Source organism: Rhyacophila brunnea, unplaced genomic scaffold (genome assembly GCF_057557595.1).
Source record: "Rhyacophila brunnea isolate RB1 unplaced genomic scaffold, BYU_Rbru_1.0 scaffold_13, whole genome shotgun sequence".
Lineage (NCBI taxonomy): Eukaryota > Metazoa > Arthropoda > Insecta > Trichoptera > Rhyacophilidae > Rhyacophila > Rhyacophila brunnea.
Window position 1 is genome coordinate 16,579,453 of NW_028232785.1, and position 72,089 is coordinate 16,651,541.

The 72,089-nt window shown below is 35.6% G+C and overlaps 3 protein-coding genes across 3 annotated transcripts; 2 read left to right on the top strand and 1 right to left on the bottom strand.

The window, feature by feature from the left end:
• The first annotated feature begins 1,991 nt into the window (after positions 1 to 1,991).
• On the top strand, positions 1,992 to 8,719 carry LOC147076668 (uncharacterized). Its single transcript, XM_085940911.1, has 3 exons — positions 1,992 to 2,159; positions 4,686 to 4,848; positions 8,640 to 8,719. Exons 1-3 carry the CDS (start codon positions 2,010 to 2,012, stop codon positions 8,717 to 8,719), a joined length of 393 nt encoding a protein of 130 aa, XP_085797037.1. The 5' UTR covers positions 1,992 to 2,009.
• A 7,826-nt stretch (positions 8,720 to 16,545) lies between these two features.
• Positions 16,546 to 38,711, top strand: LOC147076669 (uncharacterized). The gene is made up of 6 exons (XM_085940912.1): positions 16,546 to 16,746; positions 19,251 to 19,397; positions 28,225 to 28,341; positions 30,379 to 30,531; positions 31,583 to 31,699; positions 37,845 to 38,711. The coding sequence occupies exons 1-6, from the start codon at positions 16,612 to 16,614 to the stop codon at positions 38,709 to 38,711; spliced, it is 1,536 nt and encodes a 511-aa protein (XP_085797038.1). The 5' UTR covers positions 16,546 to 16,611.
• A 1,773-nt stretch (positions 38,712 to 40,484) lies between these two features.
• On the bottom strand, positions 40,485 to 49,420 carry LOC147076670 (uncharacterized). The gene is made up of 3 exons (XM_085941314.1): positions 49,191 to 49,420; positions 45,519 to 45,671; positions 40,485 to 41,728 (listed from the first exon to the last, which is right to left on the bottom strand). Exons 1-3 carry the CDS (start codon positions 49,344 to 49,346, stop codon positions 41,018 to 41,020), a joined length of 1,020 nt encoding a protein of 339 aa, XP_085797440.1. The 5' UTR covers positions 49,347 to 49,420; the 3' UTR covers positions 40,485 to 41,017.
• Between the last annotated feature and the right edge of the window lie 22,669 nt (positions 49,421 to 72,089).

Here is a 72,089-nt window from a genome sequence, read left to right on the forward strand (position 1 = left end):
AAACGTCGGATGTCCCACATCCGACAGAGATCTTATTAAAATGTAGGTTAAAATAGTCATATCTTCCACAACCGACATTATTACTTGGAAACACCTAGTTGTGAACTATTTTTAGTAAATGTAAAAATATGACAATAATAAAATATCCACTTATTTAATTTTATAAGAATGCCAGTTAAAAATAATATTTTAGTAATATTTTACTTAACCTACCTTTCCTATCAGAATGACCGTTGAGATTTGAATTTTCAGTGTTCATTTCTTTCTTTTTCTCCGGGAATTTGTCACTATACTTTGAGCCTAAAGCATTCTTTAATATCCTTTGTGACCTATTGCTTGCCATGATGAATAAAAATACGGATTATAGAAACTTTTCTAAACTTTTATAAAAATATCCGTCTGTCCGGTGAACATAGCAGCAACTGTCAGATCCGATGCATCTTGCTCACCCGCGCCTAGCCAACAATGTCAGTTGGTAAGAACCGACATTTTTATTCGGACACTGTCGGTAGATCCGTCATTTTTAACTTGAGTATCTCGGAATTTTTCAAACAAACAAAAAAAACTGTGATTGTGGTATAAATGTTTAAAGTGTTTAAATAACTTTTACGTAATAATCCGAAAATGACAAAAATTCAGATCCGACTTTTTTAATTGGGACCGACGATCTGCAGGTGATAACAAACAAACTCAAAGACTTCAAAGTCAAATTCGAATTATCGAAGGAGTTTTACCCACCAATAAAACTCTTATTATTCATGTTGACTTTGAAGTCCATGTAACTTTTACCTGGTTCCTTGAGCCATATCAATAGTGTTGTCAATTTTCATAAGAGATTTCATAAAATATCAGTAGATTCGGAATATTGCCTACCTACTGTAAATGGAAATACTGGTATGACCAGTAAATAAAATGACCAACGACAAGAAAAAGAGAGAAATTAGTATAATAACTCCTCACGCGAAAAAGGAAGAGTAAACCCTATCTCAACGACTTTAAAAGCAAGATGAATATTAAAAGTTTTATTGGTAGGTAAAACTGCTTTCTTTATTAGTAAATCACCAAGAAATAATAGTATATAAGATCGTTTCTATTACCTACTTCCCAAATAATAATAAATAATGTGGAATACGTGCGACGTACTGCGTTTTATTTTAATTAATATCCTTGAATTTGCCACCGAACGAAACCTTCCCAAATTGGGCTTTTATTTTCTAATAACATGTTATGGCTTCGGTGTTTTGTAGGGAGATGTGGTCATTTTCAACCTGGAAGGCCGCTAGCCTGTTCTCCAGCTCTTGTTGGAATTCGACAAGCGCTCGAAATGGAAAAGTTTACAAACCGGAGCGCTTGACAGTTTTCTGAAGAATAATACATAGATATCATAGTTAGAAGACATAGTTATCAAATTTTATGTGTATTTCATAAAAATAAGTGTGTTAGATTTTCTGTTATATGGCCTATCTAGCTCAGACGGTCAAATTATTATTTTACCGATTTTACGAAAAGGAACGGTGCTCCGGTGCGCTCCGGTCCATTTCGAGCCCTGAATTCGACTCTATTTCTCAAGCTTCTGCGGACTCTGGTCTTATGCAGCTGTTTGGTTCTCTCACGTTTGATGTTAAATCGTACTTTACACCTAATCATGATGTGTAGAGATTGTGTTTTTTCCGCAAACTCCACTAACATGTCGTCTCCTCGGCCATCCCTGATGCGATGTCCGAAGTGTACGAACGCTACATCATCCTGGTGTTGGGATCCGATTCGTGCATTGCAAATGATATTGTTATATTCTCACAAGAACCAAAGGATCTCCAAGGTAGAATGCAAGTGGAATGTATCAATGGGAATATTTTTTTTCTATGGTCAAAGCACGCCGCAGCTCTTGTTTAATCAATATCAATCAGTATATTCGTCTATGGGCAATTGCAACGGCATTTATTATTGTCTATGGTAAAAGCACGCCACAGCTCTTGTATAATAAACAATGCATTAACAAATAAACAAAAATGGACGTGAAACGAGAGCCAGATGAATTTGAATCTGATGCAGGAAGCGAAAAGTTGTCTGATGCGGCAATAATTCATTCAAACTGTCAGGACGCCGACACGCTAGCGATAAAGCAAGAGGACGCCGAAAATGACAATCGCACTTTTGAGGTTAGATTTTAAAATAATGTTGGTTTGACGAAACGACAGATTCACAAAACATTTCGTCTCATCGAGCCATATTATGTCGATGGTCATTAATATATACGTCAAGTGATTTAGTGGGACGATAGCCTCAATCTAGGGGCACCATTGTCGGTCGAGCTTGCTCGCAAAGCCTTTTTGTAAGGCATTTAATACCTATTTTACATATCTTACAACCAAATAATAGTTATTTCATTCAATCTTTCAAACACTGAAATATGTTCAATGGTTTCGCATAATTTCTAGTAATCACAATACGGAATTATAATAATTATTGCTTAGATCAGACCGACCAAGCCATCTGTGCGTCTAAAGATGACAATTGAATTAAAACTGACTCAGAATATTTGAAGAGTGCTAATGTACATGTTTATTGTTCATGTTTAAACCGTGATAATATGCCTGCTTAATTTAATGTCTTCGATTTTAGCATAGACACCCACAGTCCTTGTTGAGCCGTAGATGTTCCGGCAAGTGATTTTTACGTTACCTACATCATTCATTCATGATTATTCGGCTGTATCTCTCGCTTATCCACTTATATTATAGCCTTGTTCATCCCACGGAAGGGCAATTTTTGAACGAAGCAGTATCGAAGTCATTGTATGAGAATATTTATTTCCAATTAAATTTTGACATCCCGCAGGAGTCAGTAGTTAGGACGTCACTTCGTCTACCGGATAGTAATTTGTCAATGAGAACCTCAAATTACGGTACGTCGCGGGTTTTTGCGTTTAGAAAAGTTGCTCACTTCCGTAATGAAAAATCTTTATTTACATCTTTGAAACAGTAATTTCTATCAGATTAGCAACATCAAAGAAGGTTGACAGGTGGAATTAATTACCAACTTATGTATATGGCTTAGGTACTTTATTAAATTCCCAACACTTTAGGTACCTAACTGCTTTCATTGTTTCTGACTAATGAGATTTATTGCACTTACTGAATAAAGGTAGGTATACATTGTAACGTTTTTAAAACAATTCAAATTTACAACATTATTTTTTATACTTGCTCCTTTACCTAGTAATAATGTTTTACGTTATTTTATTGTATTATTTATGTGTTGTCAATATGTCTTTACCATTGGTGGAGTGCGCATAATGTCTGAAGATGGAGAATGGCAATTACCTATTATTATCTAAAATTCTTTGTCTATGGTAGGGTCAAAACTTAGTGATATCGTCTCTCTGCCTGTCTTTGAGGTTTTTTTTTTCAATATGGCTTTATAGATATCAAGCATATCGAGGTTTATTTAAAAAAAAATTTCAACCATTTCCGAAGCTAATAGGATCATATGGACCTCAACAAAGTCGAGGTTAGGTTTGTTTTTTTTTTTTTACGAAAAATGGATGTCAGCCACTTGCTCAACCTATTAGGTTCACACAAATTAAAAAACAATATATTGTGTACTTGCCAGAAGCAGGATTCGAACCTGAGACACGGCGTGATAGTCCCACGCTTAAGCCGCACAGCCACCGTGGGTGTGTCTCAAAATGTCTCAGTGAAAATAATTCGCCTAGCCGCATCAGCTATTGCTAATATCAATTAGGCAATTTCTTTGTAGTGGTGGTGATTCTGATATATATTTTATATATTCGTCATATTTATTAAGAACTCAGAACTGCGAGTTATAACCGCGAATGCGAAACGTCGCATTGAGCTGAACCTTGAACATAATTGTATATCCTTACTTGTGTGACTGCAGTCACTAGATCTTGAAGGCATGAATCATTGTATTACTCCAATACCTTTTGATTTAAGGTTAGCCATGTTTAGCCAATTTAAGGTTAGCCGTGTAGCCATGTGCCACTGTTTCTAGGTACAATAATTATTCTCAACGGGTTTTTTTAATTATGACGGTGAATTGTCATTTAAAATTCTCATGAAATGAATGAATCAAATGAACTACGAACTACCAAATGGAATATTTGAAAACGTCATTCGAATGTCAGAATGATAGATCGATTCTTATTATTTTCCTATCATACATTTAGTTAGTTATCTAGTCTTATTAGTTTAGTTTATAATATGGTGTTGGATAATGTAATGGATATAATTATAAGCGTTGATACAAGATAATTATTGTTACAAATATTTGTATGATTTTTATTACAAAAGGTAGGCAGTCAGTACATTTATTTTTTTCCCTGCCTATGCCTATGCGGCATAATATAATAGCGATATTAGGACTAGCGAAAGATGTGATTCGATCAATTCGATTTGAAAATATTGGCGGCCCTTAAATGGGCCTTTACGGGTTTTTTTCTTTCTTTTTTCTTCATTTTCATGGACTTACTTGGAGATGGTGTATTTGGTGACTGCCTTGAGTCTTGATTGGGTAGTATTCAACAGTGGCTACCCTGTCAATTTTTCAGAAAAGTTTATAGGTCTTTACAATGATTCTGAAAGGCTCTTTTACTAATGATAATAACGAATTTTCATTTAAAACTCTCATAATTTCTTAATAAGTACTTTTAATTTTTTTTTTAGTTTAGCGGTGGAAGCACCGTCCCTGCCAACATTGCGAGTGTTAAATCATCGAAGGAGATGACTGATGTACAAACTACTTACGCAGACCTGCAGATAGACGAGCAAGATATTAAAAAAGAACTCGGGGAATATATAAAAAGGTTTGCAGATGTCAACATATACTGTCACATTGCTAAACGTGATATTTGTCCGTCGAATGTGGCAAACCCGGAATTATTAGTGGCTGTCATAAAATTGGAGAAACAGTGGTTTTATAAAGAAAATTTTGTATGCAATATCTGTTTTGATTTTTTTGCATCGTTCGACCTAATGTTGCTTCACAAAGCGATTCATATAAACACTATGGCGAAAACGACGAATTTCACTCCAAGTCTGTTTAAATGTGATGACGATAATTTCTCCAGCATTCGCTCTGGTCATATAAAATCTCAAAAAATGACTCGCTCTGATGAAATCCCATTTAATTGTGAAGAATTTTATTACTCATCCAAACGCTCTGATAATATGAAAATACACAGAATGACTAATTCTGGTGAAAAGCCATTTAAGTGCGATACATGTAATTACTCGTGCAAAAAGTTTAATAGCATGAAAATCCACAAAATGACTCATTCTGGTGAAAAACCATTCACTTGTATTAATTGTAATTACTCATGCATAACGTCTGGTCAAATGAAAAGGCACAAAATGACTCATTCTAGTGAAAAGCCATTTAAGTGTGATACATGTAATTACTCGTGCAAACAATCTGGTAGCATGAAAATTCATAAAATGACTCATTCTGGTGAAAAACCATTTTATTGTAATATATGTAATTTTTCATGCATAACGTCTGGTCACATGAAAAAGCATAATTTGACTCATTCTGGCGAAAAGCCATTGCAATGTGATAAATGTGATTACTTTTGCATGCATTCTTATAGCTTGAAAAAGCACAAAATGTCTCATTCAGGTGAAAAGCTATTTAATTGTGAGAACTGCAATTACTCGTGCAAATATTTTAGTATCATGAATATACACAAAATGAGTCATTCCGGTTTAAAGCCATTTAAGTGTGGTGAATGTAGTTACGCATGCACAACGTCTAGTAGCATGAAAGTACACGAAATGACTCATTCTGGTTTAAAGCCATTTAAGTGTGGTGAATGTAATTACGCATGCACAAAGTCGAGTACTTTGAAAATACACAAAATGACTCATTCTGGTGAAAAACCATTCAATTGTAGTATATGTAATTACTCATCCATAACGTCTGGTCACATGAAAAGGCACAAAAAGACTCATTCTGATGAAAAACCATTCAAATGTGATCAATGTAATTACTTAAGCATGCATTATTTTAGCCTGAAAAAGCACAAGATGTCTCATTCAGGTGAAAAGCCATTTAAGTGTGAAAACTGCAATTACTCATGCAAACATTCTAGTATCATGAATATACACAAAATGACTCATTCCTGTATTAGGCCATTTAAGTGTGGTGAATGTAATTACGCAAGCACAACGTCTAGTAGCATGAAAATACACAAAATGACTCATTCTGGTGACAAACCATTTAAGTGTGGTGATTGTAATTACGCATGCATTACTTCTAGTAATATGAATATGCACAAAAAGACTCATTCTGGTGAAAAGCTGTTTAAGTGTAACAATTGCAATTATTCATGCAAACAGTCTCGTAGCATGAAAAGACACAAAATAATTCATTCTGGTGAGAAGCCATTTAAGTGTGGTGACTGAAATTACTCATGCAAACAGTTGGCTCAGATGAAAATACACAAAATAACTCATTCTGGTGAAACGCCATTCAAGTGCGATGAATGCAATTTCTCATGCACAACGTCTAGTAACATTATATTGCACAAAATGTTTCATTCTAGTGATAAACCATTCAAGAAAAGCTATTATACTTATGAATGCAATTACTCATACGTAACGTCTATACAATATAAATTGCACATCATGTTTAATTTTTTGAAAGACCATTTAAACATAATAAATTTAATTGTAATTACTAATGTGTACGGTGTGATCTGTAAAATTGAATCGAATAATAATTGGCTTATTCTGGTTATAAGTCAATTTAATCAGGCCAATATTATTACTCGAGTCAATAACATTAATATGGACGAAGCATCTGGAAAAAAAATGACACTCACTTTTTTTGTCAGATCTGCCGAATGGCATAATCTGTTCTGACGCCTTTAAAAAGAAAGTGAAATTGCTATACATTCCCGAAACTTTTTGTCGGGTCTGCCGAATGGTTCGGTTCGAACAGGTTCGCTCAAACGAACATTGATACTAGAAACACTGTTCTAACGCCGTTACAATAAAGGTGATATTGTTATAAATTCCCGATGCGTGATATCGCATAATGGATATTGCGTGACGTCTACCTATGCACGTGTGAATGTCACTATTGGCGAATTTACTTGCTAGCTACTGTACTGAGTGCGTCGTCCATTAATAATGTCATTGACTCGAGTATACATGATATTATGATATATTTTGATGAACAACACTATTTATATAATGTTGAATCCAATTAATTACTCATGCTTGCAGGTTGGTGACATGATTTTACATATATTAACGAGAAATTACCTAAAAAATCATCATATGTGCGCATTCCTAACTGATGTGATAAAAAAACCCATTTTGCTATACCCAATACACTTTAATGAGCGTTATAGCAAGGAATCTAAATTACGAAAACTGACTAACTGTCCTAGTGAAATGCAATTAATATTAAATAATATGTAACAAAACAATCTCTTTTCTAATTAACTATATCTTTTATTCACCGAATTCGTTGAATCAAAGAAATAGTTAATTAAAAATTATTAGCAAGTTCGAGTAAGTTACACATGACCCCCGCATCCTGAAGCGGGCCCCCAGGATAGAATCTTTGGCGTCTCCCCTTCCTATCGCTGAGGATAAAGGCAGTGTGACTCTCTATAGTAGCGTTTTCCAATTGGTGTACGCGGTAAAATTAATGTGTATAGTTAGTGTTTTTTTTTGTATATTTTATTATTCATTTGAATTATGGAGTTGTCGAGTACAGTAGTTGTCGATACACAATTCAAAATTATATCGTACAACCATATAATTTTAAATAAAAATATTATTGAAGGAAAATAGCGCCGCAGGCGACTTTTTTACTATTAAAGCAAATTATTTGTGATGTGTGTTTATCTCACTTATCTGGTCAATTCGCTTCGCCGGGCCCCCAGGCTAGAGCCCTGTCAGCCCCCGCTTGTGGGGGGGGGCATGAAGTTACATCATAAAATATTGGAGAAATCCATGATGTCGGTTAGTAATTGAAGTAGTAGGTACATACTTTGATTTATTAAACAAAAACCAATTGCCAATAGTAGCTTGGTAGGAAGAGCGCTGATGATCAGGTATTAAAAAGCCAATAGTTAAAATTTGTTCTAAATTAGTGTGTTGTCACCTCGTAGCATAGTGGATTATGCGCAGACAGGGTGAAAACCCAATAGGTTCAGATTCGATTCCTGCTGGGTGTCTTACTTTTTCAAAAAGATTTTTTCTATTGGTTATAATAATATATTTTCTCAGAAGAGTTTTTCAAATTTATGTATGTTCAATTTCTTTTCTACATTCAACACTAACCGACGCCTTGATTTAACGAAATCTATATTAATTGATCTGTTTTTTTTCACATTATTTTATTTTCTTATTTTACGAAAAACAAAAATAGTCTGTTATATTTATTATATGCCATAATACATAAACATGTTATTATTTCGTTATGTATGGCAGTTTTAAAAGAATGAAATGATTATTGTTTTAAATGTAGTGAACTCATTCTTGTATTGCATTGCCAGTAACATTCATCACCATAATATGAAGTAATTACCCATTGCATATTTGGCGGCTATAAGCGATAAAATATCGTAGCTATGTGACTGGCAAAAATATCGTAAACCGAATTAGACCAGTCTGTCCCTGTCGACTACGCAGAAGACAGACCCCCTCCCGTGCCCATCGCTGTGAAATCCATCATGGCCAATTGAAACGTGCAAAAAGCTAAAATACAAGGGGGGACTCAGCGTAGGTCAAAATAGAGCTTGTATGCTATTTTGAATGAATTATCCTGGACATTCCTTAAACGTTGTAGATAATCTATTTACATAATTTTGAAGCCTTATCATTTATATTTATTTTTAAAATTTCGATGACTGCTTAAAGTATTTTTATTACATAAAATAGTATTATTTTAAACCTCTCGCTCTAATGTTTTAGACGTCTATGTGAAGTGGTGTAATGATTTTTTACATTTATTAATTTTTAAACGCATTTATAAAACCATTAGTATAATTTATGTCGACATTATTATAGTGAAATATTTACGATAAAAAATTATATTGATAATCTCTGTGATCCCTAATTTGATAAGAATTAGGCATTTTATTATAAAAAAATGGGCAAGATTAACACATTTAATGATAATTCTAAAGATACTAATTATAAGCTACCTATGTCTTTGACAATTCAAGTGTGATAAACATCTTACGAATAATGATTGCTTTGTAATAATTATTGACCTAAGAATAAGGTAGTGTTTTTTTGAAATATGCCATTTCTTTTGGCATATCCCAGTGGTTAAGCTACAACATACGGCCGTAGCCATAAATTGACAAACTAAAACTGAAGTAGGGAGTAAGATCATGTTAACGCAAATGTTTGAACATGTACCTAACCGAAAAAAATCTTTCTTTTTAAACGGTTTGAAAATGCAATAAAAACTCCATTTTAACCTACGCTGAGTATGCCTCCCCTTAAGTTGACATAAATAAAGTTTAAAACATGTACAATATTGAAAAAACATCCTGACTCGAGTTAGTGGCAAAAACGCCACATGATGCTGTAGCTCGTAAAACAAATTCTCATTTTTAAATCGATTAATTCAGTGAAAGTGAATTAACAAGTCCCAGGTTCGAAAGCTGGTAAAAGCAAAATTCTATTAATTTTATATCCATGTGACCGGTGACTAAATATATATCTTGTGTTGATGAAATAAAACAATGTAGATATCTGCTTATTACTGTGTTATTTATTTGTTAGTCATTTTGTTCGTCATTAAATGGGTTTCGCTGTAGTTTAAAACCGTGTAGGTTTTAATCCAAGTGCATTGCTGAATGCATTTAAACTGACACTAAGCGGATATTTAGTATGCTTGTCGAGCTAATTAGCAAATTTATAACTACTTGGGTGGTACAGTTGTCAACGATAGCAGTCTTTCCAGTGAAGAATTGGCTTGGGCATGACAGGTTTCAGGCATTTAGCCAACTCAGCACTAACCAGGTGCGTGCGTCGTCTGCTCCTGTATGGCTTTGAAACATGACCAGCGTCCACTCAGTGTTAGAACATTCTCTGTTACTATTTGCATGTTCTATCGGATGCTTGTTTCTGTACTGCGATTTGCCACTCAACCTCGATTTCAATTTAACGTAGTTATGCAGAATGTGGCCAGTCCACAATAATGTCGAGTTGAGATAATGGCACTTAAGCAACAACATGATATAAAAAATGTAAAATTGTAAATACTTAGTATTGTATTTCAAGAATAATTTGTTTGCGGCTTGGCTATTTTCAGCAGAACGTAGAGAAAACCTTCTCGCATCTGATCTATATCATATCTTATTTTTTTATTTTTTGTGGAGTGGCTATTTTCTGCATAACTATGTCCTATTTTGACGTCGGTAAGTAGGTACCTTTTTTATGTCAATTATTGAACCGCCTATAAAATAAAAAAATACAGAAATTAAATGATTTTTTGAGGTTTAAATAAAATATTTAAATTTTTATTGAGTAAAGTTTGTATTTGAGTCATACGTGTTTCGAACTATGCACTATAACACTATGCATACCTACCTACTCAACAAATCGTTGCTGTAGGATTGGTTTGTCGAATAGACCAAATTAATGTTCAGGAGACGAAAAACAAATTTCATAATCCTATATTTAAATACATGGAGATATTTAAATTGTTATTTTTGCAGCATATGAATGATGTATTCATTACCATTACAAAGTTGTTTAAAGAAAAGGATGGTTCTAGTGACTAGTCCATTTAGATACAAAAAACTATTCTGCATTAAAAGGGCAATTTCAACAAAAACGGATATTCGACAAACCAATTAAAAGCGACGAAATGGCAAATGCACAACCTACCGACAAAAATTAATAATACACTACATTGTAGGTAGGTACCTAGCTACATAGTAGCTATATTTTTTTTTAGTTTTAAATCAGTCAATTAATGGTGTCTCCACCTCTCTTAAATGGTCAGAGAATAGAAAGTTGGAATTTGGATATCTTAATAATAGGTACCTATAAACCTAACACCAAAATTTCGATTAGAAACTTCGCCTGGACTATAAGTGCGTGTTATTGGCAAATCGATTCAAATAAAGTTCGTCCGGGAGTTTTTAAGAATGAATGCAGTGTCTTCCGGTTTAATTCTGTGGCTATTTGGCAGAAGCAGATATGATCGTTTCACCTACTTTTCAGGGGAGCAATTTGAATGTTGTGTGTCTTGTGATAAATCCTATGTATTAAATTATGAAAGAAAGTTAATGTAATATTATGAAGACATGAACTGAGTTTTAATTACTTATAAGCATTTGTATTTAAATAGTACAGTTTTTCTTAAAAATCACTTTAAAGAACATATCAGGTTTTGGCAAATTCAATTTTAAAAATAATGTACCATATCTCACACATATCTAGGTTAGTGTCGCACACTGAATTTTCTGCCCCTGTGGGGGGCGCTCCCATAAGGAGTAGTGCCTCTCAGCCGCTCGGTCTGACCCTGGTAGTCAATGTGCAACCGGTGGAATAATCACGACCCTCGACAAAGCCGAACAAAATTAAAATATGTAGAAGTCCCACAGTTGGCATTGTCGAGTGTTAGCACCCCGCAAGGTGAGCTGTGGAGGAGATACTCGTAAGTCGGTCGCAGACTATGTACATATAGGTAATAATGTAATAGGGTTAAAATTTTGATCAAATATAATATGCTTAGGTAAAGGATAATTAAATTAAATTAGATATAAAATATGATTTGGATGTAAGATAATATGTAATGTAAATTGTAATATAATAGGTAAATTTAATGTAATATGCAATGGGTTAGAGAAATAATAAAGTAGGACGTATGGACGGGCGTTAGTAATATGTAGTAGTTAAAATAATTAAGATAATTAAGGAATTAATGTAATTAAAGTAATATTAATATTAATCATATTATGTACATCGATATCGCTATATGTTTGGTTGATAGTCTGACATCCGTCAACCTTATATAAATGTGTAGCATATGGCAGTATAGGTGATCGGTGTGAATTTGTGAGAAATACAACCACCCCTAACGGATAAAAAGGCAAGATTATTAAATCCAAAGTCAGTCTGTTTTGTCACTTGTGGGTTCCGGGAGTCGCTTCTGCGACGGCTTGTTGCCCCGGGACCCTCACGATCTCGTCTGCATAACTAATTAGAAATAATTAAGTTAATGTTAAATAATTAGTTAATAATAATCAAGTTAATTTTAAAATAATTAAATAATAATATTCGAATTAATTTTTAATTAATCAGTAATAAATGTTGTATTTTTGTGACTTCGGATATTAGTTGACTCTTGTTTATTGAGACTTCGAACTGTGAACTTCGAATATTAATTGATTTGACTTTCCTTTTTTTTTTACTAATTGTGGTGTATGGATAATAACAATAAATCGAGTTTCTTTTAATTATTATAAACTTTGGGACTTTCGATACCAATGTGAATGATACATTTGGACTATAATCCTTGATGAAGGAATGCCATAAGGCCAAACATATTCTAATAACAATAAAATACGAGTTCTGAAGATTTCATCTGGTGTTTAATTGACTTTGTGCCCCGTGACTTCTTGGTTACTCCACGTCCATGAGGTTCCTGCCTGTTCTTCCACATTAATGAACCTCCACTTCCAAGTGCCTGAGCTAGTCAGGAAGTCGGAGGCCTTCATTAGGCATATTATTATTTTAAAGTTACAGGTAGGTAGCTTAAAAATAACATCCAGATTTTAATCGTCTTCGCTGGTTTCAGCATCACCATAATTGGGTACAGAAGGTTGCGTTTCAAGTAAATTATAGAAAGTATGATACACGGGATCTATCAAATACATCATGCTCAGTAAGTCCTTCTTTTTTTGAGGATTTATTGGGGCAGGTGCCATATGAGTCCTCGGTATTATAGGAATATGTGGACGCCCTCTGGAATTCCTTAATAACTGCATTGTTCTGAAGGGCTCCTCATCATTCAGAGAGTATTTGAATTTTATATCACCGACTTGTTTTTCATACCGTAGCCACTTTATACTGTGCCAATTGATCGGTTGCCCTTCAACACATTTTAACTTCTTAATGAAAGTGGTTTTCAGTAAGTCTGAATAAGAGAGAAAAGTTTCTGCTGACATTTCCACCACATTAAACGGATGTTTGCCTCGTACAGTTCGTACAAATTGGTACCAGTCTTGTGGGTGTTAATGTTAAGTTCAATAGATTTTTTAGCTTTTTCTATGCGGGCATGATCCGTGTCGCATTCCATTCTGGTGTGTCCCACTTCCAAGAATTTGTGGTCTATAGAATGCACGTGTTCAGATTCACTGACAAAAGAAGACAATGCTGAAGAAAAGTTTATGTTTTTGTTTTGCCCTCGACAGGAGTCTGAATAGGCTACTATATTAGTTACGGTTTCTTGAAGATTCTGCAAATGCTGTACGAAGCACAATGCTATTTGATCAGATCCCTGACCAGCAATCCCTTCATGCCACATGTAACAGCTTGCGGTATCTGTTTTACAATCTCTAATTGTAAAATTATAAGTCCACAGTTGCCTTTTATAGTACACTATGTTGGTATTCAGGGAAGGCGTTGGCAGGCATTGTTGCAAATCACAAACTAGCATTCGAGTGGACTGACTAGTTTTAGATAACAATTTGTCGTGTTCTTTCTTCTTATATGATTCATCAGCCTTAGCCAAGTGTTCGTTTTTTTTCATTAAGTTCAGCTTTCCTTTCTAAATCATTTGCACAGTTAATCTGAATGTTATATGTATCACATACTTTACAAGTGTCTATACTAGGACTTTAAAATTTGTAGCCTAGTTCACGAAAAATTGAAGCATATTTAGAATATGTAAAAGGTATTTTCTGTTGAGAAGTCCGTTCATTTTTATACATATCATACATCTTTGCAATATTAAGTTGCGGAGATAAATAAAGCTTGCTTGTATGTCTTAGTAGTAGTGACTTTGGTATTTCGGAAACCTTTAATATGATTAGTTACTTCAATTTCTTCAATGTTATTTTTATTGTGTGGTTCGTGACGCCCTCTTTGGTCACCGTCTATGATTCCTGTTTCCGAGCTGCGTTTTTTCACAATTGCGACATCAATTTTATTTCGGGATACGCCAAAAACATTCTGAAACATCTTCTTGCAAACTTTTACTAAATTTACTTTATAAATAGCTGTAATCATGCGTTCTTTTACTTGACCACCTTTGCCTTTTCCTTTCCTCTCTATTAATTTGTCATTAATGGTAATGTTATCTGCGAGGAATTGGTCAGCCGTGTCTTTACTATTCATTCCCAGAATTTTTGCGAACATATCCTTCTGATTGTTTTCACTAAGCATGCTAAAACATTTATAACGGTAACAGGACTATAATGGAATAAACAGCTTTTCAGGTTTAGCCCACCACCACGAGTTTTATACTCTTTGCCGCAGTCTTTCAAGTTCTTCGTGTACGTTCTTTTATTCTTGATTTTTTCTTGAGATGAATTCGTGCTTCGAGATGTAGATGTACACGGATTATGAGAGCTGTTAGCAGAATTTCTTCTAATCTGTTGAGCAAGGGGTTCGTCATCCGACGAGGCAAAGTTTTGTTGAGATTCGGTAATTTGAATATCATGATCTGCTTGCGACACAGACATTGGAATCGCGGGTTCTGTGGCTTGCTCATCTAGTACTGCATTTTCACTGCGCCATGTTGAGGATAGAATATCAGAGTTGTCAATTTCAATTATTATAAGACATTATAATAAAAAAACTGTTCCTACAAAAAACAGTAACTACCAAAACAGCAGCCATATCTTGTTTTGGCAAATAGAATGCATTGATTATATTCAATACTTATTATTTTGCCAGAAGCAGATATGGTACCATATCTTGTTTTGGCAAATATGACTTGCTTAATTTTAAACATATCTGAAATTTGTTTCGTTGATTATGAAGTCAGTAGAAAAGATAAGCCATATCTGATTTTGGCAAATAAAAATATAGACATAGAAGAACAAATCTGCATTTAAACCTCAAAACACCAAAAATCGACATATCTGCTTCTGTCAAATAGCCACAGAATTTTAATATCAGGTAGGTATTCATTTTACGTTCTCGACGAATGACGTAACCTAACCTAACCTAACTTATTTTAACGTATTTGTCAAAATATTACTAACGATGGATAGGTATGTACCTTGGGTTCCATGACAAAACAGAACAGTGACAAAACAGAACAACGATAAATATAACTATGACCTTTCAGGAAAAATATAAATTTTATATTGAAATTGTCCTATCTCTATTATGTTGATAGATTTTTAATAGCACAAATTTTCAATACGCCATAATAAATCAAATTATATACATAATTTCTGCATTCCTCATCGCTAGAAAGCCTCAAATAAACGGGACTTTGCTGGCAAGCTTACGATATCTCATAGTAATCAATATTATTTAAAATGATTGGGTGACTTGTTACAACGAAATAATGACCTAACCTAACCTAAATAGATTCAACAAAAAATATTGTTTCATTTTTCCCCTGGCTGTTCTGTTTTGTCATGTTCTGTTTTGTTTTGTTCTGTTTTGTCCGGTCACCGATTAAATATATAACAATCTTATAACAATCAATATATACTTACCTAACCTACCAGTTTTTAGAAAATGTCTAATCTTGAAACTATTTGGCTATTTACACCGACAACACTGATCCATAACGTTTCATATTTTTGTTATAAAAATAACTTGCAATGAGGGAACACAAATAAAAAAGTAAGGTGTTACAAAATGCTAGGCATTTCTGTTAGAAGGCACGATTCTCTTTTCGTCTGTAGGTATCATAATAATATTGAGTACCTTGGTATCAAAGTGGGACAAACGCCAACTCCCACTAAATTCATGTTTTAATTGATTATGGTAGTGCAAGTGATGCTCTTTTCAAAAAATCCACCAAAAGTATCAAAAACGGTAGTTTTCATAGAGATTTTTGAGTTTAAAGTTGGTATGTTATATGAAAAACAGGCACTTTTCACACATGTTTGTGAGTCTCCTGTAAAATTTTGTAAATGGCTCATGTCCCACTTTGATACCAAGGTACTCATGCATTAAAGTTGGTTTGTAGTATTTGCGGATATGAGGAAAGTCTATGTCTGGAACCAAACCACCCCCGCAGAAAAGCATTAATCGCCTAAGAGATGGCAATCAATATTATGCCATGATTTTACAACACCTCTTTCGAAATAAATTATTTGCATTGCTGCTTTCAATTATTAGTAATTCACTATGAAATAACAGTATATTTTAAGATCGTTTTTATTGCTTCCCAAATATTAATGAATAATGTAGAATAAGTGCGACATAGTACTTCGTTTTATTTTAATTAATATTCTTGAATTCGAAATTGAACGAAACAGTCACAGATTCGGCTCAATCATGTTATTTTCCTATGGTCACGTATAATGAAAATACAAAGTATATTCGTCTATGGGCAATAGCAATGGCATTAATTTTCGTCTATGGTAAAAGCACACCGCAGCTCTTGTTTAATAAATGTTAATGTATTTACAAATAATCAAAAATGGACGTGAAAAGAGAACCAGATGAATTTGAATCTGATGCAGAAAACGAGCCGTTGTCTGATACGGCAATAATTCATTCAAACTGTCAAGCGATAAAGCAAGAGGACGCCGAAAATGACAGTCGCACTTTTGAGGTTAGATTTTGAAATTAAACTTATTTTGACGAAATGACAGATTCAACACAATTCATCTCGTCGAGCCATATTGGTAGTCATTAATATACAGACGTCAAATGTTTAATTGGGACAATAGCTTCAATCTAGGAGAACCATCATTGTCGGTCGAGATTACTCACAGAGCCTATTGTAAGGCATTTAATTTTTCACCTATCTATCTTGCGACCAAATATTAGTTATTTCGTTTGACAGACGGCACTGCTCGGGTGGGTTATCAGACACAGACGAGTTAGATTTTCAGCCATTTCTATAATATATTATAAGATGGAATCCTACATCAAATTAAAACTTTGATTCATAGTGACATCCTAACGGAAATCTCCTGATCCCAAAAGGGATCGGAATTGTTACCTAGCTAAACCATAGAGATATGAGTAGGTTGACTACAAGACATACAATAAAATTTCAAAAGCAAGCCTACTTCAATCTAACATTTTTAATACCTATATCGTCATTAGACGATGGCCCGTCAGAAGTGGTTTGACGTTTCATTCCAAACCATTTCTGACAGTCTAAGAATGGTTTGATTTACATTGGAACAGTGAACTAAACGTCAAATGTCAATCCATTTCCGGTTTACTTTCTACGCATACAATTTGTACGTATATTGTCTATGGTTTGGTTTGGCTTGTTTCATTTGGTTTCGAATGGAACGAACCTTATATAAGGTAGGTATATTATGTGTTCACTATTCCAACAACGTAAAAATATGAAAGTCACATCGGAAATGGATGTTTTTCACAAATGATCGACAATAAAAGGGTCAAATGGTAGATTTACACTATGGAAAGAAATATATTATACTAATTTACATAACCCTAAAAATGAGTAGGTACTCGCCTATGTGTTACATGCAATGACATTATTAATGGACGACCCACTCAGTACAGTAGCTAGCAAGTACATTCAAACGTAACATTCGCACGTGCATAGGTAGACGTCACGCAATATCCATTATGCGATGTCACGCATCGGGAATTTATAGCAATATCACCTTTATTGTAATGGCGTTAGAACAGTGTTTCTAGTATCAATATTCGTTTGAGCGAACCCGTTCGAACCGAACCATTCGGCAGACCCGACAAGAAGCTTCGAGAATTTATAGCAATATCACCTTTATTGTAATGGCGTTAGAACAGATTATGCCATTCGGCAGACCCGACAAAAAAGTGAGTGTCATTTTTTTTCCAGATGCTTCGTCCATATTAATGTCATTGGTTACATGTAATACATTTCGCTCTTGATGGTTAAATTAGTTATAATAATATTTTAACATGTGTTTTAACTTACTTAATATGGTCCACGATGGCTGAGCAGTTTCCGTGTCGGATTATAATAATTAGTTGATTATCCCGGGTCTGGAAAAACCACAATAATATTATATTATTATGTTGGTTTTTTTTGTGTTTGAACCAGAATATGGATCTAATAAGATGAGCAATAGTGGTTAACATCCATTAATTTGTCTTACAACCTCCAACATGTGGACACCCGTATGATCTTAGAATCGGATATGGATTTAAAAAAATGAAGAAAACTTAATATCTGGTATTTGTAGGTACATAAGTAATATTAGTATCTTCAGATATACCTAATACCATAATAGGTACCTATGTCTATGAACAAACTCATTCAAAAATAATAAGGTTAATACCACAGAGGGAGGTGCCTTGCTTGGTGGCTACGTGCTAGGTGATATATCCTTGCGAACGAACGCAAACTATAATTCTATCGCAATGGCTACACTGCAGGCTTCGCGCCTTGCTACGTGATTATGAGTCACCTCGTGAGTCTCCCGGCGAACGAACGTGTTGGTTATTTTTATTGTGTCACCTAGTGATTTTCCATTGTCTATACTCTATGTATTTTGCAAGATGGCGGATGTTTCTTCAGTATGACAAACGTCAAACACCGTATATGCCGAGGTTATGAATAATGACGCATGGAATGACATTATGCATCCAACAAGTTCAAATTTACGAATTTCAAAATTTTAAACTTAAATTTTCTGTGAGAAGTAGCTTTCTGGTTAGTTTTTAGAGTGACATATCGTTGTTGACTTGAGCGCTCCCAAATGTCAAATGAATTTGTACATCAGCACGTAGCCTGGCAGTAGTGTTTTTAGACAAGCATAGCAACTAACTCAGGACTAGCAAAGCACCTGCCTATGTGGCCGAAGCCCAAATGATTTTGATTAAAGATTTTCAGAAACGTATTTTTGCCGGAAGATGTGGGTAAATAAAAGGTACTTACCTCTCTAATCACTGGTTATTTTTTTTGTGAGAAACAAAAAATCTATACAATAATCATAATGCTATAATAACTTGGACCGCGTGCTTGGCAACACTGGTCGTCAAACGGACGGAAACCATAGACTAAAATAGTTTTTCAGAAACGTTTGTCAAGCAAACACTTTATTTCTATGTCGACCCAGCCCATTTCACATTGTTCCGTTTAATTAGGTACTAAAGATGGATGTCAAACGTGAACCAGACGTTCGCCATTCGGATGCAGAAGGGCAGCCTTCGTTTGACGTCCCAATATCGCATCTAAAGAATGCGGACCCCTGCACTTATGTAAAACTAGAGACACATGGTTTCAGTTTTGAGGTAAACTTTTTGTTCTTTGAGCTTATTTTGTATAGGGTAAAAGTGTTAAATATTAAAAAAAACATACAGATTGTGAAAATAACTTGTCGAATTGCTAACTACTACTAAAACATGCTTATTAGTAAATTTTAATGCTGCTTATCATTCCAATACTAAGGCCCGTTTCAGATGGGACATCTGTGTCGCGCTCGTATATAACAAGGCCTTTGTATTCGAATAAAGTATCCATTGTATTATGTTTATGAACGCCCCACATTCTCTAGCCGCCGATACACCTGTTTTTATTACCGCAGCCAGTTTTATGTTCTAATTTATAACGCGAAATTATGCGTTGACTCATTAGCTCTGCGGCGTTCATAAACATAATGCAAAGGCCTTCTATATTATATCGAGCGCGATATAATATAGAAGGCTGAAACGAGCCTAAAGCCTTGAATTCGCTAGGGGACAAATCGTGCAACATGACGCACAACATCTACGTCGATGTTTCGGGAACGAAGCCGCGAAACATGTTTCTTGTTCAAAATGCGGACACACTACGACGCAATGTCGCAGAACATTTGCTTGTACATACTAGTCGCCGAAACGCGATAGCCGCCAAAGTGACTCTTATTGCAATATCATTAGAGCACATTTTTGTCTTTCAGGCCTTGTCATGCGATGTCTAGACAAATTTTATTATCCGTTTTACCGACTGGCGTCTTTTACCAGCCGTTGGAGCCAGTGGCACTTCACCTTTTTAAATGTATATATTTAATGAAATTGAGGACCTGCACAGAGTTGTTTGGATTATAACCAGAAGATATTATTGTATGATCTTTTTGCAGAATACCCACTCCATAATAAGATAATCTGCTCGCAAAAAAGTTATATACTTAATTGTTTGTAAACTTATATCACTTAACAAATGCACGTTACAAACATTTGAAACTCTACGCACGTCCTGAACTGCAAACATTGTCATTAATTTAAATGTAGTCTGGGCAGTCCATATCATATAAATTTGCGAGATTTAATCAAAACAACATTCGCCGAGACCACACGGCGTTACTTTTAGTGAAACAAAATATTTTTAAGTCCACACTTTCTTGTTTGTGCGTTTTCATACGTTTTCCATCCGTGAGAAATACAAAAAAAGTGCACGTTTGTTTAAAATACTTAGTATGAATCGTTTTTATACAATTACAATTGATATGCAACTTTAAAACACTGTTTAAATAATGTTTATTTATTTACGAGGAGACTTATCTTGATTTGGGACTTGGCATAACACTTGATGGCGATTCCACAACGTTTTTATTGTAGGTGAATTTTTATTCATATAATAATTGACATTATGTAGGCATATTGAAAGATCTCGGCTACACACGCCTACGTAAACAAGTGTAAATTTAAAATTGTAATTAAAACTGTTCATTTTATTATACACGCGAAGTTAAATATCGAAAATATTATGCAATTAAACATAAATAATACGTAGCCCGACAGTCACAAGATCAACAGTGATTTATATAATTCCCCACATAGAAGCCGGATTTTCTTTCATTTCAAATGTAAAAATCCCGTATTTCACAAAAACAGTGAATTTTCAACATAAAAGATTAATATGAGAAGAAATGGTGAACTACTAAAAAAATAGTAATCGAAAACTTTGAAATGTTTAGTACCTAAATGTCAATGATAATATTATAATAAACATCCATGTAATAAAAAATCGGGTAAAAGTTTATTACATATTATTTTTATTCAGAATTTCCATGATGTATAAAATAATAAAAGGTTTCGAAGCACTGATCACGTAAATACCTATGTCATTTGAAGAAAACATCTACATGCCATAATAAATTATTACGTTTATGACACGACGTCGCTGAAACAATTTTTGGCATTATTATTTATCGATAAAAATAATTATGTAGACTGCAGAGAATAATATTTAAGTAGGTACTTATTTAATTTATGTTCTGCATAATTAAAAAAATACAGTGGAGCAGTATAATAATATGACTTCTTATTTTAATAGTATAAACAAAGTGAATAACTTAATTATAGTATGTACCTACTCGCACGAAATTATGGTAGGTACAATATATGTATTCTGAAATTCTGTACTTTTTTGGTGTAGCTATTTTTAAATGTAGAAAAAGAACTTTTTTCCGATATTCAAAATTACAGTATTTTGGACGTGCTTTAAGTTATTAGCAGTCAATTAATAAGTAGGTAATAAGCTTTTTACCTACTTTATTGTATTAATTTTATTATACAAGATAATATGTATAATTAACTATTTACCATTTTTGAATGGGCATAGTGCCTGAAGATGCCGAAAGGCGAAACCCGGGTCGAAAAAAACGACTCAAATGGAATAGTACAAAACTTAAATGCATTAGATTATTTATATATTTAAAAAAAGCTTAAAGCAGGTAGGATATTCAAAATTAGGTACAGTATTTTGGACGTGTTTTAAGTTATTAGCAGTTAATTAATAAGTAGGTAATAAGCTTTTTACCTACTTTATTGTATTAATTTTATTATATAAGATATAATTAACTGCATTTGTTGACAGTGTGTAGGTATTTACCATTGGTGAGTGGGCATAGTGCCTAAAGATGCCGAAAGGTGAAAAAAACGACTCAAATGGAAGAGTACAAAACTTAAATGCATTAGATTATTTATATATTTAAAAAAAAAACTTAAAGCAGGTATAGGTACTGTGACGCCCCCGTATGGTCCCCATTTGGGTGTGTCTTTATGTACCTGGAGACGCCCGAATCGGTATCAAAGCCAACAAATAATAACGGCTGATTGCGAAAATAATTAATTAATGTATAATACCACTAATAAATAATATCTGACCGGCAACATTGTCCAAAAAAAAAACACGTATGGCAACGTCGCATTGTGCACAGCTCGCGAGTCCAACGGTTTTTTTTTTTGGCGCTGAGATCGCGACAAGCAGCAAAATCGCGAACGCGTACATTTTGCGCTCCGTAGAATTAAATGATAAAAAATGTAACCATATAGTATATATTAACACCAAATAAACCTCGTCGTTTCCGAAACCATTCCAGTGTGTCAATTATCCACCTTCATCCCAAATACAGACGATAAAAAAAGAAAACTAAAAATAAAAGTGACAGTTGAGAAAAATCCACACATATCAAAATGGAGGGGAGTGATAAGTGGCCCCAGTCAACGTGGGACTACGCTTCTTGATTTTAATCGTCTGGAATCAAGAAGCAGGTGAAATTTCTTTCACCCGGACACACACCTGAGATCCAAACACCGGAATAGGAAACGGCGAGGAAGAAACATCCAGAGGCTTGTCTCTGGTGGCGCTCAACAAAAGTATAATAATAAACAGTAGAAAGAGGATGCTGCCAAAGCCAAGCCAGTGAAGAAAAGAGCAGAAACACCCGGATTGCGAAGTCATGGCTCCCGATGTACTCCCGACCAACTGCATCCGCCAGCGAACTTGGCCCACGGACGAGTGTATCGGCCAAGACCCTGGCTCCAACGAGGGAAAACGGCGTCAAATGCCCTGCATCATCAGCCGCTTGAGCCCTCTTCGTCAACAGCAGCGTGTCTGTGAGCCTTGCAATCAGCCCTGGCCCAGATGCACCAGGATGAAGAGAGCTGCAAAGCGGCCTTCTTCAGCTGAGCAAAGCAGCCTCCATCAGCGGATAGCAGCCAAGCAGCATCCTCAGCCATTAGCATCATAGATTAGTTAGTTTTAAGTGTTTTGTGTTTGGAAGCGATGTATATTAAGTTATTTCAGTGCTCGAAGTGGAAAATTTTACAACCCGGAGCAGTTGTATGAGGCAAAATAACATTCCGGTCCATTTCGGGCCCTGATATATTTTTAAAAATTATTTTTATAAACTCTAAAGCCATTTTAAGTATAAAATTAAGTTTTCGCATATTATATTAGTATAATATCAGTGCAGTGCGTGTAATTCGATAGCCGCGGCAGGGCAAGCGAGCAAAAAAGGGGGTCAAGTAATGCGCCGGTATGCACTTTCGTGAGGGATCGACTGATTTTCGGACGGTCGCTGTTGGGAAAGCTGGGTGCGACGTCCTCTCTCAGCATCCGCCCGTACGGTAGGCCTGGGAGCCGCGAACCACTACGCCCACAAAGCGGCGTAGTGCTGCATCCGAAACTCTCTGGTTGCCGACGGTCCGAGGGTGTTGAGAGGGCTGGGCGCGACGCCCTCCTCTCTCAGCAGCTTTACGGTGGGCCCGGGAACCGCGAACCACTATGCTACAGTGCTGCATCCGAGTCTCTCCGGCCGCCGACGTACCGGTGGGGCTTCGATCCTTCAACGTCTAGAGACGCAACCACCCCTTATCAAGCCACCGCACTGTCCAGTTACACACGCTATCGTAATCAGCCCTTAGTTGGCCCGACCCCATTCGGGCCTTTCCAGAGAGGTGCGCTTGTGACGCCCCCGTATGGTCCCCATTTGGGTGTGTCTTTATGTACCTGGAGACGCCCGAATCGGTATCAAAGCCAACAAATAATAACGGCTGATTGCGAAAATAATTAATTAATGTATAATACCACTAATAAATAATATCTGACCGGCAACATTGTCCAAAAAAAAAAACACGTATGGCAACGTCGCATTGTGCACAGCTCGCGAGTCCAACGGTTTTTTTTTTTGGCGCTGAGATCGCGACAAGCAGCAAAATCGCGAACGCGTACATTTTGCGCTCCGTAGAATTAAATGATAAAAAATGTAACCATATAGTATATATTAACACCAAATAAACCTCGTCGTTTCCGAAACCATTCCAGTGTGTCAATTATCCACCTTCATCCCAAATACAGACGATAAAAAAAGAAAACTAAAAATAAAAGTGACAGTTGAGAAAAATCCACACATATCAAAATGGAGGGGAGTGATAGTACATAGAAAAAGGAACTTTCCCGATATTCCAAATTACAGTATTTTGGACGTGCTTTAAGTTATTAGCAGTCAATTAATAAGTAGGTAATAAGCTTTTTACCCACTTTATTGTATTAATTTTATGGTTATTATATAGTGGTCTTATACGTTTTCTTGCAAAGTTATATAATTGTTTATAAACTTATATCACTTAACAAAAAACATTTGAAACTCTACGCACTTCCTGAACTGCAAACATTGTCATCAATTTAAATGTAGTCTGGGCAGTCCATATCATACAAATTTGCGAGATTGAATCAAAACAACATTCGCCGAGACCACACGGCGTTACTTTTAGTGAAACAAAATATTTGTAAACAGGTCCACACGTGCGTTTTCATACGTTTTCCATCCGTCAGAAATACAAAAAACGTGCACATTTGTTTAAAATACTTATAAATGTTTATTTGTTTACCAGGAGACTTATCTTGATTTGGGACTAAGCATAACACTTGATGGCGATTCCACAACGTTTTTAGTGTAAGTGAATTGACATGATGTATGCATGTTGAAAGATCTTGACTACACACGCCTACGTAAACGAGTGTAAATTTATAAACTGTTCATTTTATTATAGGTACACGCGAAGTAAAATATCGAAAATATTATGCAATTGAACATAAATACGACGTAGCCCGACAAATAAGATCAATATAATTTCCTACCCAGACGCCGGAATTTTTTTCATTTTACAATATGTAAAAATCCCGTATTTCACAAAAACAGTGAATGTTCAACATAAAAATTAACCTTTAAAAAATGCTGAACTACTAAAAAAACAATAATCGAAAACTTTTAAATGTTTAGTAACGAACAACCGCATTTTTTTTGAAATGTTAATTATAATATTATATACATCCACGTATTAAAAAATATGATAAAAGTTTATTGTATATATTTTTTTTTAGAATTTCCATTATATTAAAAGGTTTCAAAGCACTGACCACGTATATGTAGGCGCCGTAATAACAAATATGACGTAAGCTATTGTCGAACCGAGCCACGAATCTGGAATGTATTATTTATTGGCGACAAAATAATTTTGTCGAAAATATAATAATATTTAATTACGATATTCAAAACTATAGTATTTTGAATGTGCTATGCTATACCTACCAATATACATTTTTTTATATCGTATAGCACGCGGACCACATATTGCCACATTATATAGATTATATTAAGAAACTCGGTTATCTACGAGGAATGGTTATCAGCCATTCGCCGAATTCATTGGAACCTTGCTGTGTTACATGTTTTACCTTGTTCATACATATTATTTAAGTTATTAGCAGTCAATTATTTTTCGTTTTATTTCTCTTGGAATAAGTAATGTTTTCGGAGATGTGAACGAATGACATCTATTTTAAATTTACCACCAATTTCACCCGATATTTGAAAACGGGTCTCAAAATAACATTTTCTTTTGTTGTTTTTCAAGAAAACATTTAAAAGTTTTAATACCTTGGTCCTTGATATTATCGACACTTGCAAGTATCGATATAGATACCAAGCAATAAGCATCTATATTCTATACCTGATGATATGTTTTCTTTCTTATGTTAGATGACGTCCCTATTATGTATGTATGTACCTATTTAAAAAAGTGAGGTAGTATTTAACAGACACTGTACGAAGTATTGAAGTTAATATTACGAGAAATGGTTGTTAGCCATTCGCCTAATCTACTAGATCCTTGCACTTGATCAAACATTGAAAAAACACAATGCTATGCCAGCCGCGGGATCGAACCCGTGTCTTACCAGAGACAGGTGCTATACTAACTAGGCCATGGTGGGTGCTATATATAAATATATGGGTAGGTATATATATAAGAATGGAAATTACCATTTCCACCCCTACGCATATGTTTATAACAGATATATAACAGTTTTTAAGAGGAATGGTTAGCCATTCACCCATCTCATTCCGTTCAACGGTGAAACTGACTTATGTAGGTAACGTCGTCATTACCATAGAAAATAGTAAGCTTATGAAAATTGGTGTTTTAATTTCTTTATTTTACGGAGATAAAAATAACATCGCAAGTTATTGCAATCCAACTAATTATAGATACCTACCTAAAGATGGTGTTATCACTCTGAAATGAATAAAGAAGTTAGACTTGCACTAGAGTATCACGGAGTTATGTTGATCACTATATTTTTTTTTTCAATAATATTATTTATCAAGTAAATATTTTTATGTTCTAAAATTAAAAATAGTAAATTTTATTTATTTTTCTGTAATAGATAGAACAAAAAATATCAAATTAAATAATGGATATATTAATTTTCGAATATACAGGTCGATAATATTTTCTTTATTAACAAATATGAATCAAAATAATTCATAAAAAATCGAAATAAAAATAAACGTTTTTTGCATTGATTTTTTTTCTCGGCAACAAAAATAATATAAATAACATAATTATTTTTCATCATTAGAGTTTCGATATATTTTAATATTGTTATTAAATTAATTTTATTATTTCACCGTTTGTGTGAAAATTCATAAAAATTCCCTATCACGCAGTTTGGACCATACCATCGCACTTGCCAATTCCTACGCACGAATGACGATGGGTTGCCCCCTTGCGCTCGCTCGTGGAGCGTACATACGCAACATGTCGCGGATCACGTAGAAAAGCCTCGCTATGTTGCGTACAACGTACGGAACAGTTCGCAACGTTGGGGCAGCTCGTAGACTCAAGGCTGCGCGCCATGTTGCGAGACATTTTGTCCCCTAGTGAGTACAGGGCACAAGCGAAGCGACATCGTGAAACATGTCTCGCGTCACGTAGAAAAGCCGCATATGTTGCGTGCAACGATGGGCGACAGAGCGCAACATTGCGCCAGCACGTAGACTCAATGTTTGGCGTCATGTTGCGATACATTTTGTCCCCTAGTGAATTCAAGCCTTAAGGCTTCATATTTTCGCGATTTCTAAGTGTACGTCCTGAGTGGCAGCGGTCGGCGCAGCGTTGAGCGTTTTTTACAACTCAAACGTATAACCGTGTGTGAAAATGTTCGTAGACAATGTCTTTTTATGGTTATACATTTATACGGTTATAAGTTTGAGTTGCGCAAAACGCTCAACGCTGCGCCGAACGCTGGCACTGAGGCCTCACACTAAAGGTTTAACAATGTTTTAAAATGACTAGTCTGCAAACCAGCTTGCCAGTAAAAACTTGATAATTTAACTATCGAGCGGAATTTAACAATTCTTAAATTGCACTAGGATTTTTTTTTTACAAATTAGCTACACTTTGAATTAATACCTACACTATTTTAGCTTCCCTATAATATAAAATAAAGAAAATGGTTCTTGTCAATTAACAGAAAGCCAGCGGCAAAATTTTTTTGAAAATAGTCGATATACTGGATTTTTTGTTAGGTTAGGTTAGGTTTTCATTCTTGAATTCATGAATTTTCTAAAATCGGTTATGAAAATTAGCGCGTTTCCTTCCAGGCTTCCTGTAAACCGACTTGTACCAAGAAAATTTATATTAACAGCGAAATTGTTACATTTACTATATTGGAAATTTGGCACCATCAGTTGACTCTTGTGCGAAGAACGATAACGCATTTATTTATAGATTTAAGAGAAATTTTGTGTGAGCATAAAAACATGCTGTATATCTAACTACCACCAAAATCTCATTTTTGATCAAAAGTGGAGTTAGCTGGTTTGCAGATTAATCAGTCGCACCAACGTTTCCAATAATTTTCAAGCCAAAGGTAATTCCTAATTATTAAACTCTTGTACGAATAGGGCTGGACAAAAATAGAGTTAAAAGTTTTTCAATATTTAAATGATTCGAATAGGACATAACATTATTATGAAATTTGAAGATTTATGTTGTTCTTTTTTTTTAGAATAATACGATAGCCAACACTGACATTAAAATTGAAACTCTTTGCTATCCAGACGACTCCGGTTATGAAGATCCCCAACCAGGTTTCTCTCAATTAGACTACATACCAGTAAAACAGGTACGTCTAATTGTATTAATTTTATTACGTAAATACGTATCGAACTTAGCAAACTCAGATGGATACCTTCCATCTTCTTCGTCCTTATCCGCTTCTTAGATATATAGTTACAGAATATGGACACCACGCCACGTCTTCGAGGATCTTTGAGTGAGTAGTGATGTATCTATAGTCTAAGGTAGGTACATTGTTGACGATATTATGTCTATTGTGATAAACAACCCATTACCTATGTCAGCAGATTTACAAATACTTTAATATGCATTCCATAGTGTCAAATTATAGTACAATAAGTAAATAGCTTACGGCAAAGCTTATTTCCGCGATATCTATATTTTATACAATAGTCTGCTACTCGTATGTCCATTAACGAAAATAACAGTAAGTAGCTGACTCGATTTATATAGTTGTTTCCTAAATTATAATAGGTAGATATTATTTTGATTGTATAAATAGCGAATAATAATTGATTGGACATGTCACTCGTATCTAAATACCTGGTCCGTTACTATCTCAGTCTATGTACTGTCAGTTTATTTATATTATTGTACCGATTGTACCCTTGTACTTATGTAACCATAAATAAACTATCACTCCTCCATCATCACGAATAACCACGATCGTCTTTCATCTACAACACCATCGACCCTCACATCAACGACTCCTACATGTCCTCTATAAATTCGGTTATCTTCAAAAAACACAGCGTCGCAGTTTTACGCTCCCAAATTTCATAGTTATATACTGCACATACCGCTGGCGAGGGGTGGAGGTAGACTGTTAAGATTCAACATAAATAGTGCACACTAAACTTTTTCAGTCATACTTATTCGTTTTTATCGAACTAAGGTTACAATTTGCAGATAGTGTTGGTTAGTTTTTAAAATTCAAATAAATCCTGTCCAATCCAAACCTGTCCAAATCCAATTAAAAAAATAAGATACTCGTATCTATGCTATGGCGATCTGACAAAAAATTGCACACTTTTTCAGTCATACGTATTTGTTTTCTTTGAATTATGAGTACATATTACAGATGGTGTTGGTTAGATTTTAAATTAAGCCCTGCTTCTCCAAACCACAATCGTTAAAAATATTCTTCTATTTATAAAACATCTTAAATTATGTATCGTTGAATGGCATACTTTTAGTTAAGCGCCGCTTAGCTGCAAAGTTAAAAAAATATCCTATTTAAAAGTGACATAAGATCTACCGTAACCTAAACTAAAAAGCGATGGGTACCTGTTGAAGGTAAGTAGCCATTGGCAAATAACTTACAAGAGTTCTTGAACAACTATATTTGCAGTGCTTTGTTGTCTATCAATTAAAATTTTGTTAATCTTCAATATTTTACTGAACAAAAAATATATTTTATGTTTTTATAATAAATATTACGTGAAATAAAAATTACACCGCTTTTCAGCACTGTAGCGCTCTGTTAGGCTAATATATATACAGCCTCGGCATGTCATGACATTGTGTGTAACTTATTCTTATGTGTAGTATTCGTGAAATGTACCAAATTACCACTCAAGTTATTGTTCGCTTTGTTGGTTGAATTTATTTTAGTTTATGATCGGACACGAAAGCCATATAATAATTGTTATAAATTACTAACCCCGCTTCCAGAAGTTTGACATGACGATCCAAAAGTTGATTTTTGGTGTGTGGTTCTTCGTTGAGAAACGCTGTGTTTATATATTCTAGTTTTTTCCCCGTATTTCTGTATATATCCCTTATTATTCCCGTCTGATTTAACTCGTTCAACATCTTTCAATCTCTTCTTGCTCACACTCATGGCTGAGGATCGTGACCACTTTTTAATTTTGCCATCCTTTGATCGACCAAGACTTTCCATCTTTCTCGATCTTCAGTTTCTCTCAGGGCAGAATGGACGGCAATGGAGTGGAAATGGAATGGCACGGAATGGAGTCAGCTCTTTCACTTGGTCGCTCCAGTGCGCAGACGCTCTTCCTCTGCTTCGCCTTCCCTGAAAGATCTTTCAATATTATTAATATTGTTATATTTTTTTTTCCAGGAAAGTGCGACATTCGTCACCAACATAAAGTCTGAACCCTTTTGGCAGCCGGATAAGTCCAAAGTTGAACCCGTTGAAGCTGAATTACACCCATTCATATATGAAAATCCTGTTCCCAAATATACGTATTCCCGTCAAAAACCAGGAAACCGGGTAATGAATGAGATATTTGTTTTATATGTATACGAGTTACACAATACAACTTCGTTAAAGAGGCTTTTCTCTTACCGAGAACATGACTAGACTGACGCAATAGGACTATAATAGCTAAACTCAAATTAAAATTGTCTTTGTTGACGTGTTTGATTAAATGTGTCGCTAGATTTCAAAATCAGTCAGTCCATAATAGATGAATAGGAGAAACAACTTTTTGTTTTCTCAAATACACAGTCACAAGGGTGAAAGTTTATATTATTTTGAGCATAGAATTTTTAAAATTAATAAATTCCACATTTCGATAATGCAGAAATGTTAGAAAGCAGTAGTTCTTTAGCAATTCATAAAAAAAGTCAAAAATACCTAAAGATGGACTAGGCTGATTTTGAAATGTAGGGACACAAATTCGTTGTTTTAAATTATAAACTCTTGCCGAATCACTCACTCAGTTAACTCTGTAAACCCCTCCTCCCGTATTGAGTCATAGAGCAAGCACATGGTCGCGCAAATTCCCTCGGTCCATCGCCACGTCTGCCCCTCCCGCCATGCGATACATACACCACGTACAATATTTTTGATGTTGAAGATGGATTACGTAGTTTATGTAAAACATATTTAACGATCATATTTAATACTCTGCTACTTATTTCACTTTATCACACCCCAAAATAAGGGCATAGGCCTAGCGCAAGGTTGCGCCACTTTTCTTGGTCGTTCGTTACGTCGTGCACCTCTCGCCATGTAACACCTGAAATGCGTGGATTGCTTTTGTAGCACCGCTTCAGGATGAGGAAGGGCCGGCCACGGGAACGGAACCCTTGAGGTTGTGCTACAAGGGTATGGAGAGTCGCTGTCTTTGGCGGCATATGGAACACACGTGGCAGCCACGTGAAACGTCTCACGATTATTTCAATCGCCGAGAGCTGTCGTGTCCTCACACAAACTCAAGTGTTGTGAATAGTTGTACACAATAGACTAGACATAAGTATAGATAAGAACATAAGTATAGATTGATATGACTCATTTATTTGAAGAATTTCTTTTTCAGGAGAATACTATAAATGTAACTGACATTAAAATTGAACCTTTTTGCGATCCGGATGACCCCGGTTACGAAGATCCCCAGCCGAGTTGCTCTCATTCGGACTACAAACCAGTGAAACAGGTACAGCCAATTGTTATTATTTCATCTGGCAGATTCTTGGCTTAGAAAAATCAGATTCCTTCATTTCTTGTAGTCCTCGTCCGCTTCATGGATAGATAGGCACAGAACCGAACGACGTATGTTGATTAGCGACCTCAGTTTTTTTCATATGTAATTAAATGATCTTCATCAATACAATTTGTGTGGTAATAACGGTTATTGATATATTAGGGGAAAGGTTTGTACCTTAAGCCCATATTCCATTGGCAGATTGCGTCTGGCCCGATCGTCTGCCACAACTGTCAAACTCTATTCTCTATGGTTTTCAAGGATCGTGAGCGATCGGGTCGAAAGTGGAAAATTTTCTATTATCCGTCGTGCGATCCTTTCATTATCAAGCGAAGATTGCCGAAAGCGTACGAAAATAGCCGAATATGCGCCTGAGTCATGCAAACGGTCGTTCATTTCATTCTACTGGTCAATTTCAACTGAACAACTACAAGATGACGAAAACTTAAAAAATATATATGGAGTATCACCGAGGACACAGTCCTCGTCGAATAAATACACGCCAAAGATATAGTGTGGAACGTAAAAAAATCCTCCATATTCAATGGCGATCACGCTGTTCTTCAGTTAGCCAACTTTTGACCCAGTGTTTTCGTTTACGGCGAGTTGAAATATAGCCATACTTGCTACAATAAATTAGTCTTTGGATTATTCGATTTCGATATTCGAATTACTCAATTGGTTTTGGAGATTCAAGCTCGCCCAGTTATTCATGATGTAAATTAACAATAAGTATACAAACTTTCTATAAATGTCAAACGGCCGCATAAATTTTAACAGATTGATGCTCGCTAGGTTTGACAGCTACAGCTCAGTTTTGTTGACGTAAAATTGCGCGGGAATGCGTTCAGTGTAGCCACCAATCTAAGAAATATCTAGTTTTCACTCAACCTATATTTTTAATAATAGCAACACTAGTATTATTTTAACCAATCAAATCAAGGACCAACGAGATTGAATCGTTGCGTGTAATTGCAAATAGCTAGCGACGACGATTGGCGTCGATCGTTGGATCGGGTTGGGTCTGTGCGTCTGCCAATGGAATATGGCCTTTATACTATATATACATCTAGACGCCACCCATTGCATAGCTAAATGAAGCTGCGTGCCGTGCGCTAGGTTTGTGGGCGAGCGAACGCATTCGTATACAAATGTTCGAGACCATAGACCATTTCGTTAGTGCTCGCACTAGACGCTCAGAATTAAAATATATTTTTCTATTTTTTTACGTTATATAGTATTTTTAAGCGGTCAAAATGCAACCATTAGGTAAAATATCCATAATTTAGGTTATTTTAAAAAAACACGGTCATTTGATATTAAAATATATAAAAATATACAAATAAATTATCACGAACATGTATCAACTTACCTATGAAACGTAATACCACCTTCTTGCTTATCAGTACGGCTACCACATTTTAATACAGCACACAGAACCATCTTTTCTACTTAAGGGGGGACATGCTCGTCGAAGGTCAAAATTGAGTTTTTATTGTATTTTCAAACCATGATCCTGGACACTCCTTAAACGTTGTAGATAATCTATTTATATAATTTTGAAGCCTTATTATCCTTTATAGTTATTTTAAACATTTGATGACTGCATCAAGTATTTTTGTTACATAAAATAGTATTCTTTTAAACCTCTCGCTCTAATGTTTTAGAATATAGTCATATTTCGGTACAGAACTGTGCAGTGGTGTTAAAATTTTTTACATTTATTAATTTTTAAACGCATTTATAAAACCATTAGTATAATTTATTACGAGATAATTTTTGTAAAATATTCACGATAAAAAATTATTTTGATAATCTCTGTGATCCCAAATTTGACAAGAATTAGGCATTTTATTATTCAAAAAATCGGCAAGATTAACACATTTGAAGATGATTCTAAAGATACTTATTATAGGCTATGTCTTTGACCATTCAAGTGTGATAAAAATCTTATGAATAATGATTGCTTTATAATAATTATTGACCTAAGAATAAGGTAGTGTTTTTTTGAAATACGCCATTTCTTTTGTCATTCCCTAGTGGTTAAGCTACAACATACGGCCGTAGCCATAAAATGACAAACTATAATTAAAGTAGTGAGTAAAATTATGTTAACGCGCGTGTTTGAACATGTACCTAACCGAATTTTTTTTAATTTTTTTTTAAACGGTACATGTTCAAACACGCGCGTTAATATCATTTTACTCCCTACTTCAATTATAGTTTGTTAATTTATGGCTACGGCCGTATGTTGTAGCTTAACCACTGGGGAATGACAAAAGAAATGGCGTATTTCAAAAAAACACTACCTTATTCTTAGGTCAATAATTATTATAAAGCAATCATTATTCATAAGATGTTTATCACACTTGAATGATCAAAAACATAGCTTATAATAAATATCTTTAGAATCATCTTGAAATGTGTTATTCTTGCCGATTTTTTGAATAATAAAATGCCTAATTCTTGTCAAATTTGGGATCACAGAGATTATCAATATAATTTTTTATCGTGAATATTTTACTAAAATTATCTCGTAATAAATTATGCTAATGGTTTTATAAATACGTTTAAAAATTAATACATGTAAAAAATCTTAACACCACTGCACAGTTATGTACCGAAATATGACTATATTCTAAAACACTAGAGCGAGAGGTTTAAAAGAAAACTATTTTATGTAACAAAAATACTTCATGCAGTCATCAAATGTTTAAAATAACTATAAAGGATAATAAGGCTTCAAAATTATATAAATAGATCATCTACAACGTTTAAGGAGTGTCCAGGATCATGGTTTGAATATACAATAAAAACTCAATTTTGACCTTCGACGAGCATGTCCCCCCTTAATTAACTAAAAATATTTTCCACTGATTTTATGTTTAACAAAAAAAAAATATAAATTTTAGCAACACGCGCTCGCAGTTTATCAACGCTTAATTTTATTAAGCAAAAAACTAAGATTTGGCGGCTACGCCGACAACAAAATTTTCTACACATCTGTAAACCTGTTATCTTACTCTATCGCGTGTCGCAGAGATTATAAGGGTGCCGAATACTTTCTCACTCGCACTTCTGCATCGTTTTTGTTCAGGCCTTGGGGTCGTACCTTGGCATATTTTTTAATTATTGTGCAGCCATCTTTTGTTCGAGTGAGAAAACCTTTTTAGCCCTGCATAGGCAGTAACTGTAGTTAGCTTTTAGCTAATAATCATTAATTATACGAGGGTGGGTCAATAATTCCTTAGAAAAAAGCATTAAAACAGTTTTTATTTTTGTATTTTTTTTTATTTCTCAACATAATCTCCTTGGAGCTCAATACACTTGGTTAGACGTTTCTCAATTTTTTTTAAACCGTCAGAAAAATAAGTTTTCGGAAGGTCCTCAAAATAAGCATTTGTCCGATCGATGACTTCTTCATTTGAAAAAAAACGTTGTCCACTTAGCCATTTTTTTTAAGTTTGGGAAAAGGAAAAAGTCACTGGGGGCTAAATCTGGCGAATACGGTGGGTGGTCGACCAATTCGAACTTCAATTCTTCAATTTTAGCCATTGATCGTAAACATGTGTGAACACGGGCATTGTCCTGATGAAAGAGGATTTTTTTCCTGTTTAAATGAGGCCGTTTTTCTTCAATTTCGTTTTTTAGCTGGTCCAATAAAGATGCATAATAATCCCCTGTTATTGTTTTTCCTTTTTCCAAATAGTCAACGAAAATAATTCCACGTGCATCCCAAAATACAGTAGCCATAACCTTACCAGCTGATTTTACGGTTTTCGCTTTCTTTGGACATGGTTCGCCTTTCGCAATCCACTGCTTTGACTGTTCTTTCGTCTCGGGAGTATAGTGGTGTATCCATGTTTCATCTACAGTCACAAAGCGACGAAAAAATTCATCCGGATTGCGTTGCATGAGCGACAACAGGGCTTTAGAGGCCACCACCCTATTGCGTTTATTGTCGACTGTGAGCAAACGCGGCACCCATCTTGCAGAAATTTTTTTCATGCCCAATTTGTCATGTAAAATAGAAATGACGCTACCTTTTGAGATCCCTGTAACCTCAATTATCTCACTCAACTTTAATCTTCGGTCACTTAACACCATATCGTGGATTTTATTGATCATTTATGGTGTAGTCACCTCTACAGGACGTCCTGAGCGTGGTTCATCCTTTGTTGATGTACGACCACGTTTAAATTCATTTAACCAGTTATAAATAGTTGCAAGTGAAGGAGCAGATGTGCCGTGAACTAAATCCAACTCATTTTTTATTTCCTTTGCTGTTAACCCTTTTATATTAAAATGTTTAATAACAGCTCTAAACTCAATTTTCTCCATTTTTGTAAACAAGCAATTTTTTTTTTTAAATGTACGAGAAACACACAACAACCCGACCAATCTGATTGAAACTTCGCAGCATACTGAATCGGTAGTGCCGCTGCATGTCTAGTCGCGCCACCTGTCGGCTTTTCTAAGGACTTATTGACCCACCCTCGTACCTACTTATCAGTGAATATAGCTATTATAATCTCTTTAAAACATTATTTTATAGAAAAAACCTACCTGTCTAAATTTATTATGGTGACATTTAAAAATATGTATTAATCACAATATTGTAGAATTAGTGATTTCTACAAATAAATTGAATATATTGATAATTTCAACTAAGGTTCTCAAGAAAGGTAGTTCATTAAGGCTATACCTCAGCTGAGGCATGGTCTAAAAAGATCGTGACTGGGCGATGCGCGGAATGCGGGTCGCGGGTGCAAATGACGGAAGCCGAAGGAAATATAATTTGTCATAAAAGTTCAACATGCGTCCTTTTTATGTTATGTTTATTATTATATTCGTAATAATAATTGTATATTCATTGACATGTTTTCTTTTTTAAGTACATACATTTTTTAGTCATCCATACACGATTTAAGAATATTTTAATCCGACGCCATGACAAAACGAATCGACGTGCAGCCGCTTCGACTATCGCTCTCCGAATGACAGCGCAGCCGTAGTTTCGTTCTACATACAGTTGAAAATTATTTGCCGTTTCACTTATATACGCTCTTAAGTTAAAATAAGCACGGCTACAGGAAGAGCTTCTTCAATTCAAAACATGTACAATCATCAATAATTTTATTATAGAATAATAATTGAACTTTTGTCACGGATGTTTTTTATTTCGAAATAATATCAGTACGTTAATTATCGAGACAATTTTATAAATGGGTACCTATATTTAATGAATTATGTTTTATTGTTATTTCACCTATGTTGGATTCATTCAATATTTTGCATTGTATCAGCACATAACTTATACACTCTATCGAATGGAAAATACAGTATAAACTAATGAAGAAATAACATTAAATTCATGGTCAAAAACGTAAACGAGTTTGGTTTCTTAATACCTACCAAAAATTTAGGTATTTTAGATTTTTAAAACCGGTATTTTGGTATTACAAACATTTGGGAATACCGGTATTTCAATCCCTACTTAAAACCCGCTATATTGACTAACTCATAAAGTTCTGTGGATATACGCAGCAAGAAAAGAACTGTGGTTCAAAAAGAGTGTATAGAGCTAGGAAAAGCAATCAAACCCCGCCTGATGATAATGATTATTATGTCAGATGCATGGCCCCCACATGGGGGGGGGGCTAACAGGGCTCTAGCCTGGGGGCCCGGACACAGGAGGGGCCCAGCGTGGCGACTCGACCAGATAAGTGAGATAAACACACATCACAAATTTGCTCTTATAGTAAAAAAAAGTCGCCTGCGTAGCTATTTTCCTTCAATAACGTTATTATTTAAAATTATGTGCTTGTACGATACAATTTTTATTGTGTATCGATACTCGACAACTCCACATTTCAAATGGATGTGTTAATTAAAAGATACAAAAAAATACTAAATATACACATTAATTTTACTGCGTACACCATTTGGAAAACGGCTACTGTAGAGCATCACAGTTCTTTTATCCTTAGCGATAGGTAGGGGGGCCCGCCAAAGATCCTAGCCTAGGGGCCCGCTTCAGGATGTGGGGGCCATGGTCATATGTCTTACCTTATTCTCATTGCTTGTTTATTTTTAGTTTATTCCTGCAACCGACGAAATGACGAAAGTTGTAAGTCTCAAATCATCATGGAAGCAGTCAGAAGTAAACTCGCCCTGCGATGACAATATACAGATTGACGAGGGAGATATTAAGAAAGAACTTAAGGGATTTAATGATGGGTTAAATATAGAACCAAAATGTCGCATAGAGACACGTGTTGGTATTCAATCAGACGTTACGCATCCTGATTATCCAGAAGCTATAAACGTCAGAAAGGCTAAACACATAAAAATGTTTGTATGCTGCATTTGTTCAGATAGTTTTGCATCCTTAAAATTACTGAAGCCCCATGAGATGATTCATAATAAAAAAGAAGCAAAAACAACCCATGCCAATGAAAGGCTATTTAAATGTGATAAATGTAATTACACATCAATAAAATCGTATAATATGCAATTGCACAAAATGGTTCATTCTGGTAAAAAACCATTTAAATGTTCGGAATGCAATTATTCAGGTATAACATCTGCCTACTTGGAATTACACAAAATGAAACATTCTGGTAAAAATTTATACAAATGTGATGTGTGTAATTATTCTACCTTACAATTCGATGGCATGAAATTACACAAAATGACTCATTCGGGCGAAAAGCAATTCAAATGTGATGAATGCACTTACTCTTGTATAGCATCTCGTGACATGAAATATCACAAAATGAAACATTCCGGTGAAAAGCCATTCAAGTGTGATGAGTGCGATTTCTCTACAGTGCGATCTGATAAAATGAAATTACACAAAATGAAACATTCCGGTGAGAAGCCATTTAAATGTGATGAGTGTAATTATTCTTCTATTACATCTTATCGGATGAAAGTACACAAAAAGAAACATTCTGGTTAAAATCCATTCAAATGTGATTAATTTAATTACTCCATATCTTGATCTCGTGACATAAATAACTCATTCTGTTGAAAGTCATTTAAATGTGTTAATGTAAATACTCATCTGTAACATCTGCTCAATTGAAATTTTACAAAATGAATCATTCTGGTGATAAGCTATTCAAATGCGAGTCTATTTCGCCATGTAAGATAATATATTATTATAGTCACTTAAAAACACATAAAATGAAACATTCTGGGCCACGACTAAATATCGAGCCACACCGAGCGACTCTGGTCGCGAGACCAGTCGCGCAACTGGTCTCTTCGGGCGACTTGCCGGCGACCAGAGGGGCAGCTAATAATAATAATGAATGTACACGCAAGTATGCAAAAATACGTTCTATCCGCGGCTTTGTTGCCGACGACTGGTCGCCCAGTGTGGCAGCGCTAAATACATAGTTATATGTTTTCATACATCGCTACCGATCGCCCGACCAGAGAGACCAGAGAGACCGGCAGACCAGACCGAGCGCACGAACGAGATTTTATTGGTCTATAAAACTAATGGATAGCGGCAGCTTGTATACTTGTTACCGCTCTGATGACTTGGATATGGTCCATAGTGCTGTATCCTCCTCTAAAGCTCGTTCTCCTGGCTGGTTCTCGTCTAGTACATATTGCAGACGGTTTGAGAGAATTTTATCTTAGTGGATTTGCATCCTTCTGCCTCTAAGGTGGGTATGGCACTTGCATCTTTATTCTGTGCATATCTTGGACTAGGACTTCCATCTCTCTGCCTCTAATAAATAAAGCCTTTAGCATGACGATTCTTAAAAAAAATCATTCTCCCCAAAAATGGAGTTGCATCCGTCTGCCTCTGAGGTACAGATATTATAGTGACCCTAGTGGCCTATTTTTTACTCTTAAACCATTGGAAACAATCGGCGCTAATTTGACGCCGCTTGTTCTTGGCCTTTCAAAATTTTATTTTTCTGCTAATATCTATTAGTATATAATATATTATTATCTTTCTTGTGAGGGTAATATTTGTTATAATGTAAATCTCATGTTGTGAACGTCTTGAATTTATATTTATTATGTCCACAATATATTGTTTTCTTAAATAAATAAAAAAAAATGTTTCATTTTTTACTTTTCTGATAACCCTACAAATGTATCTACAAATTTAAAAAGATGAGTTTAAATTGAAGTATTTCAATACCTACACAAGTTTTGAAAAATTATTTGAATTGATAATATAATATAAAAGTTGTAGCAGGTTTAGTAAACTCTCGTTAAATTTATTCTGGCTGTTGGTCCACTTTTTTCTCCTTCACTGTCAGTCTCCAAAGGGTTAACATAAAATGAGCCAAAAATGCAGTTATCAGTTTATACCTAAACAAAACCAATACTGTCAGAAAGTGTATTACTTATGTTTCTCCTTTAATCTGCCACCCTAACCAGTGTGTAGTCTGCCTATCCCGACAGGACTCCATTACTTATACCTTTAAATACCTTACAGATCCTTAATTAACTATCTTCTTTTATTCAACGAATAATTCACAAGATCTAAAAATGTAACTTTTCAATTATTGAACATACACAATTTTGAAAACATGATAGCCAATAGTAGCTCAATTTAGAAAACGCTTCAGAGAGTATTAGTTAAAATTTTTCGCAATTAAGTATTACTCCTTTAGCATATTGGGCTATGTGCGTGGGCGCGATACCCGAGAAATACAGGTTCGATTCCTGCGGGCTGTCTTACATTTTTCAAAAAGATTTTTTTCTATTGGTTATAATATATTTTCAAAATTAATGTCGTGCTTTATACATAGTTTAATAAATAATTATTTAAGTAATATCGTACAATATATCTATAGACCATGACATTTTCATAATAATTCACGAACCGGATCTGCAATCTAGTAGATTTCGAGCACTGACTTATTCTACACAATATTATCAAGGGTATACTGACAGAACGCTCTACGTCCTGGTAAAACGCACAAAGGCATAGGATATAATGGTGAGAAAATATAAACATTATTAAATCATATTGATATTTTTTTATTCTGATAGAAAGCATGATAAAGACCTAATGCGTTCTGCGTATACAAAATACAGGTCTTGTAACATGTCGTATATTGTGTTTGCCATAAAGGTTAGTCTTTATAATGTAGAAAAAATGTTTTTAAATCATAAAAAAATCTATGTGGGGAACGCTTTGAAAAAAAAAAAAAAAATCTTTTTGCGATTATCTCAGAACTTGTTTTATTGAGTTAATGCTTTCTGTCAGCATAACCTTAATATGTTATTCAATCAATCATGGTGCAATTTCTTGTGCCTTTTCATATTGCTTCTGTTAGCGAACGTGTAAGAGCATATATCACATTCGTAAGGTTTATCGCCACTGTGAATCCTCGAATGGATAATCAGGTCGTCTTTTCTTCTACATGTGTAAAAACATATATTACATTTATAGGGCTTTTCGTTGTTATGTATCATTTTATGATTCTTTAGGTGAATACTCTGTTTGCACTGGTACGAGCACAGATCACACTGATACGGTTTGACAGAGGCGTGGATCTTGTTGTGCGTCTTCAGCGAACTCTTCTGCGTGCACGCGTAGGAGCATATATCACACGTGAAGGGCTTTTCGCCAGTGTGATTCATTTGGTGCGCCTTCAGATGCGCTTTTCGACTGCTTGTGTATGAGCACAAATCGCATTTGAATGGTTTAACGTCGTTATGGATGACTTTGTGCCTGTCCAAAACGGCTTTTCCTTTACATGTATAGCTGCACATATCACACTTAAGATTCTTCGTTGTATTAACCGAAGATTTGACACATTTGCATTTGTTCTTATTACATTTTTTGCAGATATTATTTTTATTTCCAATATCCGAACGTTTGGTAGTTTTAACAGCAGTACATATTTTATCCGAGATTTCTTTCTTTATGTCAGTTTCTTGTATTGTTACATCAAAATGTGTTTTTTGTTCTTCAATTTCGCTTTTGGTAGTCATCAACTGCAACATAAAATAATTTATTTATTTATTTACGAATACAAAACATTGTGGACATAAAAAATCTGAATTCAAGACGTACACAACATGAGATTGACATTATGACAAATATTACAATATAGAATATAATAATAATAATAATAGAAAAAGAAATTAAATCAAAACATACTTAAGTACAATTTAACACAGAAAAATAAAGATTCAAAAACAAAATGCAAAGTACATCACTGAAAATGTCTATGTCTTGCACCCCTCGCTAATGGTGCATGATAGACTTGACAGGAGAAATCAGTGTTGCCATATTTTGAAAGTGGAATTATAGTACAGTGACTTCAAAATTATAGTATTTCGGCCAAAAATATAGTACACGTTGAATGACCAATAATTTTCTGCATTTTCAAAAAATTAAACGTGGGGTAATTAACGTCTTGTTTTTTTAGACAAAATTCAAATGTTAAGTCAGTGGTTTCCAAACTTTATGTTACTACGCCTCCCTTTTAAAAAATCTGATCTAGGCGCCACCCCCCCCCCGTATTTCATTAAATAATATAGACACCTTTTTAAATAGTCAACAATGTACCTACTTACGAATACAAAAAAAAATAAACAAGGTTTTACTGCTTATATTACATTATTTTTTGACGAATGTGCTTGTTTATTAGCACAATCAATTTCAATAGTAGTCAATCCAAATTCACTTCGTTCATTGACAAATGGATTCTATCATGGACTCCACATCCTGAAGCGGACCCTCGGGTCAGGATTTTTCAACCACATATTTAAAATATTTAATAGTTCCGAAATAAAGCAGCACCGCAGGCGACTTTTTTTGCTATTAATAAAATAATGTGAAAAGTGCATTAGCAAACTAACCAAGAACTCAATAAATAGATTTTTGTTTGCTTTAATATATCTGGCGTAGAAATCATTTAAAAGTGGAGACATGGCGAACTTTTTTTTTGTCATTTTGATTTCCTAAGCTCCAATTTGTTATGAATGCCTTCACTTTGTCGTTTTAAATCAGTGAATGCATTAGTGGTCCTTGGATTGATTTATTCACTCAATTTTTTTAAAATTTCAACCAAATAGACAAGTTTAACAACAAAATTATCGTTCCTAAACTAAATTAATTATGATTAATTAAATAATTAATTATCCTAAATTATGATTAATCTCACCCATTTATTTCATTTTTTTACGAGATAGCCATTGCGCTTCACAATAGTATAGAAGTGAGGATTATAAAATTAGTCTCCATATTTGCAGAAAGGTTTGAAAACAACCTTTTATAGGACTGTTTTTTTGTGTAGTTTATAACTAGCGGCCGTTTTATGAACTATGCTTTTGCAAACTGCAAACCTGTGGCTAACATCACCCTTTTTTAGACATGGGGATAATTTTTTTTTTGCTTCTCACGGATTATTTTGACGTTGTTTTTCTTCTATTGGCACCTTTTTCCGATTTCTCAAAATTATAGTATTTTGGGCGTACTATACCTGTTTTATATCGTACATAGTACGCAGACGAAAATTATAGTACAAATACTATAATTATAGTACGGTTGGCAACACTGGTTCCAATCCAGAATAAATCATGGCTGCGACCACGTAGGTAATTGGCAGGCGCATGTAAATTCAAATTTATTAGGACACCAGGATTGGAAACCATCCCTCGCGCTAACAAGCAAAAGTGTTTCAAGAGAAGAAGAAACCGACGAGATTCAAGAGAGTGAAAAGTAAGCATGCCTTGTAGATAGGCAGTCGGAAAATAATCATTTGACGAATTATTGATAGGAAAATAGTTAAATGTCCTAAAATAAAGACATCGAAGAAATTTCTTCTGGACGCGTTCTAAAATAAGCTTATAGGAAACCTCATAAGGACACCAGATAATCGACCCATATTCAAGAATGCTACGCACAAATGAGACGTAGAGTGTACGTAATACATTTGGATTCTGTTATTATGTTATGATGTTGTTAACACTCGTTACTATAATGTCACTGTAGGCTACTAAGCACATTCAACTGAAAATATTTCAGTTATAATGCACTTCGTCATCTTAATATTAGAATCATAAATATTAAATAATTAAAATGTAGTCATTTTCAAAATCGATTCAATTATTTATTTATTTATTTCGAAAAAGAGTATTATGGCATAACAGCTATTGTCCAATGCTCATAATACATAATAAATACAAGTTATAAAAATGACTTAAGGCTATACCTCAGCTGAGGCATGGTCTAAAAAGATCTTAATTATTATATATTAAAGATAATAATTTCAACCAAAAAGCTTTAACAACAAAATTATGATTCCTAAACAATAATTTGCCTCAAATTTTAACATAATGATTTGACCCTTTTATTTCATTATTTCACGAGATGGTTAGCGCCCTCCACAATAGTATAGAAGTGAGGTATTATAAAATTAGACTCCATATTTTCAGACAGGTTTGCAAACAACCTTTTATATGACATTTTATATGATATTTATATTTTGAGTAGTTTATAACTGGCGGCCATTTTATAAACAATGCTTTTGCAAACTGCAAACCTGTGACTACATTATTTGTGTTGAACTTTACGCGCCTCCCAGTTTGGAAATCGCTGGTCTAAAAAGATCGTGACTAGGCGACACAAAACAAATAGACGTGCAAACAGGTCAACTATTGCTCTCCGAATGGCAACGCGGCCGAAATTTCGTTCCACATAAAGTTGAAAATTATTTGCCGTTTCACTTATGTACGCTCTTAATTACAAATAACAACCAATATGACAAGAACGTAGAAGAGAAAGTATTTGCTTATGTAAATATTAAAGTAAAACGAATAAAATACAATTATAAATTTAACCTAGTTAACACGTCCAGAAACGTGATATGGTAAAAAAAATCAATCTTTATGGTGCCATCAACTAAATTAATCGCACGATACACAGCATCATGAAACATCACATACGTCCTGCGACGGGGTATCATGAAGACCGTAGAGTTACGAGTGATATTGGTGGGACATGTGAAGTTGTTGAAAAAAAAAAGAAATTGAAAAGGCGCTGGCCTTCCACCCGAGAGTTCTGGGTACGATTCCCGGTCATGACAAAAACATTTATGTATTTTTCTCAAAGCATGGGTGTTTGTGATTGTTCAAAATTAATAACAACCACCTTGCACGAAAAAGCAAGGACATGGTTATTAATAATTCTAAAAAAAAATCTGATGACAATAAAAATAGATAGGTTCCTAGTAGTTACAGATAGGAAGAGAGTATGTAACCTTTTTTTGAAAAAGGAAAACCTGCAAGTAGGTAGCTTGTTAAATAATATGAATAAAGATTTCACTGTTAAATCAGGTTAAAATCAATGACATTTCCAGTGATAGTTCCAATATTAAATTATACATATTTGATAGTAGATTCCTTGAACACGTATTTTTTCCCCTGCGGCGCTTATACTATAATCTGCTTTGTTAGTGAAAGTATACATTAAAGATTTTGATTAAGGGTTTGTATAATTTATACAAACTAATTACTGAACCCATGGATTTATTAGGTTGGGAAAATAAAAATTTGTCCACGATGAACGAGCGGCTCACGCGTCAGCTTATAATGTCGTGGATTTGGAGAATACACATACCCATTGCTTTTCAATGTGTGTTTGGAGTCATTGTATGGACCTAATAAGTTGAGTAAATGACTAACATCAATTTCTCGTAAAAACAAAAATCTGTTAATTAATAGTCAAAAAACAAAAAGAAATTACTGATAATAATATAATATAAACAAATGAAATTACCTCATTTATGGTGGGACGTTCGGAATAGGAACATCCGGCCAGAGGGTCATGATCTGTTATTGGAAGAACTGAATTCTTGTCTACTTCACCTTCGCAGTCATCCATCTGGTAATCATTTTCGGCTTTTACATTTATGATGGGAACTCTACCACTCTAGAATAGGAATCGAAAAAACACTTTAGACATTAGAAAAATAGATATGAAACAAACATGATTTATAAAAAATGAATCCAAATGAAAAAGATTATCGAGTATTCAAACCATTTCAGAAAAAAAAACATCACTATCAAATGTTTTCGTAAAAATTACAAAGGTATAAGGCATAAAGCCCATTGACGCAGCGAGTGCGGCGCCCGCGCAAAATTTCTACAAGTGGCGCGTAAATCAACGAAAATACAACGTAATCAAATACGCCAGCGCCCACTGGATTTGACGACGTATTTTACGCGCCCGCCGCATGAATCATCGTTTTTTCGCGAATCACCGCTTCTCGGCGATACGAATGAAAGAAAATACAATGGAGTCCATTCATTGAACACGGCTACCAAAATTACGATGCTCGAGGCCTCGTCGATCGACGGGCGAAAAGCAATTATTTAATAACAGAGAATCATTGTTTAATTTTATTGCGTGTCCAGTTTATCGCTGGTTGAATAATGTCGTCGTAAATTTTAATTACAAGCCCCGAAATAATATAATATTTTTATTGCTTTGTTATGAGAGGCGCTGTAATAATATATATTTTGTGCTGCTTGGGCCGCTTATTACATAGGTGAAGGGTAATGCGCGGGAAGAGACGTGTGATTATGGTTATGAATAAACGCTGCATTCGCCGACTTCACCCGCTCGACGCATTCTGTGAGCACTATCGCTTATAATAAATGACAGCTGATTCAACAACCAGAGACGAAAGACTCCATAATAAGCTTTTATCTAAAGCCTACCTTCTTAATAAAAATAATTTTTGATTACTTATAAACGTATTTAAATAATAACTTCACTATTTTATATTCTACAAAAATTATATAATTTACTAACGACACCTGTTTGTAGAAATTATAAATTGATTGTCAGTTTGCTCAACCAGACGGACATGTATAGGTAAATCATTCTACAGCGACACCATAGGCAATTTGCGAATGTATTGAATTGCTTGCGACAATGCCTGTTTCAATGCTAGCAAACAATACCACTACATCTGCAAGCCGCGTTTGCCGTACCCATGGTGCCACTGTATAATGATGTCTCAGTTACCAACCACAGCCTACATACCTTCAAAAGGCACACATCGCCTCTCTAGATATGGTAAATTAATTACTTCCAGACAATATTTAATTGAACCACACAAATTACATTTCATAATAATATGACATGATATTAACTTAATATACCCCACGACCCCTTGACAGTGACGTCCCGTTGGGTAGGCAGATTGAGCGTCGCTTGAGGGCGGCAGTTATTCGAAGGGTGGCAAATCGAGGAGAATCATTTGGTATATATATAAATAGCTACCTACCTAAACTTAATAATAATGAAATATCTTTCCATTAAAAAAATCAGCTCACTGGTTGGAAACAAAATGTATTAATTTACATAAAAGGTTTAACAAGAATGTATTATTTTTGTCGAGTTCACGATGTCTAGTTTACTTCCGTTGTCCTTCGACGTCGATGGTGACCAGAAACGACACGTGCATGGAAGATAAAAAATACTGTATAAAAAAATGTGGCGGCATTTTGGCGCTGCCCAAGGGCGGAATTTCGTCTAGGGACGTCACTGCCCCTTGACCAAAGGGTTAAATGTAAATTGTACGTATTACATTTCACCGTAGCACAGTTCGCCGTAAGTTTTCTTATTGGAAAGATATGAGCGTGGCGTATACTATACGGTCATCTCTATAATAGCACCGAGATGAAAAAAATCGCGTTATTCGTGAAACATTGCAGAAAATAATGGTCCAATTTTATTAGATCCTTACCTAACGTAACAAAACAAATAATCTAGTAAGTATATCGGTTATTTTAAAAATTTGTTTGCCGCTGGCTTCCTGTAAACCGACAAGAACCGTGTTTTATTTAGACATGATTTTATCTCAGTACTATACAACCCAAACAGGTTGGAAGGTCTTTCACCTATCCCGTGCGTCCAATGCAACTAGTGCGTTGCCATTAGCTATTATTAGCATGTTCATTAAATAGTGATTAACTGGTTCGCATGGGATGTGTGTCATTTAGTGCTAATACCGCAACTGGCGCGTTTGGAGCAGTTGGCCATTAGATATAATTATCGTGTTATTTAAAGGGTTAGCAGTGATTGTGTTAACATTTCACTGTAAAGTGTGATACGGCGAAGTGCATACGTACAAATTTCCGGACACGTGAACAAAGTACCTAGGTAAAGTCTCGTCAGAAGTGTCTAAAATGGATATGATAGAATATTGGTAGTATGCATTAATCATTGGATATTGAATGATATGCGTCAATTACATTGAGCTACTTTACGAGCTGTTTGTTGGCGAATTTTAAAGCAGGCGATTCAGCTACTGCGATTGTGATGATGACACACAAAACGTTCCATTCGCTGAGAAGCCAACAAGCTAGCGACTATTTTGATAGATCGTAGTTTGTTTTTTACCGGGAGGTCGCTACTACGCTTTACTGCGCAGACGCAGTAGACCCACACGCCGGCGTGTAGCGTGTAAAGTTGACCGGCTTTCAACTTTTCTCGATATATTCTTTACAACCTGCTTGTTAGCTTGTTTGATGATGACTAGGGAATCCAATCCCGGGATCCCGGGATCCCGAGCTATTTTCGATACCTATGAATCCCGGGATTGATAAACATAATCCCGGGATTTCGGGATTGATTTTTTTATCAATTTTTATGGAAAATATAACAGAAAAAATACTTTTAATACAAAATAACTACATTAGAAATAAACTGAGTTTGAATGAAGTTTGATGTGTAGGTTGCCGATTCATTTTATTTTTTCACATAGATTATTAAAAATGAGAAAGATTGGTAAAAAAAACAATGCTTCGCACTTTTAACAAAGTAATTCCACCATGATATCATACGTTTTACGGCAGTTTCATATTTGGCTGACTAATTAGATTTATGAAGCGGAAAGGCCATAAGTACGCCATGATTATTTGCTTTACTATTTTAAATCTCGCTGATCTATTCATTATGTCTTTACTATCAGAAATAGCAATCTCATATTAAATTCACATTATTATTTATATTACAATATTATTTACTCCTATTAAACTTGTGTATTTCCAAGATTTAACGTATACAATATTAACAATAAATGTCTTAAATATTATAAATTATACTAGATTTATTTTTGACCGATTTTATCAATGTTATTTGTAAATATAAAAATTTAATATTAACAATGGAAAAAAATCCCAATCCCGGGACCAGTCCCGGGATCCCGGGATTGTCAAATTGTAATCCCGAAATCCCGGGATCAGAATTTTGGCTCGGGATTGGATTCCCTAATGATGACACTGGACGACCTTACAGGCAGATTGTAAATACGCCAACAAACAGCTCATAAAGTAGATCAATGTCATTGTCGCAATAAACACTCAAAAATTGTTACCTACATAACAAGAATGATGGGTCAACTTGAGAATTTTGTGTAATTATTGACGTAAAACTAACCTCAAAATTAGTATCGTCGACATTCTCTTGTTTTATGTAAGTATTTTGGACGTCAGATCTGTTTAGACTACTTATTGGAACGTCAAACCAAACTGCACTGGACGATTGTCCATCTAAATTGGATTCGTCTGGGTTTGGTTCGCGTTTTATATCCATTTTAAATGTTTGTATTATTCTAACGTCAAAAAGAGCGTCTATCGTGGCACCATAGTACAATAATCTATATTTATAACCATAGACAATAAAATATCGCACCCCCAGAAGTACACTGTAGTAGGTATGTATTTTTGTCATTTGCCAGGAGAACCGAAACAAACTTTTTGAACCATGTTTATGGCACTAACTTTATTTATTGCGTAATAGCTTTACAATGTCCATTTTTTTTTGTAGAATTGGAAAAAAATAAGTAGGTACTTATATCTTTCTATTGGCATTAATATGAAGATTAAAAATACAGTATTTTTTGTTAAAAAAAACCAATTTTGAGTTACTTTTTTGTTGTTCTAGGAAATTAAAATAAACTCTGCTGTCAAAATCAGTATTGTAACAAACTACTCAGTGCTGCCCTTTACTGCCCTGAGCTCCGAAGATTGGTTGAATGCATTGATATACTACTAGATGAGCAGTTCCCATACAAGTGTCATTTTAAAAACGTACCACAAAAGATATAACAAATATCGTCTTATAATATTTCCTTGTACCTAGGTATAATGCGTTAAGACCGTTAACATGGATTCCCGAATTTCACCCGTATTGCCCTGGCTGTGAAACTAAATTTGCGTTCTTGGGATAGTGAGCCTAAGGTTGGCTGCAACGCAAAACAGACAGAGCAAGTCGTCATGCGCTGACTATTAGTTAGAGTAAGATGCAAGCTAGATCGGGCTTACTCAGTAAGTTTTAACAAAGGCAGAGTCGCTGATAATCGGGCGTCATTTTAAGAAGCATATGATTCATCCAGTAGTATATCAATGAAAGCAGCTCACTGGTTGGAAACAAAATGTATTAATTAATATAAAAGGTTTAACAGTACTGAATTTTTTTTTGACTTCTCAAAGTGTAAGAAGCCAATAAAAATGTCAATGTCTATGAGCAACTTGTAAAGTAGCTCAATGTCATCTAGCTATTAACGTCACCTTTTTATAGATGTAGACAAAATTTCAAAAGCTAGGTATTTTAGTTCTCCGGAGCAGATTGAGAGCAATTTATTATCTATTGCCACCCTTCGTCCCAACCCTTCGCACGCCGCGATTGTGTCAGCGAGCCAGGTACCTGAAATGGGGTCTTTCGCTGGATACCTCAGGTAGAATGAATGTTTCATACGGAGTACCGTACCTTCCTAATTTGTTCAACTGACGAATTTCTTTGTTAGGTGATTATTATTACCTACCGATTAAATACTAAGACCATTGATATACTACTAGATGAGCAGTTCCCATACAAGTGTCATTTTAAAAATGTACCACAAAAGATATTACGAATATCGTCTTATAATATTTCCTTGTAGGTATAATGCGTTAAGACCGTTAACATGTATTCCCGAATATCACCCGTATTGCCCTGGCTGTAAAACTAAATTTACGTTCTTGGGATAGTGAACCTAAGGGTGCCTGCAACGCAAAACAGACAGAGCAAGTCGTCATGTGCTGACTATTAGTTAGAGTAAGATGCAAGCTAGACCGGGCTTACTCAGTAAGTTTTAACAAAGGCCGACTCGCTGAAAATCTTAAGAAGCATATGATTCATCCAGTAGTATATCAATGGTTGAATGCGACTGTTTCGTCTGAAAAATCATCTTGCTGTTGCGTCGACATAATATTGTTGCATCCTTCTCGGGCTCCGAGTCGGAGGGTCGAAGTCATAAACAAACACTTACAAAATATAAATGTATCAATACGTTTCAAAGTTGATGTGCGCTTTATTCACAAGCAACATTGAATCTCAGTTCTCGGAAGGTTTGTTTGGCGCACTGATGTGACGGCCGGCTAATACCTCAATGACATTGAGCTACTTTACAAGCTGCTTGTTGGCGAATTAAAAAACGCGGGAGTCAACTAGTGAGATTGTGATGATGACACACAAAACTTTCCACTCGCTCAGAAGCCAACAAGCTAGCGAGTTGAAACCGTCATTTTCGGTACTAGTTTGACAGGACGTATTGAGTATTTCGAATTTTTACCGGGAGGTCACTACTATCGCTCTACTGCGCAGACGTAGTAGGCCTACACGCCAGAGTGTAGCGTGTTAAATTGACAGGCTTTCAACATGTCTCGTAAGATTCTTTACAATCTGCTTATTATTGTTCGATGATGACACTGGGAGAGTTTACAAGTAGATTGTAAATGAGCTCAATGTCATTGAGGCTTTTAAGAGACAAACAAGTTAAATAATCCTTTTTATTATCTTATATTCGCTTTGAATGGCAATACCAGTGTTGCCAACCGTACTATAATTATAGTATTTGTACTATAATTTTCGTCTGCGTACTATGTACGATATAAAACAGGTATAGTACGCCCAAAATACTATAATTTTGAGAAATCGGAAAAAAAGTTGCCAATAGAAGAAAAACAACGTCAAAATAATCCGTGAGAAGCAAAAAAAATAACCCCATGTCTAAAAGAAAGTGACGTTAGCCACAGGTTTGCAGTTTGCAAATGCATAATTCATAAAACGGCCGCTAGTTATAAACTACACAAAAAAACAGTCCTATTAGAGATTGTTTGCAAACCTTTCTGCAAATATGGAGACTAATTTTATAATCCCTCACTTCTATACTACTGTGAAGCGCAATGGGTATCTCGTAAAAAATGAAATAAAAGGGTCAAGTTAATCATAATGTTGAAATTTGAGACAAATTTGTTTAGGAACGATAATTTTGTTGTTAAACTTGTCTATTTGGTTGAAATTATTAAAAAAATTGAGTGAATAAATCAATCCAAGGATCACTAATGCATTCACTGATTTAAAACGACAAAAGTGAAGGCATTCATAAAAATTGGAGCTTAGGAAATCAAAATGACAAAAAAAAAGTTCGGCATGTGTCCACTTTTAAATAATTTCTACGCCAGATATATTAAAGCAAATAAAAATCTATCTTTCTTTCTTTTCTTGGTTAGTTTGCTAATGCACTTATCACATTATTTTATTATTAGCAAAAAAAGTCGCCTGCGGCGCTGCTTTATTTCGAAGCTATTAAATATTTTGAATATGTGGTTGAAAAATCCTGACCCGGGGGGTCCGCTTCAGGATGTGGGGTCCATGATAGAATCCATTTGTCAATGAACGAAGATGAATTTGGATTGATTACTATTGGAATTGATTGTGCTAATAAACAAGCATATTCGTCAAAAAATAATGTAATATAAGTAGTAAAACCTTGTTTATTTTTTTTTTTCATTTTTGTATTCTTAAGTAGGTACATTGTTTACTATTTAAAAAGGTGTTTGTATTATTACATGAAATAAGGGGGGGAGGCGCCTAGATTAGATTTTTTAAAAGGGAGGAATAGTAACCTAGAGTTTGGGAACCACTGACTTAACATTTGAATTTTGTCTAAAAAAACAAGACGTTAATTACCCCACGTATGCAGAAAATTATTGGTCATTCAACGCGTACTATATTTTTTGCCGAAATACTATAATTTTGAAGTCACTGTACTATAATTCCACTTTCAAAATATGGCAACACTGGGCAATACCAACGTCTTTAATTTTTGTCTATGATAAAAACTCACCGCAGCTCTTGCGTATTATAATATTATTGCTCAATTTATACACCAATTACACAAAAAATGGACGTGAAACGAGAACCAGATGAATTTGAATCTTACACAAAAAGCTGGCATTCGCCTGACCTGACAATAATTCATTCAAACCATCAGATCGCCGACACGAAACCAATAAAGCAAGATGACAGTTCAACAATTGAGGTTAGGTTTAAAAATCTTTTTATTATGATTTTCAGTATATTTTGACGAAATGTCATGTTGATTTACCTATTTGTTAGGGTTACGAAATGCGTATTAAAACATTACGCCGTGATATTTATATGTACTTTCCTAAATATTAATATACTTCGCAGTGTTTTAGTGGGACAATAAATATTGCTTCAATCTAGGCATACTATTTCGGCAAAGCTCGATCATCTAGTCTTTTTGTGATACATTTAATTTTTCCAATCAATTAGTTATTACTAGAGACCGGATTATGTGCAACATAAAAAGCTTGAAATACCTATGCATGGAAATAGTGTCAAAATATGCAACATTAAATAATAAAAATTACAAGATAAAAAGAACTTTTTATATACCTACAACGTTTTAAAATTTTCTGTTGAATTATTATGCTCAATATGCTCAAACTTGTACTTGATAATTATGAAGTACTTAAATAAAAAACAAACAAACATAGAATACTGAAATGTCATTTTGACATTTCATTTTAATTTCAATAGTAACGCACGTATATATTAATAATTTAGTTGCCAGGACCACCCTCTTAGCAACCAATAATAGTTTTACTTTTTACGGATTTTTCTGAAATAACTTTCCATACAAAACAGAATTAACTGAAAACGAATTCAATTCCGCTTAAAGATGGCTAAAAGTATTAAAATAATGCATTGGCATCGTGTTCTGATATATTCTAAAAATTTCAAATGTCTAGCTATTCGGGAAGTTAGTTAAAAATCGATTGCAAGATTTGTACTGGACAAACAACCACCGGACAAACAAGAATACGGGCTAATAAAAACGTTGTAAAAAATAATGATTTTTGGATTTTTTATTTCAAAATCAACATACCTACAATTTGTAAGTATCGACGATAATAAATTATTTATTAACAATCATGTAACATTTTGTTACTTACCCTTGTAAGCGTTAACAATCGGGTACTTACTGTTCCAAATGTTCGGTAGGTAGTAAGATTGTGTTTTCGATCACTCAAAATAATTAATAAAAGAGAAAAAGGACCATTCCACATCCACTGAGGTAACTGGGCAGTATTTGAATTTGGGTGCTATGTGAGCACTTATTGTTTCTGGCAAAAGTTCACCCGTTCCATTGAGGCAATACTTCAGCTGAGGCATGGTCTAAAAAGATCGTGACTACGCGATGCGCGGATTGTGCAAACGACGCGTGACGAACAAAACATAATTTGTCATAAAAATTAAACATGCGTACATTTAATGTTATGTTTATTTTTATATTAGTATTAATAATTATATATTCATTGACATGTTTACTTCTTCGACTAAATGCGTAACGTTTTTTAGTCATTTTTACACGATTTAAGAATATATTCCTCCGACGACATCACAAAACAATGTGCTCACAGCTCGAGTAATTGGCAACGAGCGCAAAGTTACGTCCCTCCTATAAAACTATCATTGTAAATGCAATGGAAATGTTCCTAGTCAGCTACCTACGAAAAGACATTTTTTTTCGGGAGGCATGGTGCACATTAAATATTGCACATTATAAATAAAAAAACTAAACTGATGCAATGAGCGCGTCGACAATATCATGCGTAATTTAATTGCCTAGTTGGAGGAGTGCTGCAGTAGACGAACGCGACGCAGAACGGTATCATCCGTCCTTATATCGCGTGTGTCTGTGTTTTACATGGCCTCAATATACACTACCAAAACAATAGACGCGCGGCTGCTAAGTGCCAAAGGGGGGGGCTGACAGGGCTGTAGCCTGGGGCCCGATGTGGCAGATGAAATAGTTAAATGAGATAAACACACCGTAAATTTTATTTTATAATTATTTTTAGTGTCTCCTTACTAATGAAAATTACTATTTATCCAACATGGCGAAGGGTCAGACGTAAATTGGCTATCACAAAAGAGGGTCGCGCTCAGTGCTTTATAATATGATTCTAAGTGCAGACAATTATTCATGCTGATTTATTTAAAAATACGAAAAATCACTAAAAAATACACGGAACACCCTTTATTTTACGCGGAACCCTGGATTTTCACGGAATATCATTTGGGAAACAGTACTATAGAACATTACACTGCCCTTAACCTTAGCGATAGGTTGCGGGGACTGCCAAATATCATGGCCTGGGGGCCCACGTCGGGATATGGGGGCCATGCCCCACATACTCCAAAGTCGCATTTTATAAATGCTTTCAGTGTAGTTATAGCATATCGAGTATGTGGAAACTATGAAACTACATTATAATTAATTTGAGACAGATTGACCGGAAGTTTTAAATAATGACGTATGGCGTTCCATCGGAAACACGAATTTGAAAATCATAAATAAATTTCTTTGAAAACGAAAATTTCTTTTAGTTTAACCACATCCAAGTATGTTTGTAGGTGAAACAGCCAACTTTAAGTACCTAGTTCCATTGTTTATGAGTAATGAAGTTTTAAGTATTAATAGTGAGTACGTAATGTATTGTCAACATAGTTTTTTTTTTTTTATTTATTATGAGTATGTACATATGGCGCCTGGATTCGGAAACATGATTTTTTAAATCAAATTTACGTCTTTAAAACAATTTTTATCAGAATAGCAACATCCAAAAATTTTGGTAGGGATTAGGAATTATCTACTTACTACTGGTTTTTTTTAAACCAACAACCATTTTCAAAATTATTATAATGTTTTTACGTTATTTATTACGTATTATTTATGTATTGTCACTTGTCAGCAGTGCTGCCATCTTTTACTATGCTGATTATAGTACAAAGGCGTATTAATTATAGTATAACATTATAGTATTTCTGAAAAATATATAGTACAGGAACATTTTCCGTCTTGAATCCTTTAAAATTATGGTATTCTGATATGGAGTAAGATTATAGTATTTTACATTTTTCGCAGAATTAAAATTTTAGTATTGTACTATAATTATAGTATGGTTGGCATCACTGCTTGTCAGTGTGTATTTGCCATTGGTGAGTGGTCATGGTGCCTAAAAATGGCAATAGACAGAACTATTGTTCACGTTTCCTGGTCAATTATTGGGTCTTAACTTACTGATATCATCTCTACTGTATTTGAGGTTAGCTGTATGTAGATACAATGATTCCACAGCACTCATTTAAATTATAGTCATGAATGGTCATTTAGAAACCGCATAATTTATTAATAATACCATTGTTTTAGGTTAACGGTGGAAGCACTGTACCGGCCAAAATTGTGAGTGTCAAATTATCGAAGGAGTTGACTAATGTACATGATACTTACGCAGACGTACATATAGACGAGAAAGACATTAAAAAAGAACTAGGGGAATATAATGAAAAGTTTGCAGATGTGAACATCATATGTCGCAATACTAAACGTGATACATTACCATCGAATATGATAAAACCTGAATTATTAGTGGCTGTTATAAAATTGGAGAAAAAAATGTTTTATAAAGAAAATTTTGTGTGCAACATCTGTTTTGATGTTTTTGAATCTTCTAATATAATGATGCTCCATAAAACGATGCATCAAAACACAATAGCAACAATTAAAAATTCCGTTGCAAAGACATTTAAATGTGATATATGCAATACCTCATTCGCTCGCTCTGGTCACTTGAAATCACACAAAATGACTCATTCAGGCGAGAAGCCATTTAAATGTGATCAATGCAATTACTCATGTATAACGTCAAGTAGGTTGAAATTGCACAAATTGTGTCATTCCCGTGAAAAGCCATTTAAATGTGAAGTATGCAGTTACTCATGCATTATTTTTAAATACATGAAATTGCACAAAATGACTCATTCTGTTGAAAAACCTTTTAAATGTGTTAATTGCAATTACTCATGCACACAGTCTGGTCAAATGAAATTGCATAAAATGACTCATTCTGGTGAAAGACCATTCAAGTGTGATAGTTGCAATTACTCATGCATACGGTCTGGTACCATGAAGACACACAAAATGACTCATTCTGGCGAAATGCCATTTAAGTGTGATAAATGCAATTACTCATGCAAACAGTCAGGTCACATGAAAACACACAAAATGTCTCATTCTGGTGAAAAGCCATTCAAATGTGAAAAATGCGATTACTCGAGCGTATCGTCCGGTCAAATGAAATTACACAAAATGACTCATTCTGATGAAAAGCCATTTAAATGTGATAAATGTAATTACTCATGCAAACAGTCTGGTCAAATGAAAACACACAAAATGACACATTCAGATGAAAAACCTTTTAAATGTAATATATGCAATTACTCATGCAGACAATCTGGTGCCATGAAAACACACAAAATGACTCATTCTGGTGAAAAACCATTTATTTGTGCTGACTGTAATTACTCATGCATAACGACTACTAGTATGAAATTACACAAAATGTCTCATTCTGGTGAAAAGCCATTTCAATGTGATATATGCAATTACTCATGCGCATCGTCTGGTAGCATGAAATTGCACAAAATGACTCATTCTGGTGAAAAGCCTTTTAATTGTGATATGTGTAAATACTCATCCATACAGTATAGTAACCTGAAAATTCACAAAATAAAAATTCACAAAATGACTCATTCTGGTGAAAAGCAATTAAAATGTGTTGGTTTAATCACTCATGCAAGCAGTCTCGACACATGAAATAGCACGAAATGAATCATTTTAGTGAAAAACTATGTGTATATGCTATTGTCCATGCGTAACATCTGGACTTGGACTGGAACGAATGAAATTAAACAAAATGTCTCATTATATTGAAAATTCATTCAATTGTGTAAATGTATGTAAGTAAGTGTGTGCTTACTTAAAATTGCTTAAAATGACTCAGTCTTGTAAAAAGTCAGTTACATGTGTAAATGTTTCTTTATGACTTATTCCGATGAAACGCTATTTAAACGTGAAATTTTTAATTTCTTAAGTGATTATAAATTTGCTAATTCTACAAAAGGTACTACAAAAGCAATCTACGCGCTGCATGTCTGGAATGGCGGGAGGCGCAAGAGTTAGCTTGCTTGTTATAAAATGCTGTTAACCCACTATTTTTTATAGAAAGCTCTAAATAATGTGTGTTATAATATTTATATGCTGAAATATATGAACATATTTATTTTCTATGAAAAACTGTTACAAAATCAATCTATTTTGTAACATTAAAGCCAACTAAATCGGGGAGAAAGTTAAAATATTCAATTTCATGTAATGAATATTAAGTATTTAAAATAAATACGTTAGTAAAAAAAATCGCTTTCTAATCGAGATAAGTGACAAAAATGACCCCCAACATGAAGCCGAAACTCGTATTTCTCTCGGTCGATCTTTTCAATTTTATGTCTGTAACATTCTCATACTATTAATAATTTTTATAGCTATGTGTAATAGGTACTGTGAATTAACAATCGTCACTGTTCTGGCAGAAGAGCCTACAAAGGCCTCGTATATTATATCGAGTGCGAAACCGGTGTCCCGTCTGAAACGGGCCTTATAGTGTCGTGGGTTTGGGGAATGCACAAACCTACCTATCATTTTTCAATGTGTGTTAGTCATTGTATGGACCTGATAGGTTGAGCATGTGGCTAATATCTATATCTCATAAATAATGTCAGTTAATACAAACCTCGACTCCGTGGAGGCCCACATGATCAGAATCGGACACAATCAATTAAAATATAATAATTAATTATTCATTGTAATAGCATAGTTAATTGTCAGCTATTTATAAATGATTGTAATGTTTTTTCTGTTAATAATAACATAATATCAAACTCCGCTCGGAGATGTAAAATGTCAAGCAGTGTGTTTTATTTTAATTTTTTTTACTGAAACAGAACCACGCCAAGAATGTATTTAATCGGTATCTTTCCACTCAAAACCCATAATAGTACATAGTAATGTCAGCGCCGCAGGAAAAATTCTCATTTATACGAAATAAACTAAACTTAGTCACGAATGTTACCTATATTATTCGATTTGATCTAGCAACCTACCCACAAAATTTCATCACTGATTTGTTTGTAGTGGCGTCACATGGTGGGGAGTACCGTCATAAAAACACTGGCTAAATTGAATTGAAAGTTCCTAAAGAAATAGTTTGTAAAATTTATAGGCCTTTCAGGACATGGCTTCTGTCTTGGAAGGTGCGAAAGATAGTTTGCTTACTTTACCCCACGCCTCGATTGACTTTAAGACTTCGCCAACGGCACTCTCAATCTTCGCCCTGCTATCGGCCTCCACCAACGGCAGCGCGTCGTCAGCGTAGGCGATGACAGTGCAATCGGTTGGAAGCGGGATCCTAAGGAGATTGTAGAAGAGCACGTTCCAGAGGAGGGACGAGGACTATCAAACGCACCTGCAATGACCAAGAAAACTCCTAGGACCTAGGTATTTACGGCGATGGCAATCACGTTTCTTATGGTGTCTGTCGTTGATTTGCCTCTTCTGAATCCAAATTGCTTATCAGAAAGCGGCGCATGATCTTCCAGGTATGCTTCAATCCTGTAGCACAGAAGCTTCTCCAGCACCTTACCGAGAGCCGGCAGGAGTGTAAAGACACTGTTGCCATGTGTACTGAAATTTCAGTAGATCTACTGATAATTTTTGCCAATATCCTACTGAATTTTTGATTTTTTTTTCAAAATTCAAGAAATCTTCTGATATTTGAGTTTTTCTATAATTGTAGGTAGGTTAACTGATGAATTTTTTAAATAGTAAACTTAAAATGATTTATACACACCCTTTTTTATGTATGACACTTCTAAATTGACGAAGAAAGCATTGTAAGGCCGTTCTCCTACGGAGCAACTGAAATCCTACGGAATTGAAACTAAAATTCCAACCAGTATCTAGCCCACATCTTAGAATATAGTCATATTTCGAATAGTCAAAGATATAGCTTATAAGTATCTTTAGAATTATCTTCTAATGTGTTTTGTAAAATAAATGAAAACCGATTTTTTTAATAATAAAATGCCTAATTCTTGTCAAATTTGGGATCACAGAGAATATCCATATAATTTTTTATCGTAAATATTTTACTAAAATTATTTCGTCATAAATTATACTAATGGTTTTATAAATGCATTTAAAAATTAATAAATGTTAAAAATCTTAACACCACTGCACATTCATGTACCGAAATATGACTACCTATATTCTAAAACATTAGAGCGTCAGGTTTAAAAGAATACTATTTTATGTGATAAAAATACTTTATGCAATCATCATATGTTTAAAATAAATATAAAGGATAATAAGGCTTCAAAATTATATAAATAGATTATCTACAACGTTTAAGGAATGTCCAGGATCATGGTTTGAAAATGCAATAAAAGCTCCATTTTGACCTACGCCGAGCATGTCCCCCCTTAAAGATTATGCAAGAAAAATGTTATTTTTGGATCAACCTATATAATATGTGAACAAAAATTTACGATCATGAACCTCAATAAAAATTCTTTACGTTCAAATATCTCTGATGCCCATAATTAACACCTGAATTTTAAAAAATGTACAACAGTTTCATTCTTCTCATTTGTAATGTTTATTTTTCGTGATAAGAAAAAGTGTATATCTAAAAATGGTACCTATTTTACTTGCGGCTCGCCGCTCATTTTGAATTCTTGAATTTGGCCCTCCATCAATAAAGTTTGCCCCCCCCTGATTTAGCCAATGTATTTCAATGGAAGCTCTCTGACGGCGAGACTGGAATCTCTCAGTTTTAGATATGGGAAATGAGTCGCTTAATGAGGACTCCGACCGAATAGGTTAATTACGGATAGGGATTTGTTCGGACAGATTAGGTCAATTGTGTCTTTTGTTGCCGTAATAAAATGTATAGTACTAGCCGGGCAGCGTATCCTTAGCACCCACGTTTCTTCCTATACTGCGCGCGCACTCTCGCGTATCTCGTTCGAGGCAAACGACATATTCCGTTCGCCGGGCAGCGTATCCTTCGCACCCACGTTTCTTCCTATACTGCGCGCGCACTCTCGCGTATCTCGTTCGAGGCGAACGACATATTCCGTTCGCCGGGCAGCGTATCCTTCGCACCCACGTTTCTTCCTATACTGCGCGCGCACTCTCGCGTATCTCGTTCGCCTCGAACGACATATTCCGTTCGCCGGGCAGCGTATCCTTCGCACCCACGTTTCTTCCTATACTGCGCGCGCACTCTCGCGTATCTCGTTCGCCTCGAACGACATATTCCGTTCGCCGGGCAGCGTATCCTTCGCACCCACGTTTCTTCCTATACTGCGCGCGCACTCTCGCGTATCTCGTTCGAGGCAAACGACATATTCCGTTCGCCGGGCAGCGTATCCTTCGCACCCACGTTTCTTCCTATACTGCGCGCGCACTCTCGCGTATCTCGTTCGAGGCGAACGACATATTCCGTTCGCCGGGCAGCGTATCCTTCGCACCCACGTTTCTTCCTATACTGCGCGCGCACTCTCGCGTATCTCGTTCGCCTCGAACGACATATTCCGTTCGCCGGGCAGCGTATCCTTCGCACCCACGTTTCTTCCTATACTGCGCGCGCACTCTCGCGTATCTCGTTCGCCTCGAACGACATATTCCGTTCGCCGGGCAGCGTATCCTTCGCACCCACGTTTCTTCCTATACTGCGCGCGCACTCTCGCGTATCTCGTTCGAGGCGAACGACATATTCCGTTCGCCGGGCAGCGTATCCTTCGCACCCACGTTTCTTCCTATACTGCGCGCGCACTCTCGCGTATCTCGTTCGAGGCGAACGACATATTCCGTTCGCCGGGCAGCGTATCCTTCGCACCCACGTTTCTTCCTATACTGCGCGCGCACTCTCGCGTATCTCGTTCGAGGCGAACGACATATTCCGTTCGCCGGGCAGCGTATCCTTCGCAACCACGTTTCTTCCTATACTGCGCGCGCACTCTCGCGAATCTCGTTCGCCTCGAACGACATAAGCGCCAGGTGACACGGGACCGATTTGTTCGCTGGCTATAGATTAGTTTTAAAGGATACGTTCGTTCGAGAACGACGCATGTCTACTCAGTTTCAAAACGGTCGCGATGAGACGCGTCAGTCGCGCGGTCTCTCAAGTTTCCAGTCGCCGTAAAACAGTGGTAAGTACCAATATCGTCAGTAGATTCGGTGAAAAATCATACTTATTTTCTTACCAAAATTGGTAGCACTGCGTAACAATCGTCATCCTATAAAAACCATAACAGCCAAAGACGTCAAAAGTACAAGATAAGCACAATTGAAATACCTAACCTTATTGTATTCGAGTAAATTCGGCTGACAGAATATATTTTTTAAAGATGGACATTGGAATTGAATCTGCATACTTTAATCCTGATGAAGCAATGCCTTGCAGTGTTATTTATAATACAAGTAACCATTCACACAGCCTGGAAAGCCAGATTATGCCATCACCAGATTCTATCAAGCAAACAATAATTGACAGTACACGACAACATTTTGGAGGTTAGTCATTATTCATTTTGTTTACACATTTTTATTATGAAATGCCGCTTGTGATGGCTAGTAATATTAACAAAAATTTTCGGTAGGGTTTGTTTGAAGCCCATGCTTACCGAACGCTTAAAAAATATAAATTGTCTTTTATAGTCCAGGGTACTTATATGCTGCAATGCTGGCATGTGTCAAGTTAGGTACCTATGCAATAGGTTTACCTCCATTTTAGATATACAAAACAGAAATGTGTCAAAATAGGTAGGTATCTATGTAGTTGTGACAATATATTATAATTGCCATGAGCAAATCTTCAAAATGCTAATGTCGCCCCAAGTGGCGCACCCAGTGGTGGGGGGGGGGGGAAGGGGCCCTGGCACCCCCCAAAAATGAAAATTATCAGAATGATTTTAAACATTGAAATTGAAAGCCAATAAACTATACTTACCTTTGGGCTTAGACAAATAAAAACACGGCAAAAAAATGATTTGTAATAATTCTCCAGCATCCTTTTTAGAAAAGTTTCTTAGATTTTAATTTCTAACACAAAAATTTCGAAACACTAATGTCAGGTTTTTTTAGAAACCCAATCCCTAATGGAACTGTCAAAAAATTCTCGGTGTCCACCCGAATTCCGGAGTGGTGTAGGTCATGGCTGAGGAGGGCTGACAAAGCTCTAGTCTGGGGGCCTGGGCTGTGGGGGGCCCGGCGTGTCGGGTTGACCAGATAAGTGAGATAATACACATCATAAATTAGCTTTAATAGTAAAAAAAGTCGCCTGCGGCGCTATTATACTTCAGGGCCGTGAACATTATCAATTACTTATATAATTGTGCAATATATTTTTTGATTATTATGTGTCAATACTCGACAGCTCCATTATTAAAGTAGATGTATTAAAAATCGCCAATAATTCACTGTATGTACCCTTAATTTGAACTAAAACACAATTTGAAAAACGTTAACGTAGTGTTTCACACTGCCTTTAATCTTAGCGATAGGTAGGAGGCCCCCAAATATCCTAGCCTGAGGGCCCGCTTCAGGATGTGGGGACCATGGTGTAGGTACACCTAGTACAATAGACAAAAGACCGATTAACGAGAAATTAGGCTGTGAAGAAGAAAAAGAGCCTATAGGACTAATTTACATTCTCCTCCTTGCCCCCCCCCCAATATTAAATCCTGGCTGCGCCACTGGTCGCCGCTTATAAACGACAATGGAAATTACTTCAAGTGTAACAGCATTACACGTGCATGGCTATACTGCTGACAGTACGTATTATCGCGGCCATAACAATAAAATGCACGAGTAAACATGTATTATCATGCAAGTTGCAAGATTGCATGTATGAATCAAAAAAGTTCGGAAGCTTCTGAATTTTCACCCGACAGCTTTGATTTGTTCCGTATCTGCGCCTGCGCAGTAGAACGATAGTAGCGAACCTGCCGCAAAAAAATGAACTAACCCGCGCAGACTAATTTTGATGTTAACTGACTTTCACGACCAGTCACAAATAGTACCATAAAATGACAACAACGCGTCTCGTTTACTCTTGAAGAATGAGATTGGCCTGACAGTCAGCTCTTTTATGTGTAAACAGTAAGTTATTCTCACGATAGATTTAATATACACATATATATTTATATATATGTATATTGGCTTTAAATCCATGCGGATCTACTGGCGATAGTACTTATTAGAGATATTACAATCAAGCCCTCCGAAACGTAAACAATGCGAATTATTTAGGTAAATAAAATATTATTCTTCGTCAGGATCTCATGACTGAGGATCGTGACCTGGATGATTTGGCTATTGAAAAGCATATGAACGGGTTGGCTACACTCCTCTCGGCATTCTATGATACGCAAAACCCGTGGTAACTACTCATAAATTGGTGGGGTAAAAACTATCTGGGGCATGCAGTGTTTGGTATAATATCCCGATGCGGTATATCTGAGAGACAAGATAGCGCGGACCACACAACAGAACAATCGGTCATGATAATTTTGACCGTTAAGCCATGCGCATTTGATAACCACTGGCGAATGCAAATGCTCGCAATAACTTGTAAATGAACACTCCTAATTATATGTGCATGGCAGGTGTTTATACCAATTCTCATCGTGGGGTTTGTCTGGGTATGGGGAATGTCTCCGGAAAAGTGCCGTATTCCGCATTTAAAATTTCGGGAAGCTATTTTATACAACGAACTTCTCAGATCTTCTTCATTCACCTGTCCCCGGAGTTACAGTACCTACTTCGTGGCCCCCACATCCTGAAGCGGACCCCCAACCTAGGATCTTTGGCAGGCCTCCATACCTATCGCTAAAGATAAAGGCAGTGTGATGCTCTACAGCAGTGCTCCGCAACCTTTTCTAACCCATGGCACCACAAAGGTCTTCCCAGAATTCCGCGGCACACCACACGTAAAACAATTTATACACCAAAACATGGAGCCCACATTCTGAAGGGGGACCCCAGCCCAAGATCTTTGGTGGGTCCCCCTACCTATCACTAAGGTTAAAGACATTGTGATAATCTAAAATAGCGTTTTTCAAATAGTGTTCGAGGTAAAATTAATGGTATTGATTTTATGTTTAGCGATTTTTTGTATGGGTTTATTCTATTAATATAATTATAGTTAGTTGTCGGGTTAGGAACAATAATTTGTCTAGTATTAATACATTAATAATAAATTGTATCGTTCAATCACTTGTTTTAAAATATTAGTAAAATAGACTTTTTTGACTCGAAAATGGGAGCTGAACTGCGATAGCCTTGTCGGAAATCCGAGGATATTTTTTATTAGACTCCTCTCGAATCTATAGGACAAGCGCTTCTATAAAATTTTCGGCATTGGTTGCAAAAGCTTTTCGTATCCTGTCACATTTATTGTATGAAAGTACTGATAAAATTTCTTTTGCAGCAAAGTTAAATGTTTTTGAGACGGATCCAAAATTAATTGCTTGTTTTCAATGGTGGTCTGGTAGTTCCTTTGGAACATTTGTAGAGATCCTTGTCTTAACTCTTTCTGCCAAAGTTCCATTTTATTTTTGACTTCTTTCTTCTAATTTATCAGAGCACGACAATATATTTTCATTCTGACCTTGCATTGTTTTATTTAGTTCATGCAGGTGCTCAAATATATTACTAGCCATGTACGAAAATTTGGCTATTGCACCGCGGCACACCTAGCATCGTCTCGCGGCACACCAGTGTGCCACGGCACACCGGTTGCGGAACATTGCTCAACAGTACGTGAACCAATGGTGTACGCGTTAAAATTAATGTGTATATTTAGTGTTTTTCTGTATATTTTAATACGTCCATTTGAATTTTGGAGTTGTCAAGTAACGATAAACAATTAAAAATTTAATCGTATAACCACACAATTTGAAAGAATAACAATAGCCCGCATGCGACTTTTTTTTTACTGTTAGAGAGAATTTGTGATGTGCGTTTATATTACTTATCTGGTCGAATCGCTACGCCGGGCCCGCAGGCTAAAGCCCTGCTTATGGGGGACATGACCTACTTCCATCGTTTCTGACTAATGATATTGCACTTATTCAATATTAATAACTGGTGACGTTGCTTCACTGCAATAAAATAATTCCACTCTTAGTTTGTAAGTCCAAAATTACGTTCGCGAAAAACGTAGATTTTTCTCTAGGTGATAGCGAGCTCAGGGGATTCTGGACACCTCTCAGGTTCCTCTAAAGAGTTACTCTATATCAGTGGCGCACCCAGGATTTAATATTGGGGTGGGCAAGGAGAATAATGTAAATCAGTCCCATAGGCTCCTTTTCTTCTTCACAGCCTAATTTCTCGTTTATCGGTCTTTTGTCTTTTGCACTCGGTGTACCTACACCATGGTCCCCACATCCTGAAACGGGCCTTCAGGCTAGGATATTTGGCGGGCCCCCTACCTACCGCTAAGATTAAAGGCAGTGTGAAACATTACATTAACGTTTTTCAAATTGTGTTTTAGTTCAAATTAAGGTACTTATACAGTGAATTATTGGCGATTTTTAATACATCTATTTTAATAATGGAGCTGTCAAGTATCGACACATAGTAATCAAAAAATATATTGCACAATTATATAATTGAAAATGTTCATGGTCATAAAGTATAATAGCGCCGCAGGCAACTTATTTTACTATTAAAGCTAATTTGTGATGTGTGTTTATCTCACTTATCTGTTGGACTCGCCTCGCCGGGCCCCCAGACTAGAGCACTGTCAGCCCTCCCCACCCATGACCTACACCACCCCGAAATTCGGGTGGACACCGAGAATTTTTTGACAGTTCCATTAGGGATTGGGTTTCCAAAAAAACCTGACATTAGTGTTTCGAAAATTTTGTGTGAGAAATTAGAATCTAAGAATGTTTTCTAAAAAGAGTGCTGGAGAATTACATATTATTTTTTTGCCTTGGTATTTGTCTAAGCCTAAGGTATAGTTTATTGGCTTTCAATTTCAATGTTTAAAATCATTCTGATAATTTTCATGTTTGGGGGGTGCTAGGGCAGTTCCAGTCAGTTGGGATCAAACTCACCTATCATAACATGCATAATCTTGCTTTGTAAGTAAGTACTCGCGATCGGGCCACTGTCCCCTTTCGCTACATCATCAGGTGTATTTAGGTAACATTTAGAGTTTGCAACTCACAGATGAATTATTTGAGGTGTCGTTGGAACAGTAAAACACCAATCTTCCTATTAACCCCCACTATCGAAGGTTCGGTCATTTAGTGCACTAGAGCTACTTCTACAAGGCTCTTTTACTAATTGTTGATATATAGCCGTCTAATAGAATAATATAACAATATAATTAAATAATATAATTAATAATATAAGAATAAAGAAGTACGTGTCGACATCTGGCGCTCCCTGCGCGACGCTGCTAGATACCGACTATTGCTAGTAAGAGGGAGACAGATTCTTCTTCCAACTCTTACGCCGCACCTGTGCGTGTGGCGTGATAGTATTTAGTTCTCATCGGTTATTTGTAACGTGCGCATATAAAATATGATTTTTCTGTATAATAATATTCATGCAGCTTAATCTAAATAATGTTAATCGTATATTAAAACTACGTTGCTTATTTACGATCCTCAAAACAATCCACAATTCCCAACACTAATAAACATGAATGGTCATTTTAAAATCTCATAATTTATTACTACTTCTGAATGCTTTTTTTAGGTTAGCGGTGGAAGCACCGACCCGGCCAACATTGCAAGTGTCAAATCGTCAGAGGAGATGACTGCTGAACAAGCTACTTACGCACACCTACAGATAGACGAACAAAACATTAAAAAGGAACTCGTGGAAAATATTGAAAGGTTTACAAATGTTAACGTCATCTCTCACACTGCTAAACATGATATTTTTCCATTGAATGTAGCAAAAACTGAAATATTAGAGGCTGTTATAAAATTGGAGAAAAAATTGTTTCATAAAGAAAATTTTGTGTGCAATATCTGTTTTGATGTTTTTGAATCTTGTAAAATAATGACGCTCCACAAAGCGATACATCAAAACAAAGCAATAGGGAAAATGAAAAATTCCATTCCAACTCAATTTAAATTTATTGAAACTAATTTATCAAGCATTCGCCCCAGTCACCTTAAATCAGATAATATTACACATTCCGATGAGAAGCCATTAAAGTGTGATGTGTGCAATTACTCATGTAAAAGCTCCTTAATCATGAAGAGACACAACATGACTCATTCTGGTGTAAGACCATGTAAATGTGAGGTGTGCAATTACTCATGTATAACGTCTAGTAGCATGGAATTGCATAAATTAACTCATTCTGGTAAGAAGCCATTGGAATGTGATAAATGCAATTACTTATGCGTATGGCCTTCTCTAATGAAAAAACACAAAATGACACATTCTGTTGGGTCATTTAAGTGTGATATATGTGATTACTTAAGTGTAAGGTCTAGCACCTTGAAATTGCATAAATTTACTCATTTTGGTGAGAAACCATTTAAGTGTGATGTCTGTAATTACTCATGTGTGACGTCTAATAAATTGAAATTGCATAAAATTACTCATTCTGTTGAGAAACCATTTAAATGTGATAAATGTAGTTACTCAACTGTAAGGTCTAGGAGTTTGAAATCGCATAAATATATTCATTCTGGTTAGAAGCTATTTAAGTGGGGTGTAGTTACTCAAGTGCAAGGACTAGTTATCGCATAAATTTTAGTTCCGCTGAGAAGCCATTTAAGTGTGATATATTTAGTTATTCATCCGCGAAGTCATAACTTTAAATCACACAAATCACACTGGTGAGAAGCCATTAAAATGTGATATATTTAATGACTTATCCGCTAATCTACATATTTTATTAAAATCACATAAAATGACACATTCTGTTGAGAAACCATTTAAATGTGATATGTGTAATTACTCAGCTGCAAGGTCTAGTGGCAACCACTAGACACGGATGCCGACAGTGGTGGTATTTCTAGTGAGCATGGAATCCGCATGGCCCATGGGTATGGCGGGGTGCATTTAACCAATTTGGAGTCGCATGGAACACAAGGCTGTATTCTGTGAGGACCAAACGTCGTTTGTTTAACGCGTGCGTGCTACCTGTGCTCTTGTATGGCTGTGAGACATGGCATCTTACTAAGCTTCAGGAGTTTCGGCTTTTGAGATTTGAGAATCGATGTCTTCGCCGAATCTTAAGGGTACATAGGTACGACCTCGTTACAAACACCCGAGTTCATGAGCAGACACAGCAGTCTTCGGTGACTTAGGTTATCACGAAGAGACGTTTTACGTGGCTGGGGCACGTGTTCCGGATGCCGACAAAGAGTGCGACACTTCCTACCTCTGTGGCACAGCCTCATGGGTTCGTCGCCGTGGCCGGCTCTCCCTCACCCTGCAGCGGGTCTACAAAAGTGACCTACGTGCTGCAGGTCTGTCATGGCGGGAAGCGTAAGAGTTGGGGATAGACCGAGAGAAATGGCGTGAACTTGTGCTTGCCCTATGCCTCAATGCTGTGTTGTGACATGGTGAAAGAAGAAGAAGAAGGTCTAGTAGCTTGAATTTGCATAAATTTACTCATTCCATAGTCAACGGGAGGGGCGAAAAGTAGGACCAGTCGTGTAATGTATCGGCTTCCTTCTTCAGTGGGCAATGGTTTATAACAATGCCAGACGTGTTCTTGGTTTTTGAAATTTTTCGACTGACTTCCTCTGCCCGCCTTACCGCGACCGTTGGCGAAGTAACTTTTGGTTTTAATTTTTATTTATTTTTTAAATCGCGTGGCAATACTTACGACTATCCGTAAAATTTGCACATATACGCATTGTATATAAGAGCAATTTCTTAGTATTTAAGCCTTCCGAGTATTACATATAAAGATTACTTATTCTAATGTCGAGTAAATATATTATTATATATTATAATTATTCTCTCAGTAATCCGCCACCCCAAAAACCAGACAAGTGTTCAATTAGTGAAAGCGGCGGATTATAGTGCATACAAACAAAATATGTTCAAAATTAAAACAGGTATTTCGTAATAATAGTTTTTTTTTTAATATTGTAGGTACTAGAAAATTACGGTTTTATTTAGGTATAATTATTAAAATCAAGTATTTACTAAATTATACATTTTTTTTATAAACAGTGGATCACTTGACACAACCAGTTGTTCAGTGAGGCAGATATTCTTGAATGGCTTAGGATTTCTGGGTTTCCGTATGATCAACAGCTTCATTTTGTATATCCCGGTTGCATTGGAGTACAGCATAGTTGTAATGCGGTTTTTTTTGTGATTTTTCTGAGGCTTTGACTGCGACTCGCTGTCATATCGCCTCTTCTCTTCTAAAAGGGGATCCGTCGATTAGGTCGTCATTCCTATTCTGTTAAATAACTTTACAATTTTGCCTAGCTCTTCCGTCTTACCCGCCGCAAGGACACCCTTCAATTCGTCGACATTCTCATAGATATCCGCAATTCGCAGCTGCACTCTGTGAAGTTCATATTTAGGGCATTGTAGTGGTATATTATGTACAATGTCGTCTAAAACATGACATCATCGCAGAGCTGCGATTCGCTTCTTCCCATGAGGACATAAAATCTTTTGTGTGCCCTGTTCTTAGCCTCAGTATTAACTTAAGCTCATTCCTCGTCAAAGGAGACTCTACATACCAGGGCACCTCCCGTGGTGATGGTGGAATAGACTTACTCCATTTCCCCTTTTCTAATGATGCCCTATGGTGAAAATCTATCCACACACTTTAGCCCATTTTCTTTATAGCCTCATTCCAGTCCAGGTTTTCTGTTATCCACTGATATGGTACCCCTGAATGGCCAGTTTCCTTTGCCAGATCATCCGCCCTTTCACTGCCCTCAATACCCATGTGCGATGGGATCCATTGAAGGCATAGATCTCCTCTATTTTTCTTGGCGTCGATCTGGTCAAGGATGTGGTATGCTATGGTTTTACAGTTATGTAAGCGAATTGCTGCGGCAAAATGTTGTAAAGGATGCGGTTCTCAGGGCACTTTCTTTGCGATGAACGTACCTACGTTTTACGAAGGAGAAATTTCCAAAACAAACCCGTCTCATCTGCGTTGTATACTTGTACGCGGCGGACTACTGAATTTGACAATCGAATACCGGCTAATTATAAAGCTTGATTTTGTGCTTTCAACTAGGAAAAAACGGCCGATTATAGTAGTTGTCGGATAATCAAGCGGCGGATTACTGAGTGTACTGTATTTGTAATTATTTATATCTTAAATACCGGCTTACGTTCTAATTTATCCATTTCTATTACAAAAGGTCAAATCCCTTCATCATCATTCATACCACCTGACTATCTTTTTCATCCACGCCTTACATCTACAGCTTCGAAACCTTAAGGCCCGTTTCAGACGGGACACCGGTATCGCGCTCGATTTAATTTAGGAGGCTTTTGTATTCGAATAAATAGGCCCTTATATTATGTTTATGAACGCCCCAGAGCTAATGAGTCAACCTATAATTTCGCGTTATATATTAAAACAAAACTGGCTGCGGTAATAAAAACAATTGTATCGGCGGCTTGAGAATGTAGTGGCCGACAAAAAAGTGTACCGGAAACGCTTTGCCTCATTAGCTCTGAGGCGTTCATAAACGTATTACAAAGGCCCCTTCTGAAACGGGCCAAAGGCGTGGGACTCACTCCTGAAAATAATCATTTGAACTAATCAAGGATTTTGGGCATTCGGTTCGTTTACCCAAGTGACTATTCGATGAGGTTAGGTACATGTTTAGGCCTTGCAATAATATTATTGTTCCATGGTGAACGTTAGTAGAGGACCAACGCCCTAGGGGTGTATCAATAGGTACCAACGGAGATGCTTGTTACTAGAGGTGAGTTGGAAATACTGTCACCAGTTTGTGTACTCAAGTTTCGGATGAAACTGCCTATACTAAGCATTTGTGGCCCAATAAACTTATTCCAAAAAACTTGTGATGATATCATCGCGAGTCGCT

Excerpts from the sequence above, each read along its gene's own strand:
- LOC147076668 (XM_085940911.1), top strand. The coding sequence starts at position 2,010 with ATGGACGTGAAACGAGAGCCAGATGAATTTGAATCTGATGCAGGAAGC. Across the intron at positions 2,160-4,685 it reads ATGACAATCGCACTTTTGAG|TTTAGCGGTGGAAGCACCGT; the intron begins GTTAGATTTTAA and ends TTTTTTTTTTAG. Across the intron at positions 4,849-8,639 it reads TGCAGATGTCAACATATACT|ACCAGTCTGTCCCTGTCGAC; the intron begins GTCACATTGCTA and ends AAACCGAATTAG.
- LOC147076669 (XM_085940912.1), top strand. The coding sequence starts at position 16,612 with ATGGACGTGAAAAGAGAACCAGATGAATTTGAATCTGATGCAGAAAAC. Across the intron at positions 30,532-31,582 it reads GTCAAAAACCAGGAAACCGG|GAGAATACTATAAATGTAAC; the intron begins GTAATGAATGAG and ends TTTCTTTTTCAG. Across the intron at positions 31,700-37,844 it reads ACTACAAACCAGTGAAACAG|TTTATTCCTGCAACCGACGA; the intron begins GTACAGCCAATT and ends GTTTATTTTTAG.
- LOC147076670 (XM_085941314.1), bottom strand. The coding sequence starts at position 49,346 with ATGGATATAAAACGCGAACCAAACCCAGACGAATCCAATTTAGATGGA. Across the intron at positions 45,672-49,190 it reads TCGACGATACTAATTTTGAG|AGTGGTAGAGTTCCCATCAT; the intron begins GTTAGTTTTACG and ends TTCCTATTCTAG. Across the intron at positions 41,729-45,518 it reads AACGTCCCACCATAAATGAG|TTGATGACTACCAAAAGCGA; the intron begins GTAATTTCATTT and ends TTTATGTTGCAG.